The sequence below is a fragment of the Miscanthus floridulus genome, chromosome 10 (assembly GCF_019320115.1).
Source record: "Miscanthus floridulus cultivar M001 chromosome 10, ASM1932011v1, whole genome shotgun sequence".
NCBI lineage: Eukaryota > Viridiplantae > Streptophyta > Magnoliopsida > Poales > Poaceae > Miscanthus > Miscanthus floridulus.
Window position 1 is genome coordinate 51,085,901 of NC_089589.1, and position 57,413 is coordinate 51,143,313.

The following is a 57,413-nucleotide window of genomic DNA, read 5'->3' on the forward strand; positions in this document are numbered from 1 at the left end:
GAGGCACGGAGGGAGGATGCTTCCGAGCGGGTTGAGCGCGAGGAGGATGCCGACTTGGTGGCAGAGGAAAATGGGGTGCCTACGGTTTGGATGTGAGGGTCGTCGCGCCTCCCAGACTTACCCATACAGAGACGGCCAGTGATTCGACCATCCGGAACTAAGTAAGTAATTTTGCATGTTAACACTAATTCACAGGTTTTTAAGTTATAACAGAAACTAATATTCAATCTCAATAACTTTGTGCAGGGATTGGGAAATGGTGATCCCAGGGAGTCACTCTCGCCGAGTAAACGGGATCCTGGGTCTTCTGTGCAGGGCAAACTACCCCGGGATGGTGAGGATCGATGGTGTTGTGCAGCCCGCCATGAAGTGGTCCCACTGGCACGCCGCCAGCGATCAGACTGATCGAGCTGGTAGGTGTTATAACAGCAAGGCCGACCGGGTGATGAAAGAGCTGTGGGTACGTGTTCATCGCACTATGCTGATAATAACATCACATTAATTGTATATTACTGACTGTATTTGCTTGTAGGATTACTACACCTTGGCGGAGGGAGTACGTAGGGAGGACGCGGATGACGTGGTGAACAGAGTCTGTGTTCACCGAGTGCAGGACCTCTTCTACGAGACAAAGCTCCTGTGCAGAAGAATTTACCATGCCCGCAGAGGAAACAGAGTCACCAGAGCGCAGGCAGTGCACCTGCCCCTAACTAAGGAGCAATACTTGACGGTAAACATGAGATTACATCGTCTGTGATTAATTGCACTGAAATTGATTTATGATTTGTCATGTGCTCGTGTACGTGCAGGTGCCTCCTGCTTGGTGTGCGGGGATGGACAACTGCTGGGAGGCCATTGTGGACACGTGGTTGAGTGAGGAGTACGAGCAATATCACGCCGTACGCTCACGTTGCCGTGCGATGATGCAGGGTTCCTCGCACAAACAAGGGCCCACTACCCTCAAGGAATATGCAGCCAGATATGTACGCGGATTTCATTTCGTTGTTGCTACGCTAACTTCTGAATGCATAATATCTTATTGTTGTGCTTCCTGCAGACGCGGTTCCACCCCGGCCAGGAGTGCGCCTCGTTCAAGGCATATGCCTTGGCACACAAGGGCAAGGCAAAGGACCCCGACCTCGTCTACAACCCGGAGGACCCGCCCGAGGCATACAGTAACCTAAGCGTGCACAGTCGCCTCAGCGAGTACACGGCGATGGCGAGAGAGATCCATGGGCCAGAATTTGATCCGAGCACCGCTGACCTCGAGGGTGACATCGTCATGAGGTTGGGACCAGGTAAGCCACACGGGAGGTACTATATGGGCAACAGCACCATAGACACGGCCAACACTCAGACACTCGCCCAGATTAGAGCCCGGAGCACGAGTTCGAGCCCGGCCATACGACCACGCTCACAGCCCCAGGTGGTAGCACTCCAGGTTAGTTCTGTTGCATTCGTTGTCCATTCATTTTCTACCCGTTCTTTATTTGCATTCTAACTATGTGATAAATAATTGTAGGCCCAGATTGAAGCCCTGCAGGAGTCACAGCAGGCCTCACAGAGCCAGTTTCAGGCCCTCCAGCTATCGCACCAGGCCGAGTTGGCACAGGAGAGGGCGCGAGTGCAGGCCCAGCTTGAGGCCTTCCAGCAGTCGCAGAAGGCCTAGTACGAGTACATGGCCAGCTTTTCTCAGAGCATAGGCCAGCCTCCACCGCCTCCGCCGCCGCCGATGATACCGTTGGTGCCTCCACCTCCGCGCGACGGCACTCCTGTGAGTCACTCTTCATCTTGAAAGGCTTTTTCAGTTCAGATTGTGCTACAGTCAACACTATCATGTTAGAACCTAGAAGAGAGTAGGATACATACATGTATAAGTTAGATTATTAGTAATATTGTTCAGACCTTGAAAGGCATCATGTTAGGTTCTACATGAGTACATAGGTGTTTGCCCAATTCATGTTCAGTCTACTCGACCATGTGTGACGATATCTTGCACATAGAGGAGACCTAAACAGCAACTAACTTGATATGTGTTATCTATTATATGCCTATATATTGATGTCACTGTTAACTGGTCTTTCGAAGGAATATTTGAATTTGGCATACTACCTTATGATTAATTGACAAATATGTTTATTTTCTTTTGCTCCCTCATTCCAGGGACCTTCTACAGCTGGATCGAACAACGATCAAGACTTGGACTTGTCTCCGTTTCTCGGTAGGGCTCCGACCATGTGACAGGACCATGTTTCACTTGTTTGTATGTTGAACTTAGAAGTGGGTTGAACTTTGTGGACTTTGGACATGTTGATGGTGTTTGTGGACTTTGCATTGTGCTTGTGACATTTGTTGTAGCTATATGTTGGTTATAATGAGTGGATGTGACATTTGTGGACATATATGTGATATATATTGTCTATCTGTTGGTAACTGTGATATTCTGTTATAATTGTTGTTAATTGTGGCTGGATATGCACTGAAACAAACAAAAAAAAATACTGTGGACAAGTTTTACCGAGTGTTACACTCGGTAATGGTCATGTTTACCGAGTGTGACACTCGGTAAAACAGAGAACAGAACCAAATTGGTTCTGATTCTGTTAATTTTGCCGAGTGGTGCCATTTTTTACCGAGTGCCACAACCCCACTCGGATATATGTGCCATTTTTTACCGAGTGGAACACTCGGTTAACGAGTTACACTTTTACCGAGTGTTACTGGTACACTCGGTAAACTATATTAGGGAAAAATATTTGCGGAATTGTTTTAATCATGAAAATGGTTATCTGTTTACCGAGTGCTATGTCTAACACTCGGTAAAGTACGCCGTTAACGGCAAGTTTGGGGACTGACGACCGTCACGTCGTAGTTGTTTACCGAGTGCCGGCGTAGCACTCGGTAAGATTTATTCTCCGAGTGTCCCGTTAGTTGACACTCGGTAAACTAACTTTACCGAGTCGTTGTTTACCGAGTCATGTTTACCGAGTGTGGCACTCGGTAAACAATTTACCGAGTGTTTATCCATATTTGCCGAGTGTTTATCACACTCGGTAATTAATCAGTATCCCGTAGTGCTTCAGCCACATATACGTTGTTATGTTTTAGACATAGTGTCCACAACACAAATTTGACTATAACTTTTAGTCACAAAATATGAACTTTTAGTCCCCACTGCTGCCGTATCAGATATCCAAACTTTGCATACAAAAAACAATATGCAATGTGGCTTAAAATGCTTGACTTGTATTGGTAACCCCAGAAAGGAAAAAATGACAATTTTTTTGTGACTGAAATAAGTATCAAGTACGTTGGTACATACTCTCCTGTGTTTCTCCCTTTCATCCATTAGTGATTAGTGTACTGATCTTCTATTATATCTGTTTGTGTACAGCACTACAGCTAGTAAGATTTTTAGTTTTTTATATCTGTTTGTGTACACAATGAAATGGGCAGCAACACTGAGCACTGAATGTAAAACATTAGAATGATTCGTCTTCTTGAAAGGGGATGAAGCCAAAATTTCTGTCCATTATACGAAAAAAATATGTCTAACTTACAGAATCATAGACTACTGTTCCAAATCTTGATCAGCCTGCTGCATGGGATTCTTAGATTTGTGCTCACCCAATTCGGTATGGACTAGCTACTACATGGTCTTGAAATTATCATCTTAAGAACACATATATACTTGTAGGCAAACATCATGTATCTGTTAGGAATAACAATAATTTAAATAAATAAATAATGGAGCAGAGTATATCGATATAAACCGCGTTTGATTGATGCCAGCAAATTAGCCTTGTTAACTGAAAAGGAGCAATCAGTAGTAGGCCCATTAGCTAGTCTAAACATTTGAGAGGCGAACACCACGGATCAAGGCAGTAATAAGCGTGATCACTAGCAGGACCTTCAGCAGGATGGCCAGACACCAGGCATGGGGAGTAAGAACCACAGTCCTCACCGTCGTGACCATCATAAGATATAGCCCGAGAGCCACAGTATAGAAGAACAAGAATCCAACTGCGCTGACAGGCCCTACCATAGAGTTTCCAAAGACCACGGTGATGAGGCCGCCACAGTTGACAATATCAGCTGATAATTCAAATATACGGTCAAAATGCTGACCATCTTCTTCATCGGCACCGTGAGCCTGAACAGGAACCTCGATATCAACAGTATGATCACCTTCGTTGTTGTTAGACCTTTGGTGTTGCATCAGTCCAGGCAGCAATTTATGTTGAAGGAGAGCAGTGACGATAGGGAGCGGCACTGGGAGTATGGCGTAGCCATAGTATTTGTTGAACGAGACAAGTAGAAGGTATGACACTAACACTAGAAGGAAGCATGAGAGGTAGACTAAGGCACTGCCCATCTTTGGTGGCATCATTATTGAGAGCGTGGCATCGGTGATGAAGAAGGCTCCAATAGAGATCTTGAAGACCATGTTTCCGGTGGAGAATAATGTTGATGCTGAACCCAGATAAGTAACGAACATAGTAATCGCGAACATGAGAGCCTTGACAGAGTATTTGGACCAACGTATCTTCTGCTGCTTGATGAACTGATCATCTGGGAGCGCAGTATCGTTGACGCCCACTCCCTGTGTATTTTAGAAAGGAAAAAAAATGAAGTTTTAACCATGTTGAGAATGAGAAAATATGGGCATTTTTGCAGTCAAGCAACAAAATCAATATCTGGAGTGTGTATCTTTTTATGGTTACCCAACCCACCATGCTCGGTGGCTCCTCCGTAATCTCGCTGCTCGCCTCCATTATTTGCTCGTTTCTGCCCTGATGATGACAAAGCACTAGAGGCTGGGACTGGGACCCGGAGGACTGCTGGTCGTGGCCGTGGCTGCTTCCCTCCTCGTTGACGACAGCCGCAGCATAGGTGCCCGCGGCCTGTCCAGTCTTGACCAATCCATCTTCGTCCTTGGAGAGAGGCTAAAGATTAAAATGAAAGATCCATGAGGGAAACCTCAACCAGTGTTTAATTTTAAATTTCTACTAGTTTCTTTTCAAGCATAGGCCCTTGATGTACAATACAAGGCATTTCGCTTCAGTACTTGACAAGAATGCTGCAGGACCAGAAACCAACCAAGCAGGGACAGGAGAACTGCGCGTAGCGCAGATGGCAGAAGCCGGTGGTTGGCTTGCTGCCCGCCGGTGTTCGAACCATGGGTTCGACGCTGGTGTCTCACCGGGGTTTTTCCCCGGCACTGCCCAGGCTGTGTCCTGGCTCATCTGCTTCTCACGCGTGATGCCACAATGAGATCGTGACGTGCCCGTCGTCTACGAAGTCAGAGGATTTCGGTGATCTCAAGAAGAACGCGGTCTTCAGATCTGAGTGTAGCTATAGGTTTGTTTGTACACGGGTGGTGTGAGTAGCGTGCGTGTGTTGAGTGGGCGTGCGTGTGTACAGATGCTACAGCTGTACCCAGATGAGAGGACAGGTTTGCTAACAGGATCGTGGCTACATGGATGGAAATTCTAGCTAACCAAGGATGGTGACAGCCGCTACGCTACCTCATGAAGACCGCTGTTGCCGCCACATGGGCCTGGAGCCAAATGGAGGGTTGAATTCTCCTGGATGTTGTAGTCGGCCAGGGTTCTGTCGTGGTCCAGTGGCTGCCCACTGAAGACGAGGTGCTGTTGTGTCTGCCGAATGCCCTTCTGTTCACGAATCAGCCTCCAGACTTCATAGATGGAAGTCTTGAGGCTATACAACATGAGCGTGAAAATCTCGCCGTCGAGCTTCCTGACAAGTATTTTAATGTCACGGGGTAGTGGCACCGCCGCCACGGAGATCTTGGATCAGATGGATATCTGTTCCATACTGGAAGCCGTATTCCCTCAAGGTATACCACTTCCTTGGTAGCACTCCACTCCATTGCTGAATACCAATCTCTGAGATGCCGGATGAATGTCTATCTTTTCAAAAATCATATACTTGACAGCCTCGATGGTTTCTGAGAGGTCAACTTCTTCTAGCTTGATAGTCCCATATCCCGATAAAGTCTTTACAATGATCGACTTCGTTCCTTGGCTGGGGCGCCGAAGCTTTTCTGAGGCCATGGCCTCCATGCAATGTGATCCGGTGCCCTCTTTCTGATGAAGAGTGAACAATATAGATGTTTATGAATCAGTACTGAAGGAATCAGACATACAGGGCTCAGTTCCAATATATTTATTTGATAACAACTAGTCTATAAAGAAAACATATAAGTATTAGAAGTTTGTAAACAAATTTAGCACATGCAAACAAGTAACAAACTTAATTATCATTGATCTCTCTTTGCTTTATTTTCTAACATAATCTCCGATCCATATGCCATAGGTACGATGGGTAATTTAAATACGAATTTAAGATGCTACTTTATGTTATTTTTCATAATGGAGAATGTAGGCAGCCTTGTAAAAAACATAATATATAGGTCCCATGGTTATTACTATCGTTAAGGGCTTATTTGGATGTATGTGTATCCACTTCTATGTACATGCTGTTGAGTGGAATGGAATGGAACTTAGTTTAATTCCACTCCAATCCACTTCAACACATGTGGATTGAGATGAATACATATATATCCAAACAAGGCATAAGGTTCAAGTCTATGAAATCGATGGCCTGACTGTTTTTATTTTTATGAGAATTGTAATATTTTTTTCCTATCATATCTTGTGAGAATTAACATGAAGACTTAGCTGGAGGCCTCCTAGTCCAGTTAGCAATAGTAAAATGTGCTTTTAGGAGGAATGTGACCATGATTGCGCTATATAAAAATATGCCTTTTTCACTTTTTTCTTTATATATTTTTTAAAGTATGATTATACGACCATCTCTTTAGCCAAAACTGTTTTGCCTAGCAGCTGGAGTCGGAGCTCTCCAAAATTCTTTGCTACCGGCACGTAAAAGCATCCTCATCAGTTAAATAGCATCAATCTCTTTTTTTCTAAAACCAGCAATAAAGATGATTGTAGTAAAAAAGCATGCTCGACCAGATCCCCTTTTCAATTATTTTTTCCTAATTTTTCCCCTCAGTTGAGAAAATCATCAACCAGTAAGTTTTCTCAATCCCCATTCTTCCCACACCTTCACTGATATATCGGGCCCAAGTCTATGCTAAACTGCATTGACAAAATTCTACATGCAGTTGTATTTGGAAAGAAAGCAAGGATGGCGATATGATAATCGTTGTATTACCTCCGGAGGATCGCCGCCATGCAGGCGAGTGTCCAGAAGGAGAGATGAAGACGGCCCGTGCTGGACGCCATAATCAGCCAAGGTACGGTGGTCGTTATTGAGCCGCTGTTCTCTGAATATCAGTACCTGTTGCGTTGGGTGAGTGCCCTCCTGCTCATAAATCATAGCCTTGACCTTGGCAATGGTTTCCGTGAGATCCAGCTCGAGACTGAAAGTCCGATGACCCAAGAGACTCTCGACACGGATCGTTTTCGCTTGGGTGCGGCGGGGGCGGCGACGCCACCGGAGGCCATCTGAGGGCATGGCCTCCGTGCGATGTGCTCCAATGCTCTCCATCTGAAAGGGGGCGCGCGCACTGGCTGCATATGGATGAGTAGCAAAGCCAATATCATCCATGTTAGCTAGCTTCAATACAAGGTCTAGAGAGTAGAGACACCACGGGTCGTGTTTGGATGCACATGTATTCATCTCAATCCACATGTGTTGAAGTAGATTGGAGTGGAATTAAATTAAATTTCATTCCACTTCACTCCAACACATGTGGATTGAAGTAGAGACACATGCATCAAAACAACCCAGAATGAAAAGAGTGGAGAAAACATACATACCGTGATTGCCTTGGGAGGTGCTTGCTTCTGATATGGCTTTGATTTTTGTTCGGAAGACGGTATATGGGTTGTTCTGTACTGCACTTATATTAGACCCGAACATCCGCATGCGTGAGACTCACGCGGTGCAAGGACGAAAAGCATGTGAACGCCGCAGGGTAAGTTTCCTCGAAGTTGAATGTCACGCGTAGTTGTGCAAGAATGTCACTTTTTTTTAAAATTTTAACATTTTTTAAACTAATTTTAAATGTAACACTGTTTTTTTTCTTTAAAACTAACACTTTTGGCCGCGCATATTGTCATGGCGCGGCCGCGCCATGCATGGTGACACGGCGGGTGGCTGATGTGGCGATGACCGAAAAGGCTGACCGGTGACGTGGTAGGGCCTGCAGAGTTCTAGAGTTTCAGAGGCCCCGTTTGCTTCGCTGAAAAAACAAGCTAAAATACTGTTCCAGCTGATTTATTATGAGAGAAAAATACTGTTTCGGCTGATATATAGATGCTGCAGCTTAGCAAGATAGCAGAGAGAAAATTAGTGCCTTTGGTAGCTCCAGTGGCACTCACTTGTCCCCTACAACTTTAGTGAGGAAGAGGCATTTCAACAAGTCTGTGAAGGAATGTAAAGCGAGACTTCCTAACAAACAAAAGCCTGGACAATAGTGGTAAAAGAAGGTAAAGAGAGACATTCTGCCAAACAAAAGTCAGTCAATAGGGATAAATTAAACGCAATTACGCAAAGCGAAACTACCCGGACATCAGAAAGTGGGGCATGAAAATCACAAAAGCACTCTAGTACTCGTTGTTGATAGAAAGCAGAGTACTGGACTATGACGCGGCCATGTTACAAATGTTTGTGGAGTTATTCATCCATCTCTTTTTTTTTCCAGAAGTTAAGTTTGAATGTTTGCAAATGTAGATGAGTTTGCACCCGAGAAACAACCAAATATGTTGTGATGTGCCTTCTACTTGAAAGGGAATTCCCCATCTCCCCCTTTGCCTGCCACACAAACGGAACATCACAATATATTCAGAATGATAGTTCACAACCTCCCCTTTAATTATGAGATGACAGCGAGTTAAAGCATGGACTGAAATATAGAAAGATAGTAGTACTCCATCCATGTTAAATTATAAGACGTTTTAGCTTTTCTAGATTTATAGCTTTTGCTATGTACCTAGATATAGTATATGTGTATGTCTAAATACATATCAAAAGCAATGTATCTAGAAAAGCTAAAACGTCTTATGATTTGGAACAGAACAACCCTGTGGATGACGACGATGGATGAGAAGCTCTGGGAGGACGTCGCCCTACTAGCAGCGGTCGGCCATCTTTTTGCTTCTGGATGCATGCTCTCAGGCATTCTGTCAAACACATCGTAGGCCGTTGTGCCAGACTACCAGTTTTCCCCCTAAACCAAGCAACAAGAATTCCACCCATTGGACCTACAGATGACAATGAGTACCTTAACCCGAAATCCAACGGGGTTTTACTCCATTAAGGCAAGGGTATGGACCAATTTCTCTATCTGTGGGTCTGTTAATAAGCAAAAAGTTAGACCCATCGAGTTTGTGTGGCCCAGGGGTGTGGTACCCAAACCCATAAACCTATGAGTTTTTTAAACCCGATCTATCATAATAGAACATGCATCTCGTACCAGTCAACAATACTTTAAACTTTTTAAGTCGAATGGTCCATTTAGTGGCTTACGTCCATCCCATATCAACAAAAAATAGCAGAAAAAAAAAAGAGAAAGAAAGAAGTGCTGCTCCTGTCATGCATGCTTTTGTTTGGTGCATGGGCCGAACTGTCGAAATGTTTCGGCCCACTCGTGTATGCACATTACTCGTTGCTGCTTGTGAGTTTACTACCACAATGCTTACACAGAAACAAATGTTTAGAAGCAACGCAGCAACCAGTTATGTGCTGACGCATGAGCCTTGCTGCTTAGCCTTTATTGAGAGTGGTATTAAAATAGAGAATTGATCACTACTTTGCTTGGGATGTTGTTCAAGATTTTTATTTGGATATATATATATATATATATATATATATATATATATATATATATATATATATATATAAATTATTTTCTACTCTCTCAGGGAGTAGTTACTCCCATGTGTATATATCTAGATTTAGAGCGTATATGGCCCGACGAAATATATGTAGATAGAGTATATTATCATATTAGACCATCTAGAATATTATGTATAACAAGTATATATGTATACTTAGAGTATATGGTTATACTTATTTTATACGCTGCAGCCGCCCGCAGCCAACAAATCTGCCGCCTGCGGCTGCCCTGCGGTTCTGCCTGCTGGGCACCGCCCAGTACTTGGTGCCTGGGTACTAAGTACAACGCCAAGACTGCAGCCGTGTCGAGCCCACCGTGAAGGACGAAGTGTTTCCCTAAACGTCAACCGCAGCAATGGCGCCGCTATATTCCGACTGTTCTTCCACGACTGATGGATCTATGTAAGTAAACATTGCTAGTGCAACTGTGCAAGATGGATATATATTACTTGCTTCCTTCAGCCACATATACGTTGTTATGTTTTAGACATAGTGTCCACAACACAAATTTGACTATAACTTTTAGTCACAAAATATGAACCTTTAGTCCCCACTGCTGCCGTATCAGATATCCAAACTTTGCATACAAAAAGCAATATGCAATGTGGCTTAAAATGCTTGACTTGTATTGGTAACCCCAGAAAGGAAAAAATGACAATTTTTTTGTGACTGAAATAAGTATCAAGTACGTTGGTACATACTCTCCTGTGTTTCTCCCTTTTCATCTATTAGTGATTAGTGTACTGATCTTCTATTATATCTGTTTGTGTAGAGCACTACAGCTAGTAAGATTTTTAGTTTTTTATTATTAGCTCAACACCCCCCCCCCCCCCCCCCCCCCCTCTCCTCCAACTGTACACAATGCAATGGGCAGCAACACAGTTTTTTGCCTCACATGGATGGATAGAATTGAATTTTGTTGTGGAACCCTTTGGCAAACATCGATTGTGTTTGCGTGGTACGTGCCACTGAGCGCTGAATGTAAAACATTAGACTGATTCGTCTTCTTGAAAGGGGATGAATCCAAAATTTCTGTCCATTATAGGAAAAAAATATGTCTAACTTATAGAATCATAGACTGCTGTTCCAAATCTTGATCAACCTGCTGCATGGGATTCTTAGATTTGTGCTCACCCAATTCGGTATGGACTAGCTACTACATGGTCTTGAAATTATCATCTTAAGAACAAATGTATACTTGTAGGCAAACATCATGTATCTGTTAGGAATAACAATAATTTAAATAAATAAATAATGGAGCAGAGTATATCGATATAAGCCGCATTTGATTGATGCCAGAAAATTGGCCTTGTTAACTGAAAAGAAGCAATCAGTAGTAGGCCTATTCGCTAATCTAAGCACTTGAAACATTTTAGTGGCGAACACCATGGATCAAGGCAGTAATAAGCGAGATCACTAGCAGGACCTTCAGCAGGATGGCCAGGTACCTGGCATGAGGATTAAGAACCGCAGTCCTCACCGTTGTGACCATCATCAGATATAGCCCAAGAGCCATAGTATAGAAGAACAAAAATCCGACTGCAGTGACTGGCCCTACCATAGAGTTTCCAAAGACCACAGTGATGAGGCCGCCACAGTTGACAATATCAGCTGATAACTCGAATATATGGTCAAAATGCTCTTGATATTCTTCGCCATTGTCATGAGCTTGACCAGATACCTCGATATCGCCATTCTGCTTATCACCTTCGCTGTTAATCCTTTGTTGTCTCGTCAGTCCAGACAGCAATTTATGTTGAAGGAGAGCAGCGACAATAGGGAGCGGCGCCGGTAGGATGGCGTAGCCATAGTACTTGTTGAACGAGACAAGTAGAAGGTATGACACTAACACTAGAAGGAAGCATGAGAAGTAGACTAAGGCACTGCCCATCTTTGGTGGCATCATTATTGAGAGCGTGGCATCGGCGATGAAGAAGGCTCCAATAGAGATCTTGAAGACCATGTTTCCGGTGGAGAATAATGTTGATGCTGAACCCAGATAAGTGACCAACGTAGTAATCGCGAACACGAGAGCTTTGACAGAGTATTTGGACCAACGTATCTGCTGCTGCTTGATGAACTGATCAACGAGGGGCGCAGTGTCGTTGACGACCTATGTATTTTAGAAAGAAAAAAAATGAAGTTTAGCCATGTTCAGAATGAGAAAATATGGGCATTTTTGCAGTCAACCAAAATCAATATCTGGACCGTGTATCCTTTTATGGTTACCCACCATGCTCGGTGGCTCCTCCGTCTCGCTGCTCGCCTCCATTTGCTCGTTTCTGCCCTCATGAGCGGCCACTAGAGCCTGAGACTGGGACCCGGAGGACTGCTGGTCGTGGCCGTGGCTGCAGCCCTCATCGACAGCCGCAGCCCGCTGATAATAGAAGGATTAGAGACATACAGGGCTCAGTTCCAATTATTTGATAATAACTAGTCTATAAACATGTGCTTTTGCATGGGATTGAAGCTTAGAAAACATAAGTTCATTACAAGTTACAAGTTCATAAACAAATTTAGCACAGGTAATGAAGTAAACTTGCTTATCATTGATCTCTCTTTCTTTATTTTCTAACACGATATCCAATATGCCAATGGTATGATGGGTAATTTAAATACGAATTTAAGAGGCTACTTTATGTTATTTTTCATAATGGAGAACACTACGTGAAAAATGGTTTGTAGCAACGGAGCAAATTTTTTGTAGGGGCGGCTGGTGATAGAGCCGCCCCTACAGTGACGTGCTGAGAAGCTCAGAGACCAGCCGCCCCTACAAATGGAACAGCAGGGGCGGCTGGTAATACGAGCCGCCCCTACAAATATGTCTAATTTGTAGAGGCGGCTCACTCACCAACCGCTCCCGATGTTATATTTGTAGAGGCGACTGGTGATTCAACCGCCTCTACAAATGCCCGACGCCCAAACCAAAATATCATCTGTCCTCCCCTCTCTCTCTCTCTCTCCGTCTCGACTCTTCCTTCCCCTCCCTCCCTCTCTCTCTCTCTCTCTCCCCCTCGCGCCGCACCCTCCCTCTCCTCCGAGCCCCTCCTCCATCTCCCCCACACCGCCCCCTCCCTCTCCCCCACGCGGTGACCCTCCCTCTCCAGCGGAGGCGCACGGCGTCGCACCCCCCTCCTCCAGCGCCGGCAGTCGCGCCGGCCGTCGCGCCGGATCCGAGGCGCATCGCGGCATCGGCATCGCCACAAAAGCCCATCTCACGCTCCAGCACCCTCTCCTCCTACCCCATTCCTTCCGCCTCCCTCCCCGCGCTACCGCTCGCCGGAGCCCCGCGTCTCCGCCCGCGCCGCGCCCTGCAGGTAACTGCTCCGTACCCCTGATCCCTTTGGTTTCCGCTGGTTCGTCCCCTTCCCAGGCATCTGGGGTCTCCGATCTGGTGATCTGCTCTAGCCTCCGATAGTTGCGGACGACTCCTGGGTCGGGTATTGGCCTCTTGGGGCCGTAGGAATCGGGCGGCTAGATCTGTGCGAATCATATCATGGGCATCCGGCACTTCATCTCGCGTGCTTCACCGAAGTCGTCGTTGTCGTCCCTCTGCATTTCACTGGGCTGGAGATCCCTCCATTCCAACCTAAGTCGATTTCTGTTTGTTTCCTTTTGTTTTGCTTGTTACGACGCGCTAGGTTGCTAGTTGTGTTCTGCAGAACCATTTCCTCGTTGTCTATGATCCCTAGAATGCAAAATCTAGCCTTATTAATCTGTTGCGGGTTTGGGTATTATACTGAAGAAATTAGCAACAAAGCCTCCTGATTTTGTTCTCGTAATAATGTGATTCTGTTTCAAGTGAATTCACTAGATTGGTCGACTATTGTCACTTCGTCAGTGGGATGGAAACGTGCTCCTGGTAATTGTTGAATCAGAACCATTTGTTATGTAACTAAGTCGTCATACTGGAATTTGTAGAATCCTCGATGGCTGCCGCAAGGGGCATTAACCAGCTTCTGAAGAGAACTCTCCACAACCAGTCTGCTGTAAGTATTTTGGTGAACTCTTTGTTTGTTTGCTAGTTTCTTTAAATTGCATCCATATTCAATCTTCTTATCATGTGATTTTTATTTCCACATATTCATCTTGGGTGCACCATCACAATATGGAATCTGACTGGAATCTATTGCTCATGCTTAAAAACAAATCATAGTAAACATGCTTAGCCTGTTGGAATCTACACTATCTCCATCAAGTGATGCTTAAAAACAAATCATTTTTAAATGTAACTACGCGTTGTAATGCATATGCACCTGTATCTAGGTTGCTTCAAAAAAGTACAACAGTCTTTGCTTTGCTTACTGAGTTGGTTTTTTTCTTTTGCAGGCTAGACGTCTAAAGGTGGGAGACAAGCCACTCCTCACAGTATCAATATTTATGCAGGTAATATGACTTGCAAGACTGAAACTATGCCATGTTTATAGTTTGGATAAGATCAGTTCCTTCCTGATTTGTATCTTGAGTATATGTGCACTTAAATGCCTGCAAATATGCTAATGTTAGGACATGGGCATATGACTTGCCAATTGTAGTAATTGGTACTTGACAATTTGTATCTCTAACATATAGGAATCTCTGAGTGTACTATATTTTAGCGACTTCAAGAACCTATTTTTAGTTGACATCATGCTTTTATATATTGACAGTGGGAGGCCCTTGCCCTTTTATTAATCGGAATATCTGTTAATCAGCTGAAATCATTGCCAGAAGGTTCTAGTGCACTAGGTCTTCCTGTTGCAGCTGGAGCCTACCTATATACACTATTTTTTGTAAGTTCTGATTTTCTCATAATTATGGTAATGCACATGTTGATGCAATGTAAAACACATCTCCCATGAAATTTGGAATGCTAGTTTAATTTCTATGCACTCAATTTTTCTTGGTGAGCTCTTTTTCTTCCGTGTACAGATTACAGAATAGGCATGGTGCTCTTGCAGTCAGTGGACTGCAGCACAATGTTTGCATCTGCATTGGACATTAGCTGTAGTAATAATATTAATAAATTATGCAACCATTCCATCTCTTCGACATATCGTTGAGCCCCTTCTGTTTGACAGTTCCAGGTTTCAGGCTTCCAGCCATTTTATTCTTGGAATTTCAATAGTAATCATATCTATGCATCAGGTAACTTGCTTTTCCCCTTGCACTGATTCAATAGTGTTGAAGTTTTTGTACTACTAATTTTTTTATTTATTCCTTTTCAGTATCTTTCTAACCAAATTAAGGGCGAAGTGCCTAGCAGCAAAGTTGAAATGGCTGAAGCCTATGATCACAGGTTTGTCATATCATATTGTTGATTATACTGTAGTTGTGCCTGCTCCTGCACCGGCTCAGGTCAACTATTTTAGCGTGCTGCGTGCATCATTACAGCTATTTTATTACTCTGATCTGAATGTATATTTATTGTAGGCACCACGTTCAGATACAAACAAGGGCTATTTGTAAATCACTATATGTAAAAAACCTGCCCAAGACTGTTACTCAAGAGCAACTGAAAAAGCTATTTGAGCACCTTGGAGAAGTTACAAAAGTTGTTCTTCCTGCTGCAAAAGCTGGTCATGAAAATCGGTATGGTTTTGTTCACTTCAAAGAACGATCCATGGCTATGAAGGCTCTAAACGACATCAGTACCTAAAGGAGGTCCATTGCTCCCAATGCATGAGGGAATAAATATACAGGAGGGTGATATCTTCTAACTACTGTTTATCTTTGACATTCTTCATACTTGTGCAACCAATGTTGTATGTTCCAGGTGCTCCTCTAGGTTCAACTATGATCCCAATGGTTCTACCAGATGGCCGTCTTGTATACATGTAAGTATTTCTTCTATCCTAAGTATTATTCTATAAAGCTTATACAGCATACATTACATTACATTGATTTGCTAGCGTAAGCACAACACCCGCTACATCTGGTCCCCAATGTTGTCGTTGTAAACCTGTTGGTGGGAGTCCATTGATAAACATATGGTGGTTTGTCGTTAATACATCTGTTTACGGAGAAGAAATGGTTTGATCAATGTGTGCTTATAACATAAAGTCATAAAGTTATCCAGTAGTAACTGAGGGATGTAAAAAGTGTGGCACACCTACCAAATGCCTTGTCTCTGTTAAAACAATGTAATTTATTTAGTATCCGTGGCTCTTAAATTTGACAAGAGGCAGACCTAGAGAATCTAGGTGAAATTTTCTTTGGTCCTTGCATCATTTTTTCTTCGTCTCATCTTAGATCTTAAGAGCAGTTCTATGAACCAACTGTTGCAGTGATATTACCCTGTTGATTCCCTTCATATTTTCCTTGGTCTTTGGCAGACCACAGCCTGCAGGGCAGCAGCCTGTGCCTATGACTTCGCCTCCACCACAGAAAGGGGGTCGTCATAATGGTGGCAGCGGTGGTGGTGGATCCAGCTCTGGTGAGGGGAGATGAAAGTGGTAGTAGTAACAACAACCGCCGCAGGGGTCGGCACCGTCCTTATTGATGTTTGCAGTGTCACTGTTAGCGCTTAGAAATTAGAACCTAGTATACATTTAGAGTATCTCTGCTGCAACAGTACAACCATGCAGGCTACCAACTAATGCTGGAAACCGTACTTTCTAGTAGTTATTTTCGCCGTGCGTCTCGTGTCTGTAACACTTGTAGATTGTCAGTATGCTTGATTTGAATTATATATATATATATATATGTTTTGGTTGAATTTGAATTGTAAATTTATTTTTTTTTAGCGAAAAAATGTACTGTAGGGGCGGTTGGTACTGTAGCCGCCCCTACAAATCGATTTGCAGAGGCGGCTGGTGTTATCAGCCGTCCCTACAAATCGATTTGTAGGGACGGCTACAGTACCAACCGCCCCTATAAATCGATTTGTAGGGGCGGCTAGTAACACCAGCCGTCCCTACAAATAGATTTGTAAGGGCGGTCTGAGAACCGCCCCTACAAATGCATGATTTGTAGCCACCCTTTCATAGGGGCGGTTCGCTGAGCCGCCTCTACAAATGATCTGTAGCCGCCCCTAAAAAGTGTTTTTCACGTAGTGGAATGTAGGCAGCCTTTTAAAACATAATAGGTCCCATGATTATGAATTACTATTAATAAGGTTTCAAGTCTATTGAATTGATGGCCCGGGTTTTTTTTTATCAGAATTTTAAAGATTTATTTTTTTTCCTATCATATCTTTGTGAGAATTAATATGAAGGCTTAGTTGGAGGTCTCCAATTAGCAATAGTAAAATGTGAATTTAGGAGGACTGTGACCATGATGGTTATTGTTTATCCAGATTGTATGGTTGGGGTTGTAAAGGCTAGCCGAGAGTTGCCCTTGTGCTATATAAAAATATGCTTTTCATCTTTTCTTATTTTCGTATATTTCTTGAAGTATGATATATGGCCTTTCTCTTTAGCGGTTTAGCCAGAACTGTTTTTGCCTAGCAGCTCGAGGGAGAGCTCTCACTGTCTGTTACCAGCATGTAAGCACCCCAGCTATGGCCTGTGACGGCGTTTCTTGTGGACACACCAACGGTGATGATTGATGGATCACCGCCATCAGCTCGGACGTTCAAGGGGTTCATGGCCAAGAAGTTCTGGGCTATCGGTGCTATCCTAGCCACGTAGGATCATCGTGTTCCTGTGTTTTGACATTTTAGAGCAACTTTGAGGAAGCTCATGGGGAAGACCGAGGGAGGAGGGAGAAGGATGACGAGCCGGCCTGTGTTTTGATCTTTAGAGTAAAAAAAATTTATTGGAATCGGTTGAAATTCTATCTTTACCTTTTTTATTTAGGAGTTAAAATAATCATAGATTTTCTTATCAGTTGGCTTACGAGAAAACATCAATGTGTGCTTCTCCAGTTTGGTCTAGATCTTCCATTATCACTAGGTTGGCGGATGGAGATGTGTCATACTCCTATAGTACACATTAGTAGTACTACTTGTATTAGTAATGAAGGTGATGGACTTATGGTAGAACCTTTGAAGGCGTGCATCCATTGATGTCAACTGTAATTTGTTTGAATCATTTCCATTAGAGAGGGAAAAACAATAGTGATTATTACTCCCCAGTTATATTACGAAAAAAGATGCAACGTTAAGTTCTTGATCCGGTAGAGTTTGTTTCCTATGGGAAGCACGTGCAACATTAAGTACCTCTCGGCTAACAAGCAACAACAATTGATAAACTGCATTGACAAAATTTTACATGCAGCTTTACTTGGAAAGAAAGCAAGGGTGGCGATATTATAATTACCGGGAGGAGTTTGACCAGATAGAGAGTTGAAGATGGCCCATGCTGGACGCCATAATCCGCCAAGGTACGGTGATCGTCGCCGAGCCGCTGTCCGCTGAATATCAGTACCTGTTGCATCGGGTGAGTGCCCTCCTGCTCATAAATCATAGCCTTGACATCGGCTATGGTCTCCGAGAGATCCAGCTGGAGCTTCAAAGTCTGGCCCCAGAGCTGCTTGACATGGATCGTCTTGGCTTCCTTGCGGCGGCGGCGGAGGCCATCTACTGAGGGCATGGCGGCCTCCATGTGATGTGCTCCAGTGCTCTCCATCTGATGGCTTATTACGTTTGATTTCAAAATCAATGGGGATTGGAGGGGATTGAGGTAGAATAAATCCCCTGTAAGTCAAAATCCCCCCTCAATCACCTTGTTTTCGGATCAAACGAAGAAGGCCTGAAAGGGGCGCACACTGGCTGCATATGGATGGATCAGTAGCGAAACCAATATCATCCATGTTAGCTAGCCTCAGTAGAAGGAAGGACTAGAGACGAGAGAACATTCATACCGTGATTGCCAAGGTCTGAGTTTTGACTTTTTTTTTTTTTGTGGCAACAAGACGAGTTGGTAGTACTGTAGTTTTACTTACTCCCTCCGTTCAAGAAAGAATGCAATTCTACCACAGTGTTATGATTTAGTCTTAAGTTCGATCAATTATAGATAAAAAAGTATCAATATTTTCGAAATGTATTTTCATACTGCCTCCGTCCCTAAAGGAATCCAACTATGGGTTGCGCGTCAATTTGAGTGCTTCATATTTGACTAAATTTCTAGTAAATAATATTCATATTTATGGATCCAAATTAATTTATTATAAAAATACGTTTCGTAATTAATTTAATGATTTTTATTTTATATTATAAATATAAATATGTATACTTTTTAGTTATAATTGGCCAAAGGTGATATACTAAAACATGATACTGTTTCAGAATTGCATTCTTTTGGGATGGATGGAGTAATAAATTATTTTGGAGCCATAAATATGAATAGTATTCACTAAAAATATGGTTAAAGATTAACTACTTTTACAGGTACATGACTCGTAGTTGCATTCTTTTCTGAACGGTGGCAGTATATATTAGACCCGCATGAGAAAAAATCAGACAAATGAGCTCGGCATCAGTTTCCTCGAAATTGAATACCACGCGTAGTTGTGCAAGTGGAAGCTGTCCTGACGGTGACGGGTCAATCAGTCAGCAACTACTACTCGGCGCACACATGAACCAGACGTTGCCTTCTGGCTTCTGCTCAATACTGTCCTTGCCGGTGTCCGAATTGCAGTCATCAGAACTGTCCTTTGCAGGCGCACTAAGGATATGAGCTTCATTTATATTTATTTAATAGGGTAGTATAGATGTTTTTATTGATAATATGGTAACCTTTTTAAGAAGGGAAAAGAAGCAAGGTCATGATTACCAACTCTATATAAGTTATAAAATTAAGGGGCATGGCTAACCCCCAGACGTCCGGACGGACGCGCGGCGCGTGTCTGGACACCACGCAGCCCTCCCCCGTCCGACTCCGCCAAGCCCCACGCGTGCACTCTGCCCCAATCTATGTGTCCGCCGGTCCTTCCCCTGATCCCCTCCTCTCTCTCTGCGTGGGCGGCACTCAGGAGCTAGGATGAGCGGATGAGGACGAGCACGCCTAACGCGCCTCGACCGCAGCACCCCATCTGCCCGTCCCCAGCGCCCCCTGCTTCGCTCCCAGCCAAACAACATAAAACACTTAGAACATGAAAAAATATTTAAACGCAACGTACGTGTGAAAACAGATGAAACATTTGAAACATGCACTTGCAACATATGTGTGAAACACATGAAACATCCAAATAAATATTTGCAACTTGCAACATGAAACCACTTTCTGCAACATAAGACTGAAACGGCTGAAACATTTGAAACATATTGTTGCAACATATGTGTGAAACATATGCAACATCTAGATAAAAATCGATTGCAACATACGCACTTGCAACATATGCAACACGTGCAACATCCCCGATCTATTTTTTCAATATCAAGATGAAACAATTGCAACATACATCTGAAACGTCTGCAACACTTGAAACATACATATACAACATAGGGGAGGGAGCCGGCAGTGAGCCATGATGCGCGAGCACCACCAGCACCGGCCATGCTTGTGGGTGCCCTTGGCTCAGCCGAGGAATACCTGAGGCGCCACGACACGTGCGCCCTAGCGGCCATGGCGGGGTCAGTGGTGCGCGCGACGGCGATGGGGGGATGAAAGAACAGCGAGGGAGCGAGCGGCATAGGTACTGGGACAAGGTGCGGCTGACAATGAGGCGCAAGGCGGTGGGGGGGAGGGCATGGCGCGGCAGCCGACGAGGGCGCGGTGGTTGAAGGCGGCGTGGCAGGGCGGAGTGGGACGGGTGGATGTGCGTCCATGCAATCACGCGAGACGGGCGGATGAGCAGAGGACGGTTGATATATTTCTTTCTTAGAGAGAGCAGATGAGTGGATGAGGATGAGCCGCATCCGGACGGGACGAACGCCGGTCATAATATGAAACTTTGCATTGAGAATAGATGTTTTATTTCATTTTGCATGACGTGACTGTCTTGTAAATAATACCATGGAGACATAGACAATGGTTTAATAGTTACAGACACACAGCCTATATATGTCTCCAAATAGAAAAAAAACGAAGAGGATTTTCTTATAAAAAAGAAGACGAAGAGGAAGACTTCCGAGTCGTCTCCCGTGTCTACCGCTGAGCTGTGCTGTGAACACATGACACAGCCCATGCGTGATCCGACTGACAGTAGGGCCTGTCTCAATGCAGGGCACATGGAACTATGACAGTCGTCGGGCATCTTTTTTTTTTTCTTTATCCATCTCTCTTTGGACGGACTACAATTCACGAATCAAGAGTAGCGATCTAATAATTAGTTTATCTGTCTTTAGAGACTAGTTAAAATTAGTTAACTTATTGCTAGTCCTATGAATCAAATAGGAGCTAAATACTGCAACAACGAATGATTTGGACATAATAAATTCTTGATCACGGGCTGAAATTAGCAGGCATATGTTGCTTTGTAAAAATAACAAGCCTTTGAGTAATGTAGTATCCTTATTATGTGATTTCCAAATACAAAATTAATGTCATTAGATTCATATTAGAAAATATTTAATTTAGTTATGGTTATAATATTGTATCATCACACAAATGAGTTATGCATAGAGTAATGATGAAACATCGTCTTTTCATAACAAAATGAAATACGTGGTTTTCTGGTTTGAGGTGTTAAACATCGTCTAATAATTTTTAAAATAAAGACGGAGTATATAGATACGTGGCTTTCTGGTTTGAGGTGCTAAACATTTTGGCCCAAATTTTTCAGATAAAGTAGTTTTGGTTCAACTCTAGTTGTAAACGGTACAACTAATGCCTTTTTCAATATTGTTATGTATCTGACTGAAAACTTTATGTATGTCATTCTCCCATTCTTCTAGAAATTAAGTACTTTATGTATGTCATTCTCCCATTCTTCTAGAAATTAAGAAGTCCTTTTGTTCATCTAGAAGAAGACAAAAGGATGCCATTTTGCAAATCTATAAATGTTTCTAGACAACGGTAATTTTTTTTTCTTTTTAGGAGAACAGGAGGGGTCGTCCCCTACTGAGATTTTATTCGTAAAAAGAAATAAGTGTCTTACAACAATTCAGGAAACAAAGAAGATCAAATCAATACAAGGGGGCCAAACAAGGCAGTTCTTACATGGACTGCTAGCCTGCCATGACGGTGACTCGCCTCAAGGAAGATCAAATCAATACAAGGGGGCCTGAGACGTGCTGATACGATTGGAACACTTGGAGTATTTGGGCCCAGGCTATTTGCTATTTGGTATTCAGCACTTGTGCCTTTTCTTTTCTTTTCTTTTCTTTTTTCTCTTTCTTCCAGAGAAGCGAAAGGCCAATCTTCTCACAGGTTGTACACTCAATAATTGTGTCTATTGCTTCTTTGTTGGCATAGTTCGACTTGATTTTACGTGACAGTTAATTTATTACGGCATCTAGTGTTCCTCTTTTTTTGGCAAAAAAGAAATGACTGGTTTGTCAAGTACTGCATCGATTCAGATTTTTAACACTGCATACTCATAGAATCCGTAGACTTTTTTGGTTTGAGGACTAGCCCACTTGTTCCAATAATAATTGGTTGTAAACAGCCCACTTGTTAATTGTTACTCCAACTTGATAATATCATTGGATTCTCTGAACCTGGAGTATAATGTACATAGCCCACTTGTTAGTTGTTAGTTTGTGATGAACCAACAATATGAATATATATGAATCAACGGTAACAATGCACCAAGTGAGCATGGACAACCATGACCACCAACAAAGGACTAGCAAATTAACAATTGACAACTCATCCATTGGAAAAACAATCATGTCGTTGCATACATGAGGAATGGAAGGTGAATGGATAGAAGAACCATCACTAGTAAAATAAAAGGCTTATTCTGGTCAACTGCTCCTTAAACAAATCTTGGCATTCCTTAAACAAATCTCTGCTGCTGGTATAGGGTGGTTGCCCAAGTACAATCAGCCCAAAGGACATGAAGATAATTAATCAAACATTGTGAAGACAGTTTCCACGAAGCTGCAAGAACAACAAGTCTTCCTGGTCGCTGTTCTAGGGCCTCTTGTAGCACCATTGCTCACAGAACGCAACTCCTTCACTCAACAGAGCGAGGTTGACATTGCCTTCAGCAACAGCAAATCAATCTGCAACACATGCTTGTTTTCTAGCTTCAGAGTTTGTTCAGGTATCAAATTTCACCAGTTCACAGTTTGTTCAATTTTGGTTCCAACTTTCCTACTGTTGACCTGAAAACAAGCTCTGCAAACTGGATTAGATTCTGTGTCGTCGGACCAGCAAGAGACTTTCCGTGTCTCCTTCGTTCCACGAAGCCGCAGGGAGATTCTGCTTACTGCCTTTCTCTCTCTCTCTCTCTCTCTTGTAGTTGTGGTTGTGTGTCGCCGGTCATCATCCTCTGGCCCTGCGAAATCGTTGCAACTCCTCCCACTCAGTCGACATTGACTGTGGATGCAACAACCAACAAGGACCGATTTGCAACCATTCATGCTTTCTTTCTGGCTTCCTCGTAGTCAGGTATAGCTCAAAACAAGCTGTTTGTTCCAAATTTCATTGGTTCAAAGTTTGTTCAATACCCATTTGTATGCCGTGATCCTTAGGCTGAAAACAAGCTCTGGAAATCGACTTGAATTCACGCGTATACAGCTCGAAGTTGTTTCTCTGCGTCTCTCCTTTGTTGGACAAGTTAAAGAAGAGCCACTCTATTAGTTGCTTCTCGCCCGGCGTACCTCCTCTGACTGGTTGAAGCACACTATCACTTGAACAAGAATCGATCTGCAGTACTTGTTTTCATCTCCTATTCAGGTAACCCACCACCTAATTTCACCAGTTCAAAAATAAAGTTTGAAATTTTGCTTTGGAAGTTCAGATTGTCCAGTAGAAATAAAGTTAGCTCTGAAAATTGAACTGTTTTTTGAAATTTGGGTATGGCAGCCACGTGCACACACCTGTGATCCTTTGCACTCAAGGAAGTCCACACAACCACCATGGCGGAGGCTGTTGTGGGAGTGTTGATCGGCAAGCTCGCTGTGGCCTTGGCGAACCAGGCAGCAGCCTATGGTGCATCCCTGCTTGGCAAGGAAGCTTCTGCTCTCAAGGGTCTCTTTGGTGAGATCCACAAAGCCAAGGAGGAGCTAGTGAGCATGAAGGCCTACTTGCATGAGTCAGAGAAGTTCAAGGATACCGACGAGACCACTGGAATCTTCATCAACAAGATACGGGAACTATCTTTCCAGATTGAGGATGTTGTCGATGAGTTCATGTACAAGCTTGAGGATGACAAGCATAGAGGATTTGCAGCCAAGATGAAGAAGAGGATCAAGCATGTCAAGGTTTGGCACCGTCTAGCTCACAAGCTCCGTGATATCAATGTCGACCTTGAAGAAGCTGCAAATAGGAGGGCACGTTATGTCCTCCCAGGAATGCAGGGACATGCTGGGAAGGGCGATCATCATGCCAGAGCCACGAATCAAAATTTGTGTTTTGCAAGGGAAGATGATGTGGTTGGTATTGAAGATAATGCAACCAAGCTCAAACAGTGGCTAGTAGGTGATCTGAAGGAAAAGAACTACAAAATAGCCACAGTGTGGGGAATGGGCGGTGTAGGTAAAACTACTTTGGTTGACCATGTCTACAAGATTGTGAAACCGGATTTTGATGTTGCAGCCTGGGTAACTGTGTCACAGAGTTACCAAGTTGAAGACTTGCTAAAGAGGATTGCAAGAGAGTTTGGCATCATAACTGATGCTATTAACATGGAAATTAGAAGCTTAGTTGAGATCATCCGGAAACATCTTGAAGGTAAAAGGTATATCTTGGTTCTTGATGATGTCTGGGAAAAGGATGTATGGATTAATATAATGGAAGTCTTTCCAACTAAATGTAGCAGACGATTTGTTATGACATCAAGAAAGCTTGAAGTTGCATCATTGGCAACTAGTAATTGCACAATTGAGATGGAACCTCTAGGATATAAGCACTCTTTGGAATTATTCTGCAGATTAACTTTCAGTAATAGTGATGATAGAAGGTGCCCATTAGAGTTATTGGATTTGGCTGTAAAGTTCTTACAAAAGTGTGAAGGCTTGCCTATTGCCATTGCATGCATAGGACGTCTATTGTCTTTCAAACAACCGACATACTCTGAATGGGATAGTGTGTACAAGGAGCTAGAATTGCAGTCTAGTAATAATGTGATGCAAGGAGTCGATAGTATTCTAAAAGTCAGCTTGGAGGACCTTCCATATGAACTAAAGAATTGCTTCTTACATTGTGCAATGTTTCCAGAGGATTATGAACTGAAGAGGCGAAGGTCAATTAGGCACTGGATTACTTCTGGATTCATCAAGGTAAAGGAGAACAAGACACTAGAACAAGTGGCAGAGGGTTACTTGAATGATCTTGTAAACCGAAGCCTACTACAAGTTGTGAGAAAAAATGCATCTGGACGTGTGAAATGTTGCCGAATGCATGACGTTATCCGCCATCTTGCCCTTGACAAAGCGGCAAAAGAATGTTTTGGTAAAGTTTATGAGGGCCATGGGACATTTTCGGTAGATGGAACACGTAGACTATCAATAAAGAGTACCAATATTGTACCACTGAATCCATCTGGTGCGACACATCTTCGTGCAATCTATGTTTTTACTAGTTCGGCTGTTGATTTGCTGAGGACTATCCTTGCATCCACAACATTGTTGTCAACATTGGATCTACAAGGTACTGAAATCAAGAGTCTCCCTAATGAGGTCTTCAGCTTGTTTAATCTGCGTTTCTTGGGTCTCCGTTATACTGGAATTGAGACTCTACCAGAGGCTGTTGGAAGATTGCAAAATTTAGAAGTACTGGATGCAGTTGGCACTGGTTTGCTATCTTTACCCAAGAATGTAGCAAAACTGAAGAAGCTTAGGTACCTATATGCATCGGTAAGGGCCAATGAAGGATCTTTCTGGAGTTACCATGGAGTAAAGGTGCCTAGGGGCATAATAAAGAACTTGACAGGACTGCATGCTCTGCAAACGGTTAAAGCCTGCTCAGAGACCCTACGTGATGTTGCAGCTTTGACGGAGTTACACACATTTTCTGTTGACGAATTGACAAGTGAACACTCGTCAAGCTTGAGTAGTGCCCTCCTGAACATGAGCAATCTTGTCCATTTGTCAATTACAACATTAAATGAAAATGAAGTATTGACAGTGGAAGAACTCCGTTTACCAGAAACTCTATATAAACTTTATCTCAGTGGGCAGCTGGAAAAGAAACAGATGCCTCGGATTCTGTCATCCTGGATGAACCTTAAAAACCTCACTCTATTATCTCTGTCATTCTCCAAACTTGATGAGAACTCTTTTCCTAGCCTCATGGTGCTGCGTAATTTATGCGTTCTTAGGCTTTTAAATGCTTATGATGGAAAGACATTATGCTTCTCTGCACAGTCATTTCCTAGACTGAGAGAACTACGTATACTGGGTGCTCGGGAGCTCAGCCAAGTAGAAATAGAAGAAGATGCACTGGGAAGTCTTGTTAAGCTACATTTTTTAGGGTGCCCAGAAATGAAGCGCCTCCCTCGTGGCATTAAGGACCTTTCAACGCTCGATGAATTATGTTTTGTTGATGCTGCTGATGAGCTTATAATGATCCTTCGGCAGGAAGGTGAAGCAAATGAATGCAAGGAAGAGCTAATGAAGATTAGCCACATTAGAAGGGTACGTTTTAGTGTAACTAGGGAAAACTTTTGGCGAAGAATTGTAACCAGAGAAGGAAATGCATTCACTGGCTGAAGGCTTGGATACTATTTCAGGAGTTCACGTGCAAGGTATGGTTTTTACACTGCTTCTTGTTTATTGGACCAGCCGGAACACAACCGTGGCTCTTAAAATGCCTCGTCCGTTTCATTTCCTCAGGTTGCTGCTCGCTTTTGTTGGTCTGCTTTGGACCTTTGGTGATTCATCAGTTCAGCGGTTAATGAACATGTATTAAGCTATCGATAGAGGAAGCGCAGGACATCCGCCCATCAGGCGTCAGCAAGGGAAGTGTTTGTCAGTTCTGTATGCGCAAACACTGTTGGTGATTTTAATTGTTCCGTCATGTCGTTTGTGCCTGGTGTAGATCTAAAAACAAAATGTGTGCCTGGTGCAGAGATCAGAGAGTGCTCGCTTTGGGTTTTCTTGTCTCTGGTCTGGACTCTGGAATAGATTGGCTTGATGTCCTTTATGAGTGAGGCATCTCCCAGGCCTGTAATAAGCTCGTCAGAGTCTTTACTTCCCGTTTTGCAGAACATAACCTTTTTATTTGGCGATGATTTCTGATGTGTAAGTTTCGACAACCAGCAATTTGTTTATTATTTATTTGATCCTAAAAGGCTACTCCTATGACATTTTAAGCGCTGAATACGTATCTTTAGACTGCAACATTGTTCAAAACCTGGCAATTTGTATGTTCTTTTCAAAAATTGGAAAATTTGGCAATATATTTAATAAGATTTTTGAATCATGAAAAATATCTCCAAGCTTCTAAATTCTGAAAAAAAAATCCTAGTGATAAATTGGAAAATGACAAATATAAATCAAATATTTAGTTGTAGTAAAAATATCTATAGAAGCTTCTAAAATTAGATTTATAGCTATAGAAAAATGAGAAAATATCCAAAAAATATGAAAGTTTCTTGAAACATGCTAATTGATGTTCAAACTTATTTTGAAAACTTTACAAAATAAAACATGAGAGGAAAACAACATAAATTCATTCAATATACATGATTGTTGCATCTTGTATTTTTTATGCAAATTTTCAAAACATGATTTTATATCAATTATGACGTTTTGGATTTTTTCCAAATTCTGTGGTTATTTTCCCATTTTTCGTAGAGATGAATATAAATTTTAGAAGCTTCTAAAGAAAGTTTCATGAGCATCAAATATTATATTTGGATTTGTTGTGTCTCAATCTATCTGTATAGACATTTTTAGTATATTAAAAACTTCATTAGTTTATTCTGGATTTTCTAATAAAACAAGATAAAAACACTTTGAAAGCCTGGGCATGAAATAATTTAAATGGTTTTGATAGTTATTAGGGGTATAATGTGTGATACTAAAGTTAAAATAGACTTTTTACTTCCCTGTCCCATCGCTCAAGGCCAAGGGTCATGAGTCGCGATGATTTCTCTCCTGATCTCCCACGCACTGTCCTCGGGATTGTGTATTCATTCCTTGCTAAAAGAGTGAAATTCATTCTCAGCTCTAAAGTTGTCTTCAAGTGTCAGATAGGTAGTGATGTATCAAACGAAGGCCCCCGCGTAGCTCCTACACGAGCGACCCGGGCTGGGCGCTGGCATGGCCGCGCGGGCTGCTGGGAGGACGGCGGGGCGCTCCTTCGTGATGCAGGCGGTGGAAGGCGGCGCCCTGCTTGCGTGCGGCCGCATGGGGCGCGGCAGGGTCGCCGGCGACGGCAGCGGCAGCCTGGGGTCCGGATTCGGCTGCCCTAGTGCCGGATCTGCGAAGCCCGTTGCTGCAATAGTACCCATCAAATAGACGAATAGTAATATTATTTTTTCCAAACTTGTAAAATTGCAATACTACCGATCAAAAAACAACGATCCTCTAGGGTCGCAAAGTTATTCCCCAACCTATCCCGCCGCACAGCCTCCCTGCCATGTGGGGTCAACTTGTCAGTTACAGAGCATGTCCCACGTGTAAGTAATCTCCTCCTCCACATCCTCTCCTCCCTTTCCCTGTTCTTCTCATCCTAACTGGGCGACTCCCATGGCCGCCGCCTCCGTCGGCAGCTCTCTCTCCACCGCCTCCGCCTCTCTCGTTCCCACTCCCACCTCAACCCCGGCCCCTCGCCTCCTGCGCAGGCGAAGCACCAAGCCCACAACACGAGCTAGCCCCACCCCCAGACCAAAAAAGCCGCCTCCTCTCTCCTGCGCGACCACAACCACTCTCGCCCCCGCCCCCGCGTCGAAGTCGACTGGGTCATGGAGGGACCTGTGCAGCCTCAACGCCTGGGTGGTGCGGGACTACCGCCGCCTCGTCGACTCCGTCGGCGCGCTCGAGCCGGCGCTTCGGAGGCTCTCGGACGAACAGGTGGCGTGCGGAACTAACACCCCTCCCCCTCCCCATCTCAGCGAGTGGTTCATCGATTCAGCTTGTTTGCTAATGGTTCTACTTTGCTCGGTGTGGCTGACGTGGACAAACAATGTGCGCGTTTGCGTGCAGTTGAAGGCGAAGACGGCGGAGTTCCGCGACCGCCTAACGCGTGGGGAGACACTCGCCGACGTCCAGGCCGGTGCGTCTGCTGCTCTTACTGCCATTGCCGAGCTGCACCGTTTCCTTCGAGAGTTTGGGTTGGTTGCTAGTTGTCTGATGTGCTGATGCGTCTCTCCGTGTCTGTCCACTCCAGAGGCGTTTGCCGTGGTACGCGAGGCGGCTAGGAGGACGCTTGGGATGCGGCATTTCGACGTCCAGGTGCCCATGTTTGTCCGCATGGTTGGAATGTTAAGGCACGAGTTGGTTCTCGTGATTGAGTTTTGTTTCGTTGGTGCAATTCGTGCAGATAATTGGTGGTGCTGTGCTCAACGACGGCTGCATTGCAGAGATGAAGACAGGCGAGGGGAAGACGCTTGTTTCCACACTTGCAGCTTATCTCAATGCGCTTACAGGGGAAGGGGTTCATGGTACTGTATGAAATCTCATATTTTAAATTTGTCTTGTAAACCTATCTGACTTAGGTGGTTCCACTCCATTGAATACTGATCAATTTAATGCATGATCCTAGCTTTGCATATGTCCTTTGTAGTGGTTCTGTTGGACAGCTGAAGATAGTGCACTATTGTGCATCTCAGTTATTTGTCAAGTCAATATGAGCTTAACTTTCAAGCAAATTTTAGGTTGCGTGCTTGGTAATTAGTTGTCTTTGCAAGGCCAACCTAGCATAGTGGGATCAGAAGCCCAAGCTGGGTCACTGGAAGTGGTTTGATTTGTATATGATGAGGGAATGGTTCTATTTTGCTGAAGTGCATATTGATATTCTGTTTCTTTAACACACGAGTGATCTTGTGCATGTTATTCTACTGCTTTTGATGCTTTTAAGAGATAGATTGATTAAAACTTGTTTAAACATTGCAGTACCACTGTTGTTTAAACATGATTAAATTCGAAGTGATTGCAGTTGCAGTTACCATGAAATCCATGCTTGTTGGTCAAGCAAATATACGATCTGACCTGCATTACACATCTAGTGTTAGGTTATGCTCTAGTTAGCTCTCAATGTCTATCTTCCCTATTTCACAATTAAGCACTGTGATCCTTTTTTTCAGTGGTGACTGTAAATGATTATTTGGCGCAGCGTGATGCTGAATGGATGGGCCGTGTTCATCGCTTTCTTGGTCTTACTGTTGGTCTGGTTCAGGTATATACATTATGATAAATAAGGCTTTAATAACAGTGTTTCACATTCCAGATCACCTTCTTACAGTTTGGAAACACCTGATGTTGCTACAGTAGTTTATTGAATTAGCAGAACAGGCAAACATATAACAATCTTTTGCTCTTCTTTTGTATATATGGCATATGCATAGGCGGGTATGAAGTCAGATGAGAGAAGAGCCAGCTACAGATGTGACATTACATACACTAACAACTCGGTGAGATGCTCAGTAAAAAAAAAACAGCTCTTTTTTAATCGTATCTAGTGGTTATCCAGCTTAGAGGGACAACCTTTTCTGGTGGTAATTTTGTATGACCTTGCTATGGTGAAATGCTAACTTGGGATAAACAATCATGTCCGGTCAATGAGGACTTTACTTGCCATCTTAGTTATCTGTTAGTATGAGTTGAGATCTGGAATTCTCATTATATCATAGTTCTCAAAAGCTGCACATCCCCTGCAGGAACTTGGATTTGACTATCTTCGTGACAACCTATCTCGAAACAAAGAACAACTTGTTATGAGATGGTACATTTGAGACTGTTTTCACTCTCACTTCGCAAAAATGTGATGTCTCTATATTTGCTCTTTTTTCTAATTATTACTGCATGATTTGATAGGCCAAGGCCATTCCATTTTGCTATTGTGGATGAAGTGGACTCAGTACTTATAGATGAGGGGAGGAATCCATTATTAATAAGTGGAGAGGTTTAATCACTCAGTACTTCTTGAACCTGATTCCTTCAATGTCGTTTGAGTTTCTTGACCTGTGAAATGTGACATACTCCACCGTTTTTATGTCATTTCACTAGGATAATAGAGATGCAGCTCGGTATCCAGTTGCTGCTAAAGTCGCAGAACTTCTTATGGAGGGTGTTGTGAGTATTTTGTTATTGCTAGAAACTACATACTACAATAGTTCACAGTTCCAATATTAGTTCCTTCAAATGTTTGTCTATGTTGATTTATTTCTGCAGCATTACACCATCGAACTTAAAGGCAATAATATAGATCTGACAGAGGAAGGTGTAGCACATGCTGAGATTATTCTTGGGACAGATGATCTATGGGATGAGAATGATCCGTGGGCAAGGTGCTGTTCTCTATTTTTTTTTATGTAATATGTACCTTTTTATGTGATTTACAATCATTTCCCTATGTGCAACTTTGGATCAATTAGCCAATTTTGCTATTGAAATGCAATTTTGGATATGCCTTCTGCTATAGGATATACGTATGTGTGCAAAGCAACGAAGTGAATCAGACATGTTACAATTCTTCTGTGTCAGCCTTAAGTCAGATCATTGTGCACCTTCTTTGCCATGGTTGCAGTTAGCTGCTGAATCAAAATGATAAATAATGGCATCACACGATGGGGACAACTAACTTAAATGCAAGTTGGGACATTCAATGCCTAGTGAATAACCATAACTTCTCAAATGCTGCAGGTTTGCGATGAATGCTTTGAAAGCAAAAGTGTTCTACCGAAGGGATGTCCAGTATATTGTCAGGGATGGGAAAGCTATTATAATTAATGAGGTACTCTCTGAGTTTCAGTATTTCTGAAAAGAATGCCATTAGTCTCTTAGTAGCTGTTCTTATTTGTATATGTTCCTAGTTGTACTTGGCAGCTTGTGCAGGAGAGGCTTTGCATATGTACACACACATATGCACTTGTATATCTGCCTATTTGAGTTTTTGGAAGGGATATTGGCACTTGACTGAATTACACTTTAAATGCTCATGGAAGCTCATTAATGTTTTTTTTAAAGAAAGTTATAAATGTTTACTGGGATACCAGATTTCTTCAATGATGATACATTTTGTCCACACGGTTTTTTCATTTAGATAAAAATCGGAACCAATATCATCCTATCCAATCAGCTTTTAGCGGTCCCATGTAACTGGCAATACACCAGAGAAAATATCTTTGGACTATCCTATACAAAAAAAAATGAAGTAAAACGTCAGGACACAGTTCTCTTCCTAGTATGTATCCACTAGCTATCAAGTCCATCCTGGAGCTGGTATTCTGTCTTAGAGGCTCTTTCATTTTCATAATCCTGGGCAACTGAGCAGTTGGTAGCAAAAGGTTTCTATGACAACACATGCAATTTGACAAGCACAATGTAACGAATACTGATCGATGATGATGTGTTGTGTGATGTGCCAATGAAAATGTCCATGCACACTAATAGCTTGTGATCAGTTTTTGCATGAACAAGCCATTCATGACTTATTGAAAGTTCCGTTTGCTGATTAACTCTTTTTTTTATCATGCTTTTATCAATTATGTCTTGGAATCTTTTTATGCTTTGAAGAAAATTTTCTGTGTACCTAACGTCCTAAGATAACATTCATCCATACTGATCCAGCGATCCTTCAAGTTGGCTGAATGTTCTTCAGCACATGCACTGTTTTTTTTTTTGGGTAACATAACATCAGAACATTTCTTTTCATCACATTTGTGAACTTTGATTGACGTCTATCATATATCTATTATGTTCTCTTCATCTCTTGATAATATAATTCACGTTGCCTATTAGTTCATAACAATTGCATGCTTTGGAAATCCTGTGGTTGTATGATAATATTAATTCTTTTCCAGCTAACTGGCCGAGTTGAACCCAAAAGAAGATGGTCTGATGGTATCCACCAAGCAGTAGAAGCAAAAGAAGGCCTAAAAATCCAGGTCATTTTTTACTTACACATTGCCACTTTACATTGATGCTACTATTTTTATAATTTTCTGAAAGTTTATGACAGTTTCTGGTGTGCAATGCTAATTGCAAATTAATCAGGCAGACTCAGTAATTGTGGCTCAAATCACATATCAGTCACTGTTTAAGCTTTATCCTAAGCTTTCTGGGATGACAGGAACTGCTAAGACAGAGGTATGGTGTTTATTAGGTTGCTTTCTGAATAATCTATTCATCTGTTCAGTTTATTATCCCAAGCTGACAGGATAATGCTGCTTTTACAGGAAAAGGAGTTTTTAAAGATGTTCAAGATGCCTGTTATTGAAGTACCTACGAATCTGCCAAATATACGGGTGGACTTGCCTATCCAAGCTTTTGCGGTGAGTCTTGAGGAAGTGGTTCCTCCCTTTGGTACTAGAAAAAAATTGATTGATTTTGTTGCTTTCGTAGACTGCAAGAGGCAAATGGCAATATGTACGGGCTGAAGTAGAGTCTATGTTCCAATTAGGCCGCCCTGTTTTAGTTGGAACTACAAGGTGAATTCTATTTTTTGTTTTAGTAGTTAATACAGATTTTATCTCATCACCACCATATAATACGCCTCCATGCCTACTGGAAAATTTGTTTGTATCAGTATGAGATTATTAGTATTAGATATTTTTTTCGTCTATTATGATTTGTAGTACTTCAGGAGCTAATGAAACTGAAAAGTACAAAAAGTTTGTTGTGTTCAAATATGTTTTTTTAGCAAATTCAAATTTGCTTGTTATCACTGTGGGCAAGAAAAAACTTACTAATTAGGTTTCTTCAACACTTTTATCTCCATTCATTGTTGTTTGTGATTTTATGCTGCTGGGAATTTGGTTTTTAGCAACATTACCTTTAGATGGATGCTGACAAAGTAAATTAGCTAGTTCCTCCTTTGCATTAGTGAAAATGAAGTGAACTGAGAAAGCAGAAAAAATTAGTTTTACTACTGCCTTTGTCCCTTGACACCTGTTTATTAGAAAATAAAGAAGTAAATTTGGGTATTGATTTGTGGGAATGCACCCTTATTTACTTTGGAGAAAACCTCCAAATTTAAAGGGGCAGGGCAGTAATCATGACCATGTTATTTGCAGTTGCACAGTAGCAACAGCTCCAAGATACCTGTCTGTTTCTGTTTTTTTAAAAATAGATAAACTCGACCTGCGGGGGGTATGACGGCCCCCGGGTTTTTCCCTTTAAGAAGATCTTCTCACACAGATCGAGAAAACCCCCGAACCCCTGCCCCCAGCCTGACGCAGTGGTACCGTAACCCTGTGAGAACCGGGCCGGGGCCAAACTGCGCTTTGGCACCTGGGGGCGGGCGAGGGGATTTTTTTAACCTCAGCCTGAAATTCGCTCCCACGGGGAGTCGAACTCAGGATCTGAGGAGTGCCGCCGAGCCACCTAACCCTTGGACTAGGCGCCCTTTGGCTAAAAAAAAAAAAAAGATAAACTACCGAAGATAAGATTTTGATATGTTTATTTTGGTTGTAAGATGCTAGGAGATAAAATTTGGTTTAGAGATCTTTTCATAGGATGAAAACCTGTTCATAAAGATGTAGGGTGGCTTATTGTTATCATGACCCAACTAGTGAAGTGAGAGAAAGGGATAATGAGGATGCCCACTGTAGTTCCATATTTTGCATGTGCAGTTCTGGATATAAAGCTCACCTTTTGTGGGCTGGATTCCTCCTCCTTGCATAATAATTAAAGGTAGGGCTGCCTAGAAATTTCCTTCCCCAAACCTCACCTTGTGTGGGAGCTTTCAGCATTGGGTATGCCCTTTACCGTCTTGGGATGCTTTTCATACAGCTGTCTAAACAAATGGTGTCTATATCTTTTGCAGTGTCGAGAGTTCTGAATACTTGTCAGAGCTACTTAAAGTTCGCAATATTCCACACAATGTCCTTAATGCAAGACCAAAGGTTTGTAAAATGTTTGCTTTAGTTTAACTTCTTGTCTTGTTCTTTTCCATTGATAAAATTGCATTATTCCTGACAGTATGCTGCAAGAGAAGCCGAAATAATTGCCCAAGCTGGAAGAAAACATGCTATTACAATTTCAACTAATATGGCAGGCAGAGGAACTGACATTATTTTAGGTGGTAATCCAAAAGTAAGTTCATGCATATGTTTAGCACTGCTCACCAAGACTCCTTTTTGAAAATGTACAAAAAGTCAAAACAGATAGCAGCATTGTTAGTATTTTAGTTGTTCACACCTAACAGAAATATGGTCCATCTTTTCATTGCCAGATGCTTGCAAAAGAAGTAGTAGAAGATAACATACTTCCATTTTTGACCCATGAACCTCCTGATATTGACATGGAAGGGGAATCCACATCCCACAAGGTGGTTCATGCAGATCCTTTTCTCTGACCCCAAGAACTTTGCAGGGTGTTTCTCACTATTTCCTTTTATCATGGGCAGGGTCTCTCAAATATAGAACTTGGTCCATCATCAGTAGGTCTGCTTGCCAAAGCTGCAATCATGTGTAAGTACTTGAGTATTAATGGTTGTATATTAACATATAATGACTTATCTTTGTGTTGTTTCGCTAACTCTTTCACTCTTTTCACATATGCTTCCAGCAAAATATATTCACAAAAGCGAGAGAAATGAATGGTCTCTTAGTAAGGCAAAATCCACTATTGCTGAATCTATAGAAATGGGTCAAATGATTGGGATGGAGAAACTGCAAGAGCGCATGACTGAAGAGTCTGAGATGTACCCTCTTTGTGATGCAATAGGACTTGCTTATCTCAGTGTTTTAAGGGATTGCGAAATTCATTGTTCTGCTGAAGGTGCTGCAGTGAAGAGATTAGGTGGGCTCCATGTAGTAGGAACTTCTTTGCATGAGTCACGCCGAATTGATAACCAAGTAAGATGCTGATGTGGCAGGAAGCACCTGAGCCTTTGCATGCTGCTTAGCCCTTTATATCATATATAATATATAGCCCTATGATTCTGGATTAAAATAGATTTCTTATCCATCAGCAGCAGCTTTCATTATCTTACACTGCACGCATCAATGCACTGATGCAGTATTAACTAGCACAGTGTCACAAAAAGAACCTGTAGAAATTCTGTCTTCATATGGTGTTATGCATTATTCTTTTTAGTAAATGTATTTTTTATATTAATGAATTTTTATGTTATTTTCTGTTCCCTCAGACTAATCTATCTGAGTCCTTTCAAATAATCATGTACTAATTTATTAAAAAGCATATTTAGAAGTTGGAACATATTAATTCTAGCTAAAGTAATGTTTCCTTGCCCAATTTCATGTATGTATTATATCATCTTTTTGTGATCTTGTTGGGTTTCATTTCTAGCCTATCTCATCCTGCTTGTGACAAAAGGCTCTTGTTTGCTACCACTGTACAATTAAACCGGCAAGCTTTGTTTTTCCCAGCTGCGTGGCAGAGCAGGCAGACAGGGTGATCCTGGGTCAACACGGTTTATGGTGAGGTATGTTTGTTCCCCAACATAAATACTTTAGCCTGCTAAACTTCTGTAACTTCTAAAATGATCTGATAATAATATATGCTTAATGAATTTGACAGTGTCTAACTTTTTGTACTCAGCTTACAAGATGATATATTCCAGAAATTTAATCTGGACACTGAATGGGCTGTGAGGCTAATATCAAGGATAACGAATGATGAAGACATAGCTATCGAGAGCAATGTTGTTGTGAAGCAGGTCAGATTTGTATTTTATTACAATGCCATATTCAAGCATCGTATGGTTGGTGGCATCACAGTGATAATCTTGCTTACATTCATCGAGTCTTCAAAATGCAGCTTCTAGGCCTTCAAATCAACGCAGAGAAATATTATTTTGGAATAAGGAAAAGTCTTGTTGAGTTCGATGAAGTCCTGGAGGTATGCAACTGCTCCAATTTCCAGTACTTGTATTCTGTAGTATGACTTTTTGCTATTCACTTGCATGAATACCTCAGGTAGCAATCTCCTTTTTTTAACAGGCACTCTTCTTTTACTATCATTTCTATTGTGAATACCCATTTTTACTCTTGTTATCCTTTTCTCTTCAAATCATGATTGACAGATCTTGTTGTAGGAGTGCAAATTGGTGCCCCTAAGGGTCTTCACTAACCCTTGTTAATTTAATTATTAGTACTAGCTTTCCAAATTTGGTCTCATTTGGAAAACTTGTATTCATGAGGATTGGCAATAGAAATTATAGTAAAAAGGTATTCACAGTAGAAATGATTGTGAATGCCTTTCAGTTTCTAGTAGCATGACAAATATTCATGTGGATTATTTTGTTCATACCTTTGATAGGTCCAAAGAAAGCATGTATACAACCTTAGGCAGGTGATATTATCTGGTGACTCTGAAAGCTGCAGTGAACAAATTTTCCAGTAAGTTAACTATTGCCTCTCTCATGAAGCTTTTCAATGTTGTTTATGAAATGGTAGAGCTATAAAGCATATTCTTTTGAATAAAAAATGTAGTGTAGAAAGAATTAATAATCCATCTTACTTTAAAGTCATTGTTTTTCCTCACTTTGTCAACACACCTTTCCAAAACAATGTTTGGCTCTTACTTAAATCATTATATGTAGTCACTGTTTTGTTCAAAATGCTGCTATTTTATTTTATTTTTCATTGACAAGCCTTTAATTGAAATTTTATTAGGTACATGCAAGCGGTAGCTGATGAAATTGTTTTGCTAAATATTGATCCCCAAAAGGTACTTGCTCTGTCCTGATCCTTAAGTTCATTTTTGAAAGCATTTATTTTCAGTGCCATGTCAGTGGTCAAAATTATATATTTCTTTCAGCCACCCAAGGCATGGAATCTGGTAAAGCTTTTGGGTGAATTTGTTGGTCTAGGCGGAAAACTACTGAGTGGTAATATATACAAATTATTTTTAGTTCATGTTATTCTATAATGGGTATTCTGATTTCTGAGATGCTCTGCAGAAACATTCAAGGACATCCAAGGGCAAAACCTACAATCAGCACTTGAGGAAATGCAAGGTTGGGGCCCAGTTAAGGCTGATAGTTTTGCTCTTCCAAACATGCCGATGCCGCCCGATTCACTTAGAGGAATTCGAAAGAAAACATCTTCTATAATGCGGTGGTTTACCATTTGTGTTGATGATACATCAAAGTATGTTGTGATATGATACACCTATATATATGGCACAATATAGCATTCAGAACAATAGTTATTGATTTGAAAGTTTATATGTTGCTTCTTTTTGATAAACAATACAGGAAAGGGAGATATACAAACACTGCCAATCTGCTCAGGAAATATTTTGGGGATTTTCTAATAGCTACCTACTTGAATGCTGTTCAAGAGTCCCGTTACGATGATGGATATATAAGTGGAATCGAGGTACGATTCTCTTTTGAATTTGTTCACAAAGTTTGTCTGGTCATAAACCCTACCCAAGCAATATCCATGTTTTTGTGGACTCTGGAGGAAATTCTGTTTTCCCCTACATGAAATCTTATTGATTGTTTAAACATCAACTCTGTAAATTTGGTCAATATCAACACTTTCCTGTATGTAGCATATTTGATTTATTTATAAACATATTTATCTCTGTTCAATTGCAGCGGGAAGTACTTTTGAAGACTCTTGATACGTTATGGAAAGACCATTTGGTAAACATGAACAAGCTTAGTTCTGCAGTAAGTCATGCCTTGAGATGTTTTGCTTTTGAAATATTGACATCTGCTCTTCTTTTTCGAGAACATGTTCTTCAAGCTAAATAAAAAAGGGAATACTGTAGATGAAAGAACGTTGTCTGTGCTTTAATTGTCTGCTGATGTCTTATTCTGAATACTATGGTGTTGACTGGATTTTAAACCTTTTTGCTAGGTGAACGTTCGGAGTTTTGGACACAAAAATCCTCTGGAAGAATACAAGATCGATGGCTGCCGCTTCTTCATCTCAATGTTGAGTGCCACACGACGTCTCACCGTGGAATCCCTTTTGCACTACTGGTCGTCTCCGATGGAATCCGAAGAGATCTTCAACACAGAGGATCAATAGCAGAAGACATCATCTCTTGTGTGGACTTCTGTTGCAAGTTGAAGACAGGTGAGGCACTAACATGGTTAATTAGCAAAGGCACAAGTACATAAACAGAAACCACGCTGCGTGTGTTAACCGTGTAAAACCACAAGCTGACATGGCCACAGTGGCATCGATTTCGCACTGTGGCTGTGTGCTAACATCTCAATGCACAAGAGGATAACTGGATAAGTGTGGACTGCAAGACAGTGCACCCTTCTGATCCCGCATCAGCAATACGGCAGAGCCACCTGCAACGCCGCAAAGTTGGAGCTTGTTTGCACGCTACAGCTTGGAAGTGGCTTAATCTCGTCCACATTGTACTGTGGTCCGTAGATTAGATCGTCGTGATGATGATTGTTCTCTCCACAAAGTCCGCTCTGTACCTTTTTCTGGGAGCGACAATATTTGCCAACCCTTCCCGACTGCCCGAGTAGGTCAACTGGTGCGGCACGTCTGATGAGGTCCTTTCATTCGCTCATCGCTCGTCAGACGGGGAACAGGAGTGCGTGCGGAATCTCTTGCTTGTGGATGAGGAACTCTTTGTGCAGGTAGGTACGCAAGCTAGTGGCCATGCTTTGACATTGCAAGTTGATGCTTTTTAATTTTTGGCGCGTGTGATGGTGGCAATTTGTGAGTCAACTCTCCGGAGTCTGGTAACGATTTAACCTGTGTGTGTTTTGGACTGGTGGCCACAGTTTGTATATGTCGCTGTTCCTGCCTTTTTTTTTCAGTGTATGGATAGCACAGTGATCACTGATCAGTGATACCGTGCACTAGCTTGTTACGCACTTACACGTGGGAAAAGGATGATGGTGCTGCTGCGTGCACGAACCCATGCAAGTGCGATGCATCGAAACATCTGGGCCAGGTTTCAAGTAGCCTTTTCTGCTGGATGGGTCCTGGTCCTGCCAATCTGCATCGCACACACTAAAGCACACCAAGCCAAAACAGCACATCTTTGCACCTTGCATTGCATATTTGCATTTTCACGCGTCTGTTTCGCGTGGGCGGCTCCACTTGTGTGCCGCCTTTTCAGGCAGCTTCGCCGTCGCCATCAGCCCGTCGTCGCGACGGCGGCGCCCGCAGGCTAGCCAGTGGCGGTTCCTGACGTGCGCGCGCAACCACCGGCGTTGCGTACGCTTCGCTCCGGCTTCCTCTCTTAATGCTTCGTCGTCGTCGGATCGACTGGCGACACACACGGGCTGGATGCACGAGCTGCTGTGCTGTCTGTCGCCGAGACACAGTGCTCCTCCATGGCTCCATGCCTACAGTGCATCGGCCAGTGCTGTGCAAATTACCTTGCCAGCAGGGAACCAGTGCCATCCACACGTAGACATTGACTTGGACCTACCTACCTACTGTATACCACCTGCGTGCTTGATGCTCAGGTCCTCGAGACCGACTGATGCTCACTCCAACAACACCACCCAAACATAAGACTCATTCGTCCTTTGGATAGCACTACAGGTAAAGAATTCAATACCTATTGGATATCTTCTCCAACAACAAGACACAAAAGAGAATCCTGTCTGTAAATGGGTTTACAGAAGAAATGATGTTTATATTTAGGTTATGCCTCTCAGGCAACCAAAATAGATCTCACGTATAGGTATTTTGCTGGAGGGTGATTTTGGACCTCTTACCATCTCTTTTGGGTTTGGATGTCACGGAGACAGTCCGAGGGACATTGACTTGGACCAAGACCGACTGGTGCGAGTGCCGTCCTAACTGTGCTGGGACTTGGGACACGAGACAGCAGACTCGCCGGTGCTGTGGCTGGCACTCAAGTAAACGTAGGCTACTGAATGTCTGAATCGCAGCGATGGTGCAGATTTCCTTCTCTTCTCTGTTGAACGAAGACCCTTCCGCACCACATCTGTGCCCATGTGGCCATGTGGTCTAAACTCGAAACCCAAGGATACGGGATACGTTCCAACTCATCTCTCTCTATATATATACATACTAGTCCTGTGTTGTACTCCCTACCTCTAAAAAATTCTCACTTTTCTGAGATTTTAAATGTATTCAAGTTTAATCAAATCAATAAAAATATATTAACATTTATACCACCGAATAAGTATCATTAGATTAATTATGAAATATAATTGCATGTGAAAGCTTTTTGGAGATATAAATGCATAAACTTGATCAAACACGTCCTATATGTCGCTCATTGTAAAAAGAAAATAGAAAAAATAGAGGTATATTGGTGACTTAATGTGACCAAACTTTAGAAACGAGATGGTATAACATAGTTACTTTTCACCATATATATGCCTTCACGACTTTATTTACAGCTTTCACGAAGATGCCTAAAAAGTTGATACCTTCACCTACATCGATCTCGACTCTAGAGGCTTTGGAGCCTTATTCTTGGTGCATAAGAATAACTAAAGAAAAAAATCCATTACTCAAAAACGGAATTGCAAAGGTTTGATATCTTTGTTATTGCCCCCATAAGATGTGATGGCACTTAAGATTCCCACTATGAAGCCAACTGTTAGCGCACAAACATGTAAAGATTATATTATTGACACATGCACAAATAAAAAGGTAGTGGACAATAGTAGAATAACAAGGTGCACAAAGATCAACCTTTCCTTATCAGTAGTAAAGTGTTTTTTACTGCATACTCCCTCTGTCCTATAATATAGTGCATTCTAAGAATTTTAAGACAAATTAAAAGAGAACATAAAAGACATATGTACCCTCATTTAGTTTTCTAATCAGACGCTATTATCAATATGATTAATGGTGATTGGTTGATATAAATGAAAAGTATTTAATGTAAAATTGATTTTTCTCTTCTAGAATGCATTATATTTGAGAATAAAATTTGAATGCTAGAATGCACTATATTACAGGACGGATGGAGTACAAAAGTGCAGCAATTTACAGCTCAATTAGGCTTCAATAGGATCTTATTATAAAGCTTTCAGCTCGATATGCTACAATATATGCATAATAAAGATTTCTTATATTCATGGATTAACAATGGTTCTGTAAAGGAATCATATTGTGTTGTTTCAAAACAAATTGATGTTTTATAGGCAGTAAATTTTGGAAAGCACGGGCTGCTATATATGCATGGGAATAAATATATAGATATCTGTATAGTGCCACAGGAGGAACCACTTGCACGTGGGAAAACGATTGAGCCTTGGGAATAGATACCACCCACGACCACGAATCACAAGATGCAACATCATCTGGTTTGGGGTCCGTTTGGCTAGGATTTTGGTTTTGGCTTTTGACCCCAAAAGCTAAAAGCCTAATTAAAGGGGTTGTTTTTGGAGACTGTTTTTTAGAAGCAGTTGTTTTTCCGTAGTATATTTTTTAAAGCTGGTTTAATCCTGTTTTTGGTTTTTGGCTTTCTGCTTTTCGAAATTGGTGTAATAAAAAGCTCTTCCATAGTTGTTTCAAGAGAGATAAAGATAGAAAGTATATTTTATACTTGTTTAACCAAACAGCTTTCAGCTTTCTACAGCTCACAACCCACAGCAGCTTTCTCATAACTCACAACCCATATTAGCTTTTTTTCCACGGGCACAGCTCAAAAAAAAAAAAAAACACACCCTTCTTTCGTGGTAGCTGCACGCGTTTTCTTTTGAGATCCTTGGCTGTGGATGTGGCTGTTGCTGTCAGCCTAACACATACGCCAGCATACGCATGTGGACCATAAAAATAATACATATCTATATGTATATATAAAGATCTGTTTAACATAGCTCCATTCTCATAAGAAGCTGATTCTCGGCAAGAAGCGATTCTCTAGATGAAAGTGATTCTCTTTGATTCTTTCGCATAAACTATCAAAATCACGATAGAGAATCACTTCACATAATCTGGAGAATCTACTCTCTTTTTCAGCTCTCATCCTCTTAATTTATTTCAGAGAATCACTTCACGAAATAAACAGAGAATCACTTCTCTCTAAAAAACTGTTTGGCAGAGCTCTTACTGAATTCAGAGAATCAACTCTAGGAGCTCTGCCAAATAGGGGTCTAAATGTACATCTATATCTACTAATAAAACGAAGGGTTTTTTCTATCCCGCTTCTTCTTAGATTGCGTCTGCATCTCTAGTATACCGTATGTTATCTAGACTCATAACTTATATGTGTTAAAAGCAACTCACGTTCAATGATTATAATATAGAGAGTCTGATTACAAGACTATTAAGTGCAGCATATAAGCATGTTTGTTAATACACTAGTACTCACTATTTTCCAAATTATAAGTCGCTATGACTTTTTTTATACATCCATTTTATTATGCATCTAGATAAATAATATGTCCAGATATATAACAAAATAGATAAAAAAAAATCAAAGCAAACTTATAATTTGGACCGGAGGGAAGTACGTACAAAGCGATGACTGCCTAGGGCGCGTTTGGTTGTCATCTCTCGGCAGCCAGGCTAGTTGCATGCAGCCTCGGTTGTTTGGTTTCGCGTTGAATGCAAGCGCCCGCAGAGCACGCTCCATCTCACACGCATACCATACGCGCGCTGCGCCGGGCCAGGTCCGTGGCCAAGCACAGGCAGCCAAACAGCGCTCGCTTGCATCTGTGGAGCCTGGCCGGCCTTGGTTCGCGTGGGGGCGGCCTCCTTTTCTCCGAGCTGCAGCCTTCCAGGTACACCGTACATGCACACACACCACCACACCACTGTACCTTTCGAGCTAGCATAGCATCGCATCGCATCGCTGTGCATGACTCAAGATGACGCGAGCAGCGAATGTACCGGCGACGTCGTCAGATTAGCACGTTGGTTTGGCTGTGGCTCTTCGTAAATGATCGTAAATTTTCAGTCGGAATAGTATTTTTCTCTCACACAAATCAGTCAGCGGTATTTTTTCACGAACCAGCAACGATACGAACCAACCAATTCGTTTGGCTGTGGCTTGTCGTAAATGATCGTAAATTTTCAGCCGGAACAGTATTTTTCTCTCACACAAACTAGCCAGCGGTACTTCTTCATGAACCAGCAACGATACGAACCAACCAATCGAACAAGCCGGAAGGATACACTATTGCTGTCATGCATGTTAGACTGTCTCCAATAGCGATACCCAAACACAAAATCGGTGGCGCACAGTAGCTTTGCATGTCAAAATCGCGCTCCAACCGAACACCCATACCAGCAACCCATTTTGCGTCCGACGCCGGCGAGAACACAAAAAAGCGTCGTCCAGGAGAGACGACGCAAAAGGGGAGGGGGCGCTCGCCACCCCGTCCACGCCATGTGTCCGGGCGGCTGCCGACCCAGCAGCAGCCCGGCACGCCGAGCCGCGCGCGCCGCCGCCCGGATCTCACCCTCCCTATGCCCCAGCGCGAGGTCGCCACCTCCCTCGCCGTCCCGCTCCCTCTCCCACCAGTCCCCGCCTCTGCCGGGGGCCCACTCCGCCGGGCGTCCCCGCTTCAGGCGCCGCGCAGCAGCAGCAGCCGCCCCCGCTCGCGGAGCTGGAGCGCGTGCGCCGCGTCGGCAGCGGCGCCGGCGGGACGGTGTGGATGGTGCGTCACCGCGGGACGGGGAGGCCCTACATACGCGCTCAAGGTGCTCTACGGCAAGAGGGGGAGGGGCGCTCGCCCAGGGCCGCCGCCAGGGGGCGCGCTCGCCGTAGGGCCGCCGGCCGAGGAAGGGGTCGCGGATGGTCGCGGATGGCGACGCTCGGTGGCGCAGCTCCGGCGATGCTCGGCCCCAGCGGCGTCTGGCTCCGGCAAGATGAGGCGACGGGAGCTTTCCTCGTTTGCGTCGGCTGTTGGAAGAAGTCATTTTTTGGGTCCGTGGCCAAAGCATGGTATGCCTGTCGTTTTTGGGTCCGATCCGTTGGAGACAGTCTTACATTTCATTTCATCCCCAGCACAGCAGCTCCTAGCTAGGGCTAGAACTACGTGCCTAGCAGGGAACTCGTAGCATCCACAGCATTTTTATGTGGACACGCTATTCAAACATCCACGACTCCAAGTGGACTTCTGTTGATGCCGCCACTCAACAGAACTAGCTACTATTTCTGAAATTTCATTCTAGTAAAATGTAATTTTAGAGTAGTGTGAAGTCAAATACTGTTAAGTTTGATCGAATTTATGAAAAGTATGCTAATGCTCATCATACTAATTTGACATCAAATATATTTACATAGTACTATCTATTTAAAGTTGTAGATATTAGTTTTTTCATAAAAAAAACAGTCAAACTTAAGATAGTTTGAGTATGTAGAATTATAGTTTTTTTTCGAACATAAGGATCGGAGTATGTGTCTATAGAACCCTATTTCTTCTGTCTATAAAAACTGTCATTCTAAGTCAAAAATTTTTAACTTTGACTAAATACACACACATACTATTATTAATAGTTGTGGCGCATAATAGATACCAGTTATATTAACTATTGAATATATTATTATTATAAATTTATTAAAAAATATAAATATTGTTAATATTTTGTATAGACCAAGTCAAATTTAAGAAATTTTGACATGTACAAAACTCTAGACGACTTTCTTTTTGACAGGGAGAGTATATTATTATGCCATTGTTCACAAGATATTGACGGTGCCACTGTGACTGTGCCTATAGCTGTCTTACCCGGTGACGTTACATACTCGGATCGGATACGCCACACCCTATAGTTTTTTCGAACATAAGGATCACAGTATGTGTCTATAGAACCCTATTTCTTCTGTCTATAAAGACGGTCATTCTAAGTCATATTTTTTTTAACTTTGACTAAATATACACATACTATTATTAATAGTTGTGGCGCATAATAGATACCAGTTATATTAACTATTGAATATATTTTTATTATAAATTTATTAGAAAATATAAATATTGTTAATATTTTGTATAGACCAAGTCAAATTTAAGAAATTTTGACATGTACAAAACTCTAGACGACTTTCTTTTTGAGAGGGAGAGTAGCTAGCGTAGGTAGCAAAAGACGACGGAGATCTCACCGTGACCCTGACACACAGCCGATTTGGCAGATCAATCAGTGAGATCGTGTCAACTCACTAATTGATCTCATACTCCTGGCCTAAGAAAATCAGTGAAGGTATGATTAAAATTTAACGTCCATAGCAGGCGACGTGCTCGTCGTTAACTGAGACGTCCGTGATGATCTCATCAATCTTAAAATCAGTTTAGTGCCGGGCCTGGAGAGGTGCCAGAGGTGCGACGGCCGAGGGTCCAGGGGAGGGAGGGGCCCAGACCCAGATATACCGTAGATCCCAACCCTATAGTCCGATGGCACTTGATAGGCAGCCCGAGACGTTCAGGATCAGAGCGCCGAGCGCTTGCTTCCCTAGTCCACGAGTCTACTATGTACGCGAGCGTCCAGGGCGAAGGGTCACGATCTCAGGGAGTCACGGAGAGTCGGAGACGGAGCCGCGCCGCCGGGCGCCGCGGAGAGCCGGAAATACGGAAACGGCGCACTCACAGGCTCGACTCAACAACGACGCGGTCAGGCGGATCAGCCGATCATCAGTTTATCAATCATCACTTCATCAGTTCATCAGCCGATCAGGCCCTAGCACCTAGGTATTTTTTTCCCATGATCATTTTTTAATCCAAATTAATTATTTTAGACTTCTAGTACTCGTACTCATATAGTCATGTTTTTCTTTTAATTTAGGTGTTAGAATCTTAGAATGTTACCTAAGAAACATTTGTCGGGATCTCATGAAAAAAAAACGGAAAAAACTAGAAGATCAATTTATTGAATCTTAGAAAGGTGCTATACATAAGTGGACACTATTAATCTCAATACCGTCCTTGATGATTCTGCATCAAGAAGTGCCCGAAGAAGTATCTTTTTTATGAGAAGCAATGGATATTATGGAGTTCTATTCTTCCTTATGGTAATCATATTAGTTTTAGAAGTACAAATATACTATTGTCTTAGTTTATTTTTTTTACGGTTACCGGGTGAGTTTTCGCCACCTGAATTTTATTTGGCCCTCGTGGCCCGCGATAATGTTTACAAGATGTTTACGTCTTGAGAGAAATGGAGTTTACAGGCCACTCATGGGCCGCTTCGGTTTACATTGTTCCTCGATAACTATCAAACATATTAAATTAAAAATATATCACTGGATTTGTTTTTGTTTTGCAATAAAAATTAGCGTCTATATATTATAAGATTTTATATGTGGTGTAGAGGGCCTTCGTGACGAGTTCGTCAGAGGGCCCTCAAAATTCTAGGACCGGCAATGGATCTGTTGGCTTAATCTTTCGAAAGTGCTTATAAAATTAGAATGTATATGCGTGCGTTTATATGATTGAATGTACGTGTATATATAAGTGTCTACATCTCGACCGTATAATCCACAAAAAAAAGAACACTCCGTTTAACTCCTTTGAAATTTAATTTGTATGTCTAGTTTTATTTTTTTAATTGAAAACCCACTTTAGTGACTCTGGGTTGGTCACATCTTAGGCTGTGTTTAGTTCATGAAATTTAGGAATTTGGCTACTGTAACACTTTCGTTTTTATTTAGCAATTAGTGTTCAATCATGGACTAATTAGACTCAAAACGTTCGTCTCGCGATTTCCAACCAAACTGTGCAATTAGTTTTTTTTCGTCTACATTTAATGCTCCATGCACGTATCGCAAGATTCGATGTGATGGCTACTGTAGCATTTTTTGGAAAACTTTTTGAGAACTAAACACAGCCTTAACAATCCATGCTCATAGTGTAACATATGCTCCTACTTTTCTTTAGGGCACTCCCAATCCAGACTCTACGATAAAGTCCATCCTTATTTATTATGGCGCCACATCAATATTTTGATGACGTGGAAGGCAATTTAATGAAGAAAGAGAAGGAAACCGAGTCTTATTTGGACGCTGGGTCTTCAATGCTCTCGAGGCCGCAAGAAACCACCATGCCTCGCGTTGTGGAGGGTAGCGTAGAGTCGATGGATCCCGCACGCCATCCATGCGCCGCCGCCGCAACTCCTCCCTCTCCCGCGCTCCTCCTCTTGCGCGCGCGCTCGCCCGAGCCCACCATCGATCTCCCGCGTTTTCTCGACCTCCCGCGCGTGCTCTCGCCTTGGCCGCCATCTCCCGCGCGCTGCCGCACACTGGGTGAGATGCCGCCGCCGCCATCGCCAAATTTCTCCAGTTGCGTGCGCTTCTTCCGCACCCGCACCCGCCCCCTCCCGTCCTCCCGCCAAATCTTCCTTCCTCTCCCACGCACCGCCCCGACCTCTCCCGCACGAGAGCCTGAAACACGCGCGCAGCTCCGTGTCCTCACGCGCCGGCTGCAGATAAGGATCCCTAGGTCCAAATCGAGGTACGCCCCCAAGTCGACCTAGCCTCCCCAACTGAGCTCCTCCCCCAACAGTAACCCAAATCTCTGAATCAGGGATGAATCGATTAACAAAGTCTAGTTCGTGGCGAGGCAGTGGTGTCCCTAGAACCCGTTCTCGTGGTCCTATGGCCTCTACTCCGGTCGCCGGTGCTTCTACATCTCGGATTCTTCCCGCTGGTGCCTCTGTTCCTGTCAGTCATGCTTCTTCAATCAATGCTTCTCTCGTTGGTGGATGGTGTCCAACGTCATCTCCTAGCGAAGGGTAAGTCGTCGGAGCTGTGGTTCTATGGATTACAGATTGTTCATCTGCAGCTTCTTTGTTAATTAATTTCTTGGTTAATTAGGCTGACATATGTAGTGCAAAGTGCCTTGTAGATGGAATTTGCTTGTACTGCTAGTGTTCCCGTATATGACAGTAGTATATGGAAATTGATTAACTAAGGTATCATGGTTGTGTGCTTGTAGATGGAAATTTGTGTCAGCTTGTACTGCTATTGTTAGTGTTGTACTGCTAGTGCTCCTGCCTAAATGGAAATAATATTCCAGAAATTTGTTGTTTGCAGGTTATACCCATCAGGAGGGTTCTCAAATTTTCTGCAGTACAGATGGATATGGCATGCTTTCTTTGGAGTGGCGGGGTCCAATAATGACATTAATGTGCTGAATCAATCTACTTTGTTCGTCGATCAGTTAAGAGGAGAAGCTCCCCAGGTGCAGTACTTTGTGAATGGAAGGCAATATAGCAAACCTTATTATCTTACAGATGGAATATACCTAGAGTGGGCTATTTTTGTCAAGTCCATACGTGCACCACAATCAGCTGAGCACAAGCTGTTTTCAGAACATCAAGAGGGGGCAAGAAAAGATGTTGAATGTGCATTTGGGATTTTACAATCTTGTTTTTGCATTTTGCGTCGGTCAGCACGTCTATATGAACAAGGGGATCTTGAGAATATCATGTTAGCTTGTATAATTCTTCACAACATGATAATCGAGGACAAGAAGGATATAGAGGACGATTCGTTTGACTTGAACGAGGAAGCAACCACATCTACTGTTCAGCCGTCTACAATCACTCAAGGACATGATCCGGCAATGGAGGAGGTACTACAGAGAGATACCGAGATTCATGACCGTGAAGCTCATAGGCAACTACAATCTGATTTGATTGATCACATCTGGCAAAAGTTCAGGAATCGAACTAATTAGGTAGAAATATTAATTTATATATTATATACTACCCTGTTACATGAATACTTTCATATGACTATGTCACAATAGTTCTGTCCATCTCTCTTTTTCTTATAACGCAGTTGTTTATTTACTATCTCATCTTATTTTACATGTTGATGATCAGGGCATAAAAGTGTTGATGGCTTCTATCTGGAGGATGGTGGATTGTTTTCTGTAGGCAGGAAGACTTCTGAAGCCACAGCTGGAGATTATCTAAATACTATTATCTAATTATTTTGGTTTTCCTATCTATATTTATGTTCTTATTGTAATGGACGTCAGTCTCAGTCATGGTGCATGCTATATTTCTATCCTTATTGCTATTGTAATGGATGACTCATGGCTAGCTTATCTAAACTTTCATTGAAGTTCTGTGTAGAGTATCTTTGCCGGCTAACTGATATATTGTATGCATTGTGTTCATTCACATATTGCTTCTGATGATATATATCATGTATGCGGATGGTGATTGAAAGCATCTAGGCCCCTTGTTGGGTTTCAGTGATTAATGACAATACAAGATTACTATAACTAATATGTGTTTTGCAGAGGCAGTTAAGTTAGGTCATGGTAATGGAGATCAATTGGGCAATCAAGGTGGTCATGCCCCTACGATGGAAATTGTTTCGGTTTTCAAAGGATGGACGACAAGGTTAAGGATGACTAGTTCTAAGTGTCGATTGGAGTTGGAGAGACACTTACAGTAGTTTAGGACTTTGTTTTTCCTTTGGCCGTACTATTAAGGGGGTATGGACGGGTAGCTTCACCTAGATGAGTCTAGTGAGTTAGGTGTGGTGCACACTTGTTAAAACTAGCGCTAGGTAGCTCCTACATATGCCTAAGATCCTTTGGAGCAAACTTCATTCATATATGATCGAGAGTTGGAAGTGAATGGAGGGTCAAATACTGACCGGACGCTGGCTTCGGTGCGACCGGACGCTGGCCGCAGGGTCCAGTCAGTTAATTTGATCAAGGAGATTGCGTCTGGCATGACCAGACGCTGAGTGGTCAAGTGACCGAACACTGAGAGGCAGCGTCCGGTCGACTCCAGTAAGGTTCTAGAAGAGTGAATCTACGACCGGACGCGTCCGGTCAATACTGACCGGACCCTGAGGATCTAGCGTCCGGTCGAGTACAGTAAGCATCCAGTGAGGGAAAAATGGGACCAAACGCATCCGGTCAGTGGTGACCGGACCCTGTCAGTGTCCGGTCAACACTTAATCACTGGTGTGCGGATTGAACTGACCGGAGCGTCCGGTCACCCCGTAGAGGCACATAACGGTTTATTTTTCAGGCTGCCTTATAAATAGAAGCTCCATTCGTGTGTGGAGTCACTTTTGCTCATTCCAACAGCTGAGAAACACGTTTGTGAGTGCCAAGAAGAGCAAGGTCATAGTGAGGTGATTGAGATTTGAGAATCCAAGAGAGTAGCCTCATTAGTGAATCAAGAGTAGCAAAGTGTGCATCCACCATTCTCATTAGGCTTCGCGTGGTCAAGTGAGAGTTCGTGCTTGTTACTCTTGGTGATCGCCATCACCTAGATGGCTTGCTGGTGATTGGGAGCTTGGTGATCACTCAGCAGAGCTTGTGGGTGACCCAACTCAAGTTGTGAGCGGTTGTGGGTGATTCACCGCGACGGAGTGTCGAAGAATCAACCCGTAGAGAGCACTTGATCCTTGCGTGGATCAAGGGGGAGCTACACCCTTGTATGGGTGCTCCAACGAGGACTAGTGGGGAGTGGCGACTCTCCGATACTTTGGCAAAACATCACCTCGTTCCTCTCTCTCTCTATTTACTTTGAGCATTTACTTTGAGCATTTACTTCGAGCAATTCAATACTTGTTTTTACTTTCATAGAATTGCCATGCTAGAGTAAGTTTAGAATATAGGTTGCAAGTCCTTTGTGCGTTAGACTAATAGAAACACCTTTCTAGGCACAATGGGTTAATTGGGCTAATCATAGGATTTAATTATTACAAGAAAATTTAGAATTAGCCTAATTCACCCCCCCTCTTGGGCATCTTGATCCTTTCAATTGGTATCGGAGCCTCGTGCTCACGTTTTTAAGCTTAATCGCTTAGAGCAAGATGTCTCACGGGGATGGACCTCCTCCTATCTTTGAGGAAGATGACTTTCCATATTGGAAAATCTGCATGGAGGCGTACTTAGAAGCTCTAGACGTTGGTATTCTTAGAGCCGCCTTACAAGGCTTCCCAAAACCTCGGGATGCTACACACTTACAAGGCGATGAGGTTAATTATGAAAAGTGAAATGCAAAGGCTCGAAACACCATCTTTAGAGGCCTTTGCAAAGATGTGTTCAACCGCGTAAGGAACCACAAAGATGCCCATGCACTATGGTTGGACGTTTGTGCGCTCCATGAGGGAACCAAGAGTGAGCGTGAGGAATGCTATCATCTTGTGATTAAAAAGCTAAATTCTTTTGAGATGCTTCCTAAAGAATGTGCTAATGAGATGTATTCACATTTGAATGTTCTTGTAGAGGAAGTCAATGGGCTTAGACTTACTCAAATGTCACCATTCGGCGTTGTGAGAAAGATCTTGAGTGTCCTTCCCATTGACAAATATGGGCATATTGTGACCGTGCTATACCAAGGTGATCTTTCCACCGCTACACCGACACAAATCTTAGGAAAGATCAATGCTCATGAGATGTACATGCACATCACGCCACAAGATGGCTCATCCTCTACCAAGAAGAAAGAGAAGGACTTAGCATTCAAAGCTAGCCAAGATAAGGGCAAAGCAAGACTTGAGTATGAGAGCTCAAGTGATGAAGAAGATGAAGATGAAGATCTTGCTCTCATGGTGAAGAAAGCCACCAAAATGCTAAAGAAGCTAAACAAGAGTGGCATCAAGTTCGATGGCAAGAAGAAGAAGTTCTTCACAAGCTCTAGAAGAAAACCAATCTCTGAAATGGATTGCTTCAATTGTGGTGAACTTGGTCATCTAGCACATCAATGCACCAAGCCCAAGAAAAACAAGTTCAAGAACAAGAACAAGGGCAAGAAAGATGACTCAAGTAACGAAGATGAAGATGAGAAGAATAAGAACAAGCCATACAAGAAGAGAGATGGCAAAAAGAGGGACTTCCACAAGAAGAAGAGTGGAAAGGCCTACATCGTCGGTGATTGGCTCACGGACATTGATTCATCTAGTGGATCATCCAATGATGATAGTGAAGATGAGAAGGTGGCCGCCATTGCTATTGATCTTTCATCTTCACTGCCACCATCGCCATCATCCTCTACACACCTATGCCTTATGGCTAAGGGTGAACGCAAGGTAACTAATAATGATGATAGTAGTGATGATGAGCAAGCTAGTGATGATGATAGCGATAGCGATGATGATGATTTACCTTCATATGATGATCTTGTCAAAATACTAAGACAATACACTAAGATCATTAGAAAGAGTAGAGCTAAAAATGAAAAGCTTGATGCTAAAAATGACTCACTCTTAGCAAAATGCGATACATTGGAAAAGGCTAATGTTGAGCTTAAAGAAACAAATGATGCTATATCATCCAAACTCAAGGAGCTCAAATTTTCTAAGAAAGAGCTTAAAGATAAACATGATAAACTTGAGTGGGTGCACAATGAGCTCATCACTAGCCACAACAAGCTAAAAGATGAACATACAACTCTAAAGATCAATTATGATACTCTTGTTATTGCCCAAGAATTTTTACCAAATGAGCCACATGATGCTACTAACCATGTTGTCAAGATTGATATAGCTACATCATGTGATGATTTGATTGATTAGAGCATTGAGCAAGAATCTAGTGGCAAAGGCAAGAAAGTGGTTGAGTGCAATGACTATGATGAATATGTCAAGCTCAAGAATACAAATGAAAAGCTCATGAAAGATCTTGAAGAGATGAAAAGCCACAACACTATTGTGCTAGAAACTCTTGATCATGATGAAGAGTTGATCCTTGAGAATGAGAAGCTCAAAGAAGAGAACAAGAAGCTCAAGGAAGAGAAGAACAATGATATTCTCAAGGAAGAGAACAAGAAGCTCAAGATGGAGAAAGAACATCTCAAGATGGGATTGAGCAAGTTTGTAAGAGGCAAGCATGTCCAAAGTGAGCTACTCATGAACACCGTCATGAAGATGGATAGAAGTGGCATTGGATATGTGGCAAGTGTAGAGAAGAAGAAGGCACAAGTTCAACAACAACAATCAAAGCCAAAGCCAAAGCCAAAGAGATGTTTTGAGTGTGGACAAGAAGGCCACTTTGCTCATGAATGCCAAACTCCACCGACACAACCCTTGCCCAAGCATGCTAGACCCTTTGCCTTTAATGCTCACTACATGCTTAGAAAGGATTCTAGTGGAAAGATGAAAGTCATGTTCTTAGGACCCCCTAACAAGAATAGGCCTAAGAAGATTTGGGTGGCTAAGTCACTTGTTGAGAAGGTGAAGGGCCCTCAACAAGTTTGTGTTCCTAAAGCTTGAATCTCTTGTGTGTAGGTGAACTATAAGACCGGTGGACATCATTAGGTTATTGATAGTGGTTGCACTCAACACATGACCGGTGATCCTCATATGTTCACCTCACTAGATGAAGAGGTAGATGGACAAGAGAAAATAACATTTGGAGACAACTCAAAGGGCAAGGTTAAAGGATTGGGCAAAGTGGCAATATCAAATGATCATTCCATCTCCAATGTGCTATATGTTGCTTCATTGAGCTTCAACTTGCTATCCGTTGGACAATTGTGTGATCTTGGCTTCCAATGCTTGTTCACCGAGAAGGAGGTTGTTGTATCCAAGGTAGATGATAATCAAGTGATATTCAATGGATTTAGATACAACAACTTATATCTAGTGGACTTCACCTCCGAAGATGCAAATTTGAAGACTTGTCTATTCACCAAAACAACACTTGGGTGGCTATAGCATAGAAGACTTGCTCATGTTGGGATGAGCTCACTCAAGAAGCTTATGAAGAATGATTTGGTGAGAGGGTTGAAGGATGTGAAGTTTGAAAAGGACAAGCTTTGTAGTGCATGTCAAGCCGGCAAGCAAGTTGCAAATACCCATCCAACAAAAGCTTTCATGTCAACCATAAGAGTGCTAGAACTCCTTCACATGGATTTATTTGGACCAACAACATACAAGAGTTTGGGAGGAAATCTTTATTGTCTTGTGATTGTTGATGACTATTCAAGGTATACATGGGTATTCTTTCTTCATGACAAATCCGAAGTTGCATCTTGCTTCAAGAAGTTTGCCAAGAGAGCACAAAATGAATTTGAAGTGAAGCTCAAGAAGATAAGAAGTGACAATGGGAAAGAATTTGACAACACAAACATTGAAGCCTATTGTGATGAGGTTGGAATCAAACATGAAGTCTCCGCAACTTATACTCCTCAACAAAATGATGTAGTTGAGAGGAAGAACCGGACATTGATCACTCTTGCAAGAACAATGCTTGATGAGTACAACACCCCCGAAGCTCTATGGGTGGAAGCAATCAACACCGCATGTTATGCATCCAACCGCCTATTCCTTCAAAAGTTCCTTGGTAAGACACCTTATGAGTTGCTCAATGGGAAGAAGCCGAACGTCTCCTTCTTTAGAGTGTTTCATTGCAAATGCTACATCTACAAGAAGCGGCAACACCTAGGGAAGTTCCAAATACGTTGTGATATTGGTTTTCTTATTGGTTACTCATCAAAGTCCAAAGTATATAGAGTATTTAATCATGCCACCGGTTTGGTTGAAGAAACATATGATGTGGAATTTGATGAATCTAACGGCTCCCAAGGAGCGCATGAGAATCTTGATGATGTAGGTGATGAACCATTGAGGGAGGCTATGAAGAACATTCCGATTGGAGACATCAAGCCTAAAGATGATAAAGATGATGTACAAGTGATAGATCCACCCTCTTCATCAAGTGTACCACAAGATGTTGAAAAAGAAGGGAGAGTAGAAAATGAAGACACTCATGTCTCCCATGAGCAAATGGTGGTACAAGCACAAGATGTTGATGCTCCACAACCTCCTCCTCAAGTGGTCAATAGAAGAAATACACCTCTCCTACAAGATCATCCACAAGATCTCATCATAAGGAGTCCATCAAAGGGTGTAATGACTCGATCTCAAAAACTTACTTCATTTATTGCTCATCACTCTTTTGTCTCTTGCTATGAGCCTACCAAGATAGAAGAAGCTCTTAAAGATCCGGATTGGATCAATGCCATGCATGAAGAGTTGAACAACTTCACTCGCAATGAAGTTTGGACTCTTGAAGAGCGACCAAAAGGTGCAAGAGTTATTGGAACAAAGTGGGTGTTCCAAAACAAGCAAGATGATCAAGGTGTTGTTGTGAGGAATAAGGCAAGACTAGTTGCAAGTGGGTTCTCTCAAGTTAAAGGTTTGGATTTTGGAGAGATCTTTGCACCGGTTGCAAGGCTAGAAGCCATTCGTATCCTTCTTGCATATGCATCGCATCATGAAATGAAACTATATCAAATGGATGTGAAAAGTGCATTCTTAAATGGCTTTATTAATGAACTAGTCTATGTTGACCAACCTCCCAGGTTTGAAGACCCTAGATATCCTAATCATGTTTATAGGTTGTCCAAGGCACTATATGGGCTTAAGCAAGCCCCAAGAGCTTGGTATGAGCGCCTTCGGGACTTCCTCGTTGAGAAGGGCTTCACCATTGGGAAGGTCGACACCACACTATTCACCAAGAAGTTTGATGGGCATATCTTCATTTGTCAAGTATATGTTGATGATATCATCTTTGGATCATCAAATGAAGACTCATGCAAAGAATTTAGTGAATTGATGTCAAAGGAGTTCGAGATGTCAATGATTGGTGAGCTTACATTCTTTCTTGGTTTTCAAGTCAAGCAAATGAAAGAAAGCATCTTCATCTCTTAAGAAAAATACACAAAAGATCTTCTCAAGAGATTCAAGATAGATAAATGTAAGCCAATCAAGACACCAATGCCTACCAATGGACATCTCGACCTAGATGAGGGAGATAACCCGGTTGATCAAACTCTCTACCGTTCCATGATTGGTAACTTGTTATATTTAACCGCATCTAGGCCCGACATCATGTTTAGTGTGTGTATGTGTGCTAGATTTTAAGCTAATCCTAAGGAAACACATTTAATTGCCGTAAAAAAAATTCTTAGGTATCTTAAGCACACACCAAGCATTGGCCTTTGGTATCCCAAAGGAGCTATATTTGAATTAGTTGGCTATTCTGATTCGGCTTATGCCGGTTGCAAAGTTGATAGAAAAAGCACATCCGGAGGGTGCCATTTGCTTGGTAGATCACTTGTGTCTTGGTCCTCCAAGAAACAAAATAGTGTGGCTTTGTCCACCGCCGAAGCGGAATACATTGCCGCGGGTGCTTGTTGTGCACAAATACTATACATGAAACAAACTTTGCTAGACTATGGTGTAGTTCTAGAAAAGGTACCTCTCTTGTGCGACAATGAAAGTGCGGTAAAACTTGCAAATAATCCGGTTCAACACTCTCGCACCAAGCACATAGATATCCGCCATCACTTTCTAAGAGATCATGTTGCTAAAAATGATATATCACTAGAAGGTGTAAGAACCGAAGATCAATTAGCAGATATCTTCACTAAACCGCTAGATGAGGCTACATTTTGTAGATTGCGAAATGAGCTCAATGTGCTTGATTTTAGCAACTTCACTAAAAATTGAGCTTGTGTTGTCCCTTGCATTCATTGTAATATACAACATGTTTAATTTTTGATAATGCATATAGGGCTTGTCCAACATGGTTAAGATAACCGCCGAAAAGCGTGTGAAGAAGCTTAACCTTGGATCA

At 42.4% G+C, this 57,413-nt stretch overlaps 3 protein-coding genes and 1 long non-coding RNA gene across 5 annotated transcripts; 2 read left to right on the plus strand and 2 right to left on the minus strand.

Annotated features, from left to right (window-relative positions):
* Positions 1–3,549: 3,549 nt before the first annotated feature.
* On the minus strand, positions 3,550–5,793 carry LOC136490209 (uncharacterized). Its single transcript, XM_066486696.1, has 3 exons — positions 5,529–5,793; positions 4,734–4,946; positions 3,550–4,603 (listed from the first exon to the last, which is right to left on the minus strand). The coding sequence occupies exons 1-3, from the start codon at positions 5,730–5,732 to the stop codon at positions 3,848–3,850; spliced, it is 1,173 nt and encodes a 390-aa protein (XP_066342793.1). The 5' UTR covers positions 5,733–5,793; the 3' UTR covers positions 3,550–3,847.
* Positions 5,794–5,803: 10 nt separating this feature from the next.
* Positions 5,804–7,858, minus strand: LOC136490210 (uncharacterized). The gene is made up of 3 exons (XR_010767545.1): positions 7,812–7,858; positions 7,204–7,562; positions 5,804–6,110 (listed from the first exon to the last, which is right to left on the minus strand). It is a non-coding gene; the product is annotated as an uncharacterized lncRNA (long non-coding RNA).
* A 15,545-nt stretch (positions 7,859–23,403) lies between these two features.
* On the plus strand, positions 23,404–27,117 carry LOC136490211 (disease resistance protein RPM1-like). The gene is made up of 3 exons (XM_066486697.1): positions 23,404–23,600; positions 23,730–26,610; positions 26,699–27,117. Exon 2 carries the CDS (start codon positions 23,783–23,785, stop codon positions 26,573–26,575), a length of 2,793 nt encoding a protein of 930 aa, XP_066342794.1. The 5' UTR covers positions 23,404–23,600; positions 23,730–23,782; the 3' UTR covers positions 26,576–26,610; positions 26,699–27,117.
* Positions 27,118–28,516: 1,399 nt separating this feature from the next.
* LOC136486589 (protein translocase subunit SECA2, chloroplastic-like) lies at positions 28,517–39,195 on the plus strand. 2 transcript variants are annotated; one of them, XM_066483525.1, is made up of 30 exons: positions 28,517–28,882; positions 29,015–29,084; positions 29,199–29,263; positions 29,352–29,472; positions 30,115–30,206; positions 30,376–30,441; positions 30,688–30,752; positions 30,845–30,932; positions 31,037–31,102; positions 31,202–31,317; positions 31,673–31,763; positions 32,833–32,916; positions 33,026–33,118; positions 33,208–33,303; positions 33,374–33,459; positions 34,797–34,875; positions 34,952–35,065; positions 35,205–35,300; positions 35,379–35,442; positions 35,540–35,829; positions 36,364–36,419; positions 36,536–36,653; positions 36,755–36,835; positions 37,256–37,335; positions 37,612–37,666; positions 37,757–37,826; positions 37,899–38,088; positions 38,196–38,319; positions 38,544–38,618; positions 38,809–39,195. In XM_066483525.1, the coding sequence occupies exons 1-30, from the start codon at positions 28,559–28,561 to the stop codon at positions 38,980–38,982; spliced, it is 3,189 nt and encodes a 1,062-aa protein (XP_066339622.1). In that variant the 5' UTR covers positions 28,517–28,558; the 3' UTR covers positions 38,983–39,195. The 2 variants fall into 2 exon arrangements, with proteins under 2 accessions (XP_066339622.1, XP_066339623.1); XM_066483526.1 differs by lacking the exons at positions 28,517–28,882; positions 29,015–29,084 and having other exon boundaries at positions 30,144–30,206.
* Positions 39,196–57,413: the final 18,218 nt, after the last annotated feature.

Bases quoted from the DNA above. Each gene is read 5' to 3' on its own strand.
- LOC136486589 (XM_066483525.1), top strand. From the start codon at position 28,559: ATGGCCGCCGCCTCCGTCGGCAGCTCTCTCTCCACCGCCTCCGCCTCT. The intron at 29,473-30,114 runs GTACTGTATGAA...CCTTTTTTTCAG, and splicing joins TACAGGGGAAGGGGTTCATG to TGGTGACTGTAAATGATTAT. The intron at 33,304-33,373 runs GTGAGTCTTGAG...TTGCTTTCGTAG, and splicing joins TGCCTATCCAAGCTTTTGCG to ACTGCAAGAGGCAAATGGCA.
- LOC136490209 (XM_066486696.1), bottom strand. From the start codon at position 5,732: ATGTTGTATAGCCTCAAGACTTCCATCTATGAAGTCTGGAGGCTGATT. The intron at 4,947-5,528 runs GTAGCGTAGCGG...TTTAATCTTTAG, and splicing joins GCAACAGCGGTCTTCATGAG to CCTCTCTCCAAGGACGAAGA. The intron at 4,604-4,733 runs GTGGGTTGGGTA...TAAAATACACAG, and splicing joins CGGAGGAGCCACCGAGCATG to GGAGTGGGCGTCAACGATAC.
- LOC136490211 (XM_066486697.1), top strand. From the start codon at position 23,783: ATGGCGGAGGCTGTTGTGGGAGTGTTGATCGGCAAGCTCGCTGTGGCC.